Source organism: Euphorbia lathyris, chromosome 6 (assembly GCF_963576675.1).
Source record: "Euphorbia lathyris chromosome 6, ddEupLath1.1, whole genome shotgun sequence".
Lineage (NCBI taxonomy): Eukaryota > Viridiplantae > Streptophyta > Magnoliopsida > Malpighiales > Euphorbiaceae > Euphorbia > Euphorbia lathyris.
Genome location: NC_088915.1, coordinates 45,515,701 through 45,579,203, shown reverse-complemented (window position 1 = coordinate 45,579,203; position 63,503 = coordinate 45,515,701). Strand labels below are relative to the sequence as shown.

The following is a 63,503-nucleotide window of genomic DNA, read 5'->3' as shown; positions in this document are numbered from 1 at the left end:
ACTCCTTTTAAAAGAGATACTAGCTGCAGTAGCCAAAACCTCCAGTACAAGGTAGGAGGAATTGCTTTTGAGCCCCACGATGGAACCACTGAACCTAACCCCCCTCTACTTATGGAGGTCGAGCCCGAAGAAAAAGAAGTTAGTACCACTGACCAACTAGCCAACGTCATATAAAGTTTCTAAGCCAGCAAGCCATTCAAACTGCGACACAAATGAAAATCATCGAACAGTAGAGGAGCATGTAAAAAGAAAATTGAAAGATCTGTCATTTCCTCAAAAGCAGAACTGGCACAACCGAACAATTTTTATCCCTCAGCTCCTAGAACATGGTGGAGCCAAAAGCCATACAGCCACCCGTTCCACCCTTGAGTCCCACAAACACTTCAAGAAGGCTTGCACCAACAGGTGGACATGCCACTCAAACTCTGGCACCCTAGGAAGCGGAGGATTTACTAGAATCCAAAATCCAGTGTTTCCTCGATAAGTGGGCCTCGGGCGGAGTCATGTGAGGGAACGTCACCTCTAACAAACGCCTCTAGTTCACCGAATCATCGACACTCATTTTTTGAGAGATTGGAAGCCCTCCCCCCCACCCCCACCTAGCCTACTACTTAGGGATTGAGGACCCCAATGATCACAAACAACAAACTTGAGCCTGACATACATTGTTTATCTCAATCATCTCCTGATCACTAGCTAGAGCAAATAAGTTGGTTTCAGAAGGAATCCTAGACAACCGACTAATAGACTCGGTAATCCGAGGATACTCCAGGCGAGGCCCCGAAGGATACCTAACTAATCAAAGCTGTGCAGAAAAAATAAAATAATCAAGGGTGGATAAAACAAATAGAAGTATAACATTTCTTTCATAGCACAAACCACTTATATTGTAGGTGCTAAAACGCACATACTGATCTAACACCTTTTGGGACAAAGCGGCCTCTGTAGGTGTCAGGAAGGGCCAATTGCGGTCACCCCCAAAGATTCTCTGACATTAGAGGAGGCAACACCATCTGAGGTAACCCCAAGATCGGCAAACGAGGCACGCAGAGTATTCAAACCCGCATTAGAGGAGCAAAGCATGGGGATAAATGGAGCGGTGGGAGGTGTACGCTCACATCCTCCCGAAGCATCTTTGGTCTTTTTGGATAAAGGTGGGGGAGTAGAGGGAAAACTTCACTTCACTCCTATCCTTTATACTAGCATGGGGGTGGAGCTTCGCTTTATGAAGTTTGAGCCCTACATAAGATAGATTTTTCTTAGCAGGGTCTTTTTGTTTTACCACTGGTGTAACGATGGATTTTCCAAGAGACATCTTGGTAACCTCAGTAACACCAGCTTTAGCGACATCATCTGAAGGATTCTTAAGCGAAGCCATGTGTAAAGCCCCTGGTTCAGCCTCCTCCACATGTTGAGCATCTCCCATCATGCAAATCTTTATTTTAGGTCGGGAGATATGTGGCAATTTCATGGAGTCACTGAACCGCTTGTCGTTTTTAGGATAAGATTCTCCCCACTCCTCCGAGGCTCAATGGTCTCAGTGAAATTCCACTTCTTCTCTTTAGAAGCATTCATGGAAAGGGTTTCAGTGGCAGCCGCAACTTTGTCCGAAATCACAACTTCTACTTCAACCCCAGCTTCGGAACCATCCTCTTCATGGGCATGCACTGACTCATCTTTGTCCAAATCCACAAAACAATAGGTTTTTTAAGGAGATCAGTTGGTTCAATAAGACCACAATAGGAGATAGGAATGGCGGCCAAAGGCACAATATTAATTCCCATGGCACGAGTAGCTGAGGTCGTAGCGACGAACACACAAAAGACAACCACCAAGATGATTACATTAAAGAAAAAACAAACACGAAATCTACAACATATTCAGTAAAAAGAGACACACCTTCGACCGCCCTTGAAGAGCTACCATAGAATGTGGTTGAGGGGGTAGGGGCAACCCTTCTAGTAAGCAAGAAGCCGCAACCGAGGAACTATCAACTTATTCCTCAGCCTGAAGCCTGGCAACCTTGGTGCGCCTCACTGCAGCCTCAACCTATTCGCTAGCATGTCTTTAAGATGCCAATCGATGAGCTAACATTCGGAAAAACATTATCCCTACTAAAGTCAACACGATCAAACAGAATGAAAATAAAAAGACATTCACTTACCTATGAGGATATGATTATAGGAGGGAGACCCTTCCAGATGAACCCTGTGCTCCCCATCCAGCACTAAAAAGGGCTACTTTGCTCCAAATGACTCACCAGTTGATCCTTGGAGAAACTAAGGCGCAGGCCGACCAAAATATTAAAAAAATCCCTTTAATCAGTGAAAAAAGGAGCAGGAGTTGAATCTCGAAAAGCATCATTTACCATAGCAGCTGGATTCCAGGAGCAGAGGAAAGGAAAATCAAGAGGGTAAAGGGAATCCCCCAAAATCTTCCCATCCTCATCCCTAGGCAAACAAACCCAAAAATAGCGGGGCTTAAAGTTTTTATTGTTCGAATGTTTGTCATTTACTGATGAAGGCATCCTAGTAGGAAGCTTAGAGATATGGAGAGCATCATCAACTTATCGATATTGATGAGTCCAAATATGACGAAAAAGATGCCCCATCAACACATGCTCCAAATCTTCGCACACCTTGGCAAAACCTAAAAGGTTGAGCCAGACATTAGGGGGCAACTGAACATGGCTTATTCCAACTTCCCCCAAAACATTCAGAATGTTGTTGGAAAGGGGAGGTGCACCCCATTTTCAAGAAAAATCTCGTAAAAGCCCAGATGGCCCTCCGGCGCTTCGGTTGTCACCTGGTCGAGGGAAGGAACCCTAACTTCGAGATGAGCAAATTCGGGAAATTCGATACCAGCATGGCTAGGGTAAAATCATCGAAAGTGGAAGGCTATTCAAAGTTCTTCAAGTGGGCAACTTTGGGTTTTGAGGACCCTTCAACTTCCTCATCTCTAGGATTACTCTTTTTACTAGAGCCCTTACCTTTACTCCGAGAGGTTCCAGATCAAACCATGGTAGATATAAGAAAATGAGGATAAGCTTATTATGGCAGAAGTAAAACAAGAAAAAAGCAAGAAGCTTGAGAGTCTTAGAGAAAGAAGAAAAACATGCAGAGAACCCAACAGATAAAAGAGGAAGATAAAGCAGAAGGAGGAGATGGAGATGGAAATGACTTAGGGGGAAATGAAGCGTCTTCGACATTGGAACATGCACTCACATTCAAGAGTTACCAAAATGCGAGATCCTAGACCCATCCCTCAACCAATATGTCAGCACACTTAAGCTCTATGATGACCTTGAAAAGATAATGGTTTGGGGCAAAATAACAAAATACCCTTTTTACAAAAGATTTATTTTACAGTAGAATCCTGAAAGATTGTCTTAAAGGCTAAGAGGTGGGGGCATCTAACATTAGGCTAAGTTATGTCACACGCATGATGTCATCACCATCCTCATCGTGGCCCAGGCCCAAGTGTAGTAAATGCCCTAATAATGCCTAAGACGACCTCTGACCCATCTCAACAAGTCAAAGACGACCACCGCGGCCCAAGCCCAATGAGCGTCATCCCATCATAGCTTATGAGGTTCTAACCTTATAGCTTCAAGGGATCTTCTAGAATCCTATGAGACAAAAGATTCCTCCCAGGATTCAGAATCCTTAAGGGATCAGGAATCCTAGCTCCATAAGGATTCCCAAAAAGGTGACAACCTTAAACCTAATCGAACACTATAAAAATATACAGGTTACAAGGTTGTAAAAAATGCTAGGTGCTAGTCGGGCGGATGGGGCCCTCGAGGATTAATCGGGGATTAGTCGGAGATTAATCGGGGATTAATCAGATTTGTATGTTTGTATTGTTTTATTTATTAATCAACAAATTATTGTATAAATTCAATTAAAATATGTATTCTACTATCTAAAAATAATAATATAAAATTATTTAATATAGAAAACACGTATATTTGTAACATATATCTTTAAAAACTGTGTAAATGTCAACATTTCAATAACAATATCATTGAAACAACTTAAAAGTGAATTATAATAAAGTAAAAAAATAAATTCACAATTAAAAATGCTTTTGTTCATTGTGGTTTAGGCGGTACCTAGGCGGTGTCGAGGCGGCCTAGGCGGAGCCTAAGCGGCTGAAAATCATCTAGGAGTCAATAAAAAGCCTAGAGGGACTAATTGTAGAAAATCAAGATGAATTTTTGATTTCGAGCGCCTAGGCGGTCCAAGCGGCCTTCGTTTCGAACAGTGGATATAGACACAAGGTTCTGTACGTTAACTACTATCTCTAAACTAGTCCATACCCTTCTATTCGGTCCTAACTTAGAAACTGACTTAGACATCAGAGCAGGTGTGCCAGACTCTGGCATCCGTCTGACCTGCGTACTATTTTGTAGGCTCAACACGACGTCAGATCAACATCACGATTTGGACACATAACCAAGATCATGTAACAAGTTATCATATACTGACTTTAATTTAGGGCCCATAGAACTCTATAACACGTTGCTGCAAATAACACATACAAATATAGTGCATGATCATGACATTCCAAAAATCATCTAATTAACTTAAGCCAAGTTACTTAGGATAAAATCGTCAATTTTACCATATATGACTAAGGCCCATAAAGGCCCAAATGGTTAACATCCATTTAATTGTAAAATTATAATTTTGCTCCCAATTAATCTTAGGATCGTCACAAATCTAAAATTTAGCTCTCTCAATTTAATCGGTGTCACGGTCTATTGGGCCAATTTCACAAATTAACCATATTTAATTTTTACACAAGTTATCAATTCGATTAAACTAAATATGCATGCTAATCATAAATATTTTAAATACCAATTAATTTTATTAGAACATATTTAATAAATTAAACGGTATTAGAGCCCTGATTTTATTTAAAATATACATGTGAAAGATTTTAAAATTCTAAAATCAGCCCCGTCAATCCAAATTTAACCTAAATTTGAATTTTAAGCGTCCCAGGACAACAACCCCGTGGCTATTGTCTGCCCAACAACAGTCGCGAGGTTGCTATTTACATACATCAGTCTCACGATTGCTGTTCCGAGAACAATTTTTAATTCAAATTGTTGCTGTATTTTTAAATTTAGTTTACTGCTTTGAAAAATATTTCAAAACAAAAACAAATAAAAAATAAACAGAAAAATAAAATAGAAAACTTCCTAGAACAATTTCTACTCAAGGAATTAACTGGAAATTTCAAAATCGATTTGGAAAAATAATAAAAACCAAATCATATTAAATTTTCAATTAATCAAAACGGACTAACCAATGCTCTGATACCACTGTTAGGGATTAATACCAGTTAATCAACTATAGTGCAGCGGAATTGCAGTTTAAATTTTATTTCTAATCCTTTATTGTTTGATCTTCGTCCGTTAACCATTGATTGAATAAAACCATTTTGATTCATTGAGGGATAAAAACTTATCCGTTCTATCACTTCTAGAGACTGACGAAAAATCCACAAAGTAGTCGATCTCTAAAGTTAGATGCATGAACAACTATAGAGCTAGAACCGGTGCTAGCCAAAGAACGAAAACAAAAACAAATCAACACGAGAGAGATTTAATTGTGGAGGCCGAATGACTCTAACAAAGCAAAAGGTAATTTATATATATAGTGTATTCCTAAACCTAGTTGGTTTAGAGTTAATTGGTTAATTACAAAACTAATCCAATCCTGAGCTAATTACTTAAATAAGTACCAATAGTATTTATTCTATGCAATTAATTATAATTAGATTAAATTTAATTACCCTAATTAAATAAATAACACTAATCAATAAATTGATGCATTAGTTTAATTAATTATTTACCGAATGTAATTTTATTGATTTACAAATGAAATAATTATATCCCACAAACTAATTAATCTATCTAATATTCAACTCCTAAATCCATTAATTAATTACCTTGATACAAAGTTTCAATTAATAATTAATCAACTACCAATTAATTACCTTGCCATTTTTACTGTCAATTAGTTAATTAATTTCATGTCTCCAATGTACCGTTCTATAAGTTCTAACTCAGATCTTCGATGTGCATGATCCTATGAGTCTGTCCTTAGTTAGCAGTAGGCTCATAGTCCATAGATAGTAAGTGGGTTCTAGCAAACCATTACTGTCCCCAACTAAGACAGAATTTCAGTAGTCTAAAGATGTAGAGACCCTGTAGTTATCTCTCATTTTTTTTACTGTTTGGTATCGATATTATAAACTAGAGGCACGACGGCTGCCATCCTCTTTGTAGTTTATGATATTTCTGGATCTAAAAATCATACAAGTCAGAATGGCCCCAAAGGCGTAAAATCCTCCAAGTGCCCTGGAGGGGCATAATCATCAACAGATAGATGGCTGGACCGCTCCTGAGCTAAGAACTCCTCCAAACCCCGACACCTCTCCTCCATGACTCGGTGTCGCTCCTCCATAGCCATGTGTCTCTCCTCCATCTCACTCTAATAGTGCCCCATCTTAGTTGTAGCCTCCCCTAGATACGCTCTCACTAGAGCTCCATCTCCCGTTGAAATTGCTCCAGTCACTCACCCGCTCCTAGTCACGTAGCTGACTGTCGCGCTGCAAATGAAACAAGGGTGTTCAGAAAGAGCAAGCAAGCATACATAGGGAATAAGTAAAGGGATCACGATGGAATAATATGAGGAAAATAAAATAAGATCTCGTGTGCATGTACATTACATAAATATGCATATTAACTACACCAAAATAAATGTACACAGACAAGTACTCACATATCGGTCAGTACGGCTCACGCTGAGCATATCCTGAAAGCAATCAGACAAGCCTACGATGTCCAAATAGTAGTCTCTTGAGATGTGGGTAGACTCAAAAGGGTCGAGAAACATGTTCGAAGGAGTGGATGCAGCCACCCGAGTCTCTGGATGCGCCATGCCTCCCCCATCACGTACAAAATGAGAATAATGTCTCTCCAAGGCACGAGAAGGTATCCCAATAAGGGGGGCGACTAGTAAGGCAATCCCTGATGACTCGCCTTTATATAGCGGAGGTCTGATCTCGTAAGGTACGTCCCAACTAGAGGAAGAGGGAGCATCCTGTGGGCCGACCTCCAGAAAAGGACTGTCTATCCCGAGAAGAGCACTCACCTGTAAACACAAAAGATTTTAGTAAGAACACATCGCCATGTCACTAAAAGAAAAGATAAGGGTGCATAAACCTACCGAAATCTCAAAGTCATCAAGGGATCGTTCTACGGACCATCCACCGAGGAAGGACTAACTATCCCGTGAAGAACGTCCACATGTAAAAATGAAAGATATTAATAGAAACACATCATCACATCACTAAAATAAAAAGGATAAGGGGACAAAGGCTTACTAGAATCTCGACGTCATCAAAAAGATCCTCGAGTGCAGGAGTGAAGAAAACGCCACCCTCCTGGCCAACATCCATCATCATAACATCCTCCACTATTGGATCCTCGGGAGGATCCTCAAAAACTAGTTGTACCTCCAGACGCTCCTCCACCACTACGACAGGAACCAAGGGTGCAACACGAGTCAAAATGGTGGCAAGGTAAGGCTATCTACCCTCCGGACCGCCCACCATCGGGACACAAAAACCCCACGTAATAAATGCCAGATGCGGTCTAGACGAGCAGAGCGTATAGTAAACATAGAAGAAGGGATGTCGGCCGAAATCCAATCATCTACAGCATGGGAGCAATATCTCGATCTCCAAGATACCAGGCACAAATAATGGGGCCGAGAAGTACACACTGCATGCTAGAGATCCGAGGTAGCGTGGGCATATGCATCCCCAAAGAATCGAACATCCCAACCCGGGCTCACCTAAGCAAGGAAAAGACGGTCAAAACATAATAAAAAATGTTCCCCACAGCACATACATAAAAAAAAGGAAAAGAACAAAATGACAAAAAGAGAAGTCTCACCTCCTTTCGTGTAAGGCCATCTATCCAACGTCGAGACTCCGCCACGGTCCTCTCCTGGTGCTTGACCAAAAAATCCCTCCAGGCCCCAACAGAGGAATATGAAACCCACGTTGATGAGTATCAAATACATTCCTCAGAAGGTTACGCTCATAGTTCCAAACCTGAATAAAAGAAAACACAAAATCAAACATGAACGAGCAGATGGAAGAAGGGATTAAGAAAAAAGAGATGTGAAAGACTCACCAAAAGCCCGAAACAATAACCCTCAAAGTCCAGTAGACCACGACACGAGGCATCCAGTCATCGGTATAAGAAAGCAAGGCCCACACCGGCCCAATCGTAGGTGGTGCATTGGCCCAAGTCGTGAAACGTCGAGATGAAGCCCGCAGGGAGCTTTCCGAACCTAGTCCGGAAAATAAACTCGCCAATGACGAAGAGAAGGAAACAACGGGCTAGTCGATCCACATCTATCTCAGTCGCCATAATAAAATTCTCTCACAGCTTGTGTATCTGGGCAGTAGAAATGTACTTCGAGGGAACACACTCTCCCACCGAGATGAGACCAGGTCCTAGAATATCCTCGATCACATCGGTAAGAACCTCAGGCAACATCAGCCCAAAATCAAAGAGGACCAGGATGGCAGTACTCCTCAACCCTATCAATAAAGAGAAGTCAAGGGGCGAGATGGTCATCTCCCCAAAGGGAAGATGGAAAGTATGGGTGCTATCAAACCACTGCTCACATAAGGCATGAACTGCTGAATTATCGCATACTGCCTGCCGATGCAGCAAGCATGCAATGAAAGGCTCGAAACCGAGGGATCAGATCCGCTCTCTCACACGAGTAGGGAGCTTCCCATACCAAAGCCATCCCTTCTGAACCATGTTGGAACGAGTAATAGCCTAAAAGGGGAAATTCGTCATAAATCCCCGTTCATTGAAGATAATAAGTAAGGTATAATGATTAATTCATTCTTTTCCAACAAGTTATTTTCATGCACGTTCACGTGATAATTAACTAAACTTCATTTATTCTAAAATGATATTTTTCACATTCATACACGTGAGAAGTAATTAGAATTCATTATTTTCTAACAAGTTATTTTCATGCACATTCGCATGATACAACAACAACAACAACAACAAAGCCTTAGTCCCGAAATGATACGGGGTCGGCTAACATGAACCATCATATAAAACCGTAAAATCAAGTCGTGTCAGCGACACAAATTCGCTCCCCCCACTCCGTCCTATCCACTACCATATTTTCCTCAATTCCTAGTAAACTCATATCACTCTCGATCACCCTCCTCCAAGTTTGCTTAGGTCTTCCCCTACCCCTCACCACTACATCCATTTGCCACTCTTCGGTTCTCCTAACTGGCACATCAAGCACTCTACGTCTCACTTGGCCAAACCACCTTAGTCGGTTTTCTCTCATTTTATTCTCAATAGATGTGACCCCTACTTTTATCCTAATTATTTCATTTCTCACCCGATCCTTTCTCGTATGACCACACATCCATCTCAACATACGCATCTCCGCCACCGACATCTTATGGATGTGGCAGTGTTTCACTGCCCAACATTCCGTACCATATAACAATGCTGGTCTAATTGCCGTCCGGTAGAATTTCCCCTTCAATCCGGGGTCACAAAGGAAACCCGTAGCACTCTTCCACTTCGACCAACCAGCTTTAATCCTATGAGCAACATCTTCATCTACTTCTCCATCCGTTTGGATAATAGATCCTAAATACCGAAAGCAATCCGAGGCCTGAACAACTCTCCCATCTAGGGTGATTGTCCCTACCTCCCTACTCCTATGGCCGCTAAACTTACACTCCAAATATTATGTCTTACTTCGGCTCAACTTAAAGCCTCTAGATTCTAGAGTTTGTCTCCATAGTTCCAACTTCCTCTCCACTCCTTCTTTCGTCTCATCAACCAACACAATATCATCTGCAAACAGCATGCACCATGATATACCATCTTGAAGTGAACTTGTTAGTTCATCCATAACGATGGCAAAAATAAATGGGCTTAGTGCGGAACCTTGATGCACTCCAATCGTAATAGGAAACTCTCCAGTCTTCCCAACACTAGTACGTACACTCGTGCATGCTCCCTCATATATGTCCTTTATGATGTCAATATATTTCCGCGAAATGTCTTTCCTTATCAAGGCCCACCAAAGTACTTCCCTTGGTACCTTATCATATGCTTTCTCCAAGTCAATGAAAACCATATGCAAGTCTTTCTTCTTATTTCGATAGTGCTCCATTAATTGTCTCATTAGATGGATGGCTTCCATAGTTGATCTTCCCGGCATAAAGCCAAACTGGTTTTCCGAGATCTTCACCGTCATCCTTAGCCTTTGTTCGATAACTAAAATTCATTTATTCTAAAAGGTTATTTTTCAAGTTCATACACGTGAGAATTAATTAAAATTCATTATTTTCTAACAAATTATTTTCATGCACATAATTAACTAAAATTCATTTATTCTAAAAGGTTATTTTCCATGTACATACACGTGGGAGTTAATTAAAATTTATCCTTGTCTAAACGAGTTATTTTCCTGCACATTTGCGTGAGAATTAGCTAAAATTCATTTATTCTAAAAGGTTATTTTTCACATGCATTCGCGGGGGAATTAACTAAAATTCATTTTCATGTTTTATCTAACGAGTTATTTTTGCGCGCATTCGTGTGAGAACTAACTAAAATTCGCCTATTTTTCTAAACAAATTATTATCATGAACATTCACGTAGAATCTAGCTAAAGGTTCTTTTTCCTAAAAGTTTCATCTCCGCATACAAGTTATTACAAGTTAAAGGCTCTATAACCTAAAAAGTAAAGTTACCCCAGAACTAGGAAATTAAGTGAAGTAAATACTAGCTTTCAGATACTTACCGTCTTTAGATGCGTGGAGCTGATATGCATATCCAAATCCAAGAGAGGGATGATCTCCGTACAAGAGGCATAGGGGACCCCTTGAGTCTGGCGAGAGCTGTCAATAAAATCCACGCCCCGAGCATGATAAGAGGAATTCGCCATAACACGTAAATATCTAGAGAGAGAAAGTAAAAGAGAGATAGTGTGGGGGTAAAAATGGATCCCACCACCTTTTATAAAGATGGGGATGGCATAGTCGCAAATAAAAAAGACAAAAGTAAAAAGTACAAGGTAAAAAGGTAAAGGCAATAAATCCATGCATAAAGATGCCAGTCAAATCTACGAAATAACAAATCTTGTCTGCCCCACGATAACTCCAGTCAAATCTACAGATGATAGTCTACATAACAGTAATTCCAGTCAGATCTACAGACGCCAGTCTACAAAATAAAGACTCTGGTCAAAGCTACAGACACTAGTCTACAGCTCAAGCGACTTCGGTCAAACCTAGATGATTTTGGTACAATGAAGCGACTCCGGTCAAACTCAGATGATTTTGGTAGAAAGAAGGAACTACGGTCAAAACCTCTAGGGTGAGGTCTCAAGTCCAAACTCTCGAACGAGTGATAAAAGCCCAATTATCAACGACAAATTAGTAAATTCAAACTGTGGACCCGCGATCTGGATTTGAAAGGTAATATGTAACGACCCGAGTAAATGGTATATTCGGATCGTCATCCTCCAACTCCTTGTATGTCTTTTACTTTAACACCTTTTGCATTGTGTGTGCTGCATTCACGAAATGTTTTAAAAAATCTCACACACCTCACTGTCATAACTGATAAGGTACGGGCATATGTAAACACTGGGGTCGGAAGACCTGTGAAGAAAATCCATGATAAAAAGATAAAAAATGGCTGATTTACAAAATAATTCTTCTTCCAATTCTCCATTGAAAAATGCAGTCTTGACATCCATTCGATGTAGCTCCAGGTCCAACCATGCCACTATTGCGAGTATGAGCCTTATGGAAGTAAATCTTACAACATGAGAGAATGTCTCCTCAAAGTTTATTCCTTCTTGTTTTGTATAACCCTTGGTGACTAAGCGAGCCTTGTATCTTTCGATACTGCCATCAACCTTTCGCTTAATCTTGAAAACCCATTTGTTCCCAATTTCCCTTCTACCCTTGGATAAGTCAACCAATTCCTAAACATGGTTGACTCGTATGGAAGTAATTTCTTCTTCCATTGCTTTAATCCATTTGTCCTTTTCGGGACATGAGAGAGCTTATTGAATATTCTTCTGTTCCGCATCATCACAAGGAGTTAGTAAAAGAGGCCTTCGACACCAAATCGTCGGTGATAAACTTTTTGTCTTTTAGAGCGACGCGGTTCCGAATCTTGGTAGAAGAATTTCATGTATTCATCATAATTCGGTATGCTCTTACTGGGACCAAGTTCCATATTTTCATAATAATGGGGAATAACACTCCCACTTTCATCTGGATCTAGAGTATTCGTAACGTTCTGATGTACATTGACATGATCTTGTACCTCGAATTCCTGAGTGATTTGAACATTATCATGTTCCTAAAAAATTCTCCCACTCGAATCGAGAGGTCCGTTAGGCTCTAATTTCTCAAAGAGGGTGCTATCTTGGCCGACATCGTCTGATTTCGAAAATTCATTTTCCAGAAAGACGACATCTCGTGATTCAAATTCTCTAACTCTTCCATCTTCGTTTTCTCCCACTAGAACATGTCCTTTTGACAGTTCTAGGTATCTTATAAAGATACATTTCTTACCCCTCGGGCCTAGTTTTCCAAACTTACTCAAGGTGTCATGGGCGAAAGAAGTGCAGTCCCAAGGTTTTAAATAGTTTAAAACGGGCTTGCAACCGGTCCATAGTTCATATAGAGTGGAAGTGATAGATTTGGAGGGCATTCGGTTTAGGACGTAGGTTGCCGTAAGCAACGCATCTCCCCAAAATGAAATGGGTAAGTTGGCCTCAGCCATCATCGACCTAACCATATCAAGAAGAATTTTATTCCTCCTCTCGGCAACACCATTTTGTTGCAGAGTGTATCGAATTGTCAACTGATGTTCCATTCCTTTTTCATCACATAAAGCATTGAATTCATCTGAAAGATATTCCCGACCTCGGTCGGTTCTCAAAGTTGTGACTTTTCTATCTAACTGATTCTCGGCTAAGTTCATGTTTGAAACAGAGATTTGTGAGACATAAGATAGACATGACCATATCTAGTATAGTCCTCAATAAATGTGATGAAATAGTAAGCCCGTTGCCTAGCCCTCACATTCATTGTACCACAAATATCTGAATGGATTAATTGTAAAGGGTAGTCGGCTCTAGTAGCCTTTCCGAACGATTTTCTTGACATTTTTCCTTTTAGGCAAGTCTCACATGGTGGTAATTCGACGTGGTTCAAACTACCTAAGAGGCCTTCTTTAGCTAATCGATTCATATGATCTTGGCTTATGTGATTCAAACGAGCATACCATAATAATGCATCTTTATCAATAGAAGAAGAATAGACATTATTAAGGGAAATGGATTTATTATAAGTACTTAACTCAACATCAATGGCAATCAAACCATTCGTAAAATAACCAAATCCATAATAGGTATCTAGCAAACACAACTTCAACCTATTATCGTTAAAAAAAAAAACAAATTAAAACCTATGTTCATCAATTGCGAAACAGAAATGAGATTTTGACGAATCTCAGGGGCATAAAGAACATCATGTGGGAAGAGAGTTCGACCCCCTCGTAGAACTAACCTATAAGTACCAATCCCCGAACTTCGACATTCGAGTTGTTTTCTACATACAGCCACTTTGATCCCTCTAGCAAGCGCCAGAAATCTACGAAGGCTTCATGATCCTTTGCCACGTGGTCCGTTGCACCTGAATCAATTATCCATAAAGGATCTAATTCAGTCAAAAGAACAATAGAAGATAGATAAACTCGACTAACAAGCGTTTTAGAAACATGTACCTTAGGGACTTTGCATTAAGACGCATAGTGCCCTCTTTGCTGGCAATTGTAACATTTCACACGTGAGATGTTAAATTGCGCTTGTTCTTCCCTTTTTCTTTGGGTTCATTTGTTTGCTCCTTGCCATTGCCATAGAAACGCTTGCGCTTCTTTCATTGAGTTTTGGGCACATTCCCACTAGGATGAGAACCCACATAATTAGCCTCAGAACTCACTCTGACGGCGGCTACTCGATCCTCTTCCAGCTCCAGGTGGCGACTGACATCCTCAAAGGTCGTAACCTATGTGGAATGGGTCAGGTGCAACTTCATATGCTCCCAACTATTTGGCAATGAGCGAATAACAGCTTGAACTTTCTGCTCATCAGTCAACTTATGACCTCCTGAATCGAGAGAAGTGATCATGTTGGACATTTCTCTCAAATGTCTCCTCATGGTGTAATCAGCTTTCTTTTGGTAGGTATCAAATTTTATAGTAAGTGACCGGAGTTTAGTTAGAGAATCCCATAGATCCTTTGTTGTTTCTTTAGCTCGATACCCTTTTGAGATATCATCATCCATCGCACCAAGCAAGATGAGTCTGGCTAGAGTGTTTTTCTTCTTTCAAGCCACATAAAGATCCATATCCCTTCGATGCTTAGTAGTAGTTCCTTTCTCAGGTTCGGCCATAATCATCGTTAAAGTACTTAGAACATCATTGTCCTCGAGCAGGTACTCATTTTTTACGCTCCACACATCATAGTTGTCTCTGTTAAGTTTGAGGTCTTTGCATAGTTCAACCACTATTGATTTGGTAGCTGAAGTCATTGTGATACATATCTACAATGAAGTAAGGTTATTAAGAAGTTCCTATAATACATGTTTAAGTTCTTTATACAACCTATATCCAGTCAATCTCAACTCCACAGTAGAGTTTAATTTGAAAAAGAGACCTAATTAGGCTCTAATCACCCTCTCATTCTAATGTTAGCCATAATTAACTAGATAAAATGCATAGAGAACACTTATTTATGTAGTGCTTTCATTTCTGTCGTAAACAGTTATAAAAGCTACGTTACAACAACATATTAAACAACAAACCATTATAGGAAAAACAAATTCTCACACTTTATTTAATCAATGAAACCAACAATCTCCCAAAAATGGAAGTTCTAACAAAAGAATAAATCCAAAAACCAAATAAACAAACCATCTACTAAAACAAAACAGAGATCTCAACCCATCCAAAAACAAAATATGTTTTAACCTATAACCCCTGGAGACATCCACTACCTAAGCTCCAAATTATGATTTTCTAACTGGAACACGTCTCATGACGTGTGTCATGTACCTATCAATGTTCCTAGTCAGGGTGTTGGCGTGTATACGGGTAGAAATTATCTTTCTCGATCGCAGAGTTATAATCGAACTGTTTCCAGGAACTCGAACACCCCTTTCTCCCAGTGTGCTCATGAACAACCGCACAGTCTTTCTGTAGCTGTTCTCATGAATATTGCATGTTGCATCTAAGATACTCTTAAGCTTCTTATGTTGCAACGAGTCGCGGAGTCGACTGATTAGGGCATACTCATCGTACCTCTATGTAAACCACCTACCCAAATGCACTATTGCATCCGAGTATGCAACGACTTTAAATGATGCGTGATTGCCTCAATGTCATTTTGGATAGAGGTACGATTAGCTGCAATAGTTCTAAGAAAGGAACCGTAGACAAGCCTATGACCAAATCATCCAATCAGTTCATTCATAAGCCCCCGTATCATCCATCCTGGTTCCAGGAAGACTCACTCGATTATGGAAATTACTCATATCTAGATATAGAAGGTAGACCTCGATCCTGCAACTGTTGGTGGTCTAACGTGCTAAATGCATGAATTAATGGCAGGGTTGGTGTGGCTACTTGTAGAGTATACCATACCTTAAGGGAAGGGGCGACCAACAAATGATATTTTTATTCTTATTCCTTACGGTACTCTGCCAAAGGAAGGCTGGAATTAAGAGTTTCGCCTTTATCAAATCAACGATGGAAATTAGCAACAACTAGTAAATGGATTTTCCACTGATTAAAATGAATCTTATTTCAAGTAAGTCTGGATTATGGACATATCCACAAGTCAACTCTACCATCAATCCAAGTAATCTGCTTCTAGTTTGATTAGATGTGAATATAACCCATTTTTGTGTAGGAGGTCCACGTGGCTGCCCATCTGCAGACCAAAAAAAAAACACAAAATAGTTAAGATATGCAACGACCAGCCAGAATGAATTTGAATCAAGGGTAAAGATCACCTTTAACATTGGCAGCCAGAATCAATCGAATTTTAGGTATGACAAATTTTGATATATTAACCTAAATTTTAGGTATTAAAACTGATTGTATTCTCAATTTGTCATATTTGTCAACTTGATGGCTAAATTGGTATCCAAATTTCGATTTGGGCTAGATCTAAATTGGCGCTGGGCCATTTTTTACCTTAATTCGAATGAATTACCTCCACAATTCGACCGCCATCCATTGCTATGATGGTATCAGCAGCTTTTATGGTAGAAAGCCTGCAAAATTTGCCCCCCCAAATCAAAAATAGTCTCACAAATCCAACTGCAGAATGAAAACTTGGGGAAGGAAAGACCTATGAGCTATGACAATCACCGTTCTCCTCATCTTATTCCCATTTTTTAATGCATGAAGAAGCTCCTATATTTATATACATAGCAGCATATCATAAATCAGTCAGGCTGCAAAGTTAGCGATGAACAAAGTTTCAACCTTTTACATTTAATTCATATGAAAGAAAGTACCTTGACATAGTCTTCGCTTTCTGGATCCAGAGCACTGGTAGCTTCATCTAGTATGAGAATAGTAGGGTTTCTGACGATAGCTCTGGCAATAGCAATTCGTTGCTTCTGTCCACCACTTAGCAAATTATCATCAACAAGTGTTCCATAACCATGAGGAAGAGAAGAAATAAAATGATGAGCATTAGCTAGCTTTGCAGCATATTCAATGTCTTCCTGCTTTATTTCATGATGGCACCCGTAGGTGATGTTTGACTTGATATCAGTACGGAAGAGCTCTGGCTCCTGTCCACATTAAAAACTTAATATGAATCTCATAGCTACTTTGGAGTACGGGTGGCAATTTCCACTATAACATGGAGTAGGGGTGACAATTTCCGATACGATAAAACGATTTACAGAAATGACACAAATACGATTTACAGAAATGAGATGACCGACGCAACCTTTACAGAAATAACCTGACTAACATGATCCGGTGTTAGAGATGAACTTTACAAACATAACCTGGCTGGCACGATCAGTTTAACACGATTATCATTTTAGGTGCAATTTATAATATATAATCATATAGAATATATAGATAACATAACACTCGTGTCAACCCGAATTGCACCTCTACTTTAGAGTTGACTCTCTTCTAAGTAAGTTGTCAAACCTGTCTGACATATCCTATATTTTCTTTAAGCCAACTCATATCCAATTCCTTGAGAGGAAAGCCATCAATATAGATCTGAAATTCAAAGACAAGTTCATTTAGTGAAATCAGAAGAAATTTCAGGCACAAAACAAATAATCTAATTCCTATCTAATCCTTTTACTCAAGTTGAAAGGTATCAATGTATGATGCAAACATGATATTGTTCACCTGACCATTAACTGGATCATAAAGACGGAGCAAGAGATTAATTAGTGTGGTTTTTCCACTTCCACTGAGTCCAACCTTGCCAAAATAGAAATGAAAAGTCAATATCTTTTACCTTAGGCTAGAATCATATGGTAAACAAATAAAAAAAGATTAATATTTTTTACCAGTGCAATTACTTGGTTTGCTTCCAGAGAAAGGTGAATGTGTTCTAGGATAGGTACCTGTCCAAATGCATGGAGTAAATTTTGAATTGGCCTAAAAGATGTAGGAGATGAAGTAAACATTACAGGAAGGCCAAAACTTATGTTGCCGTCTTCTTCATGAGGAAAAGGTTGTTCAGGAACACAGTAAAGATTAAGGATTTCAAAATTTAGTATGCATAAATTCAAATGCAGCAGCAGTAGCTACCCTTAGTTTATTTCTAATCAAACAGATCTTGAACAAAGTTTGCAAATTCATGACAACTGAAACAAGGACATGGATAGAAGAAAAAAAAGATTTCTACTCCCTCCATTCTCAAATAAGTGTCGTTTTAGATAATTGTTTTTGTTCTTTTTTAAGTGTCGTTTTCGTTTTTCAATAAAATTTAGTATAGTTTTTTGGTCTAAGCATTTAAATTTTGTCTTGATTTATGTGTTTTTTAAGCTTTCAAAGTTTTTTCTCCAACCATTATAGGAGAGAGAATTTTTATTTAGTTAATCCATGTAAATTTATTAATTTAAGTGCATATTAATTGTGTTTCTTAATTTGTGTGAAAAACTCTAAAACGACACTTATTTGAGAATGGAGGGAGTAATACTTAACTAGGCCAGCAGCAGGAGTTCCAACAACCAAGTCATATAATAATTGTATGGTGTTGGTTTGTACCCAAGGATTGGTATAGGATAATTTGATGGAGGCAGATATTTTCAAAATATGAGTACATGGTAAAATCTACGAAAGAAGATATTGAAATTATTTCTATTTCTTGGAGTTCCTGTCACTTTTTCAATGCTGATAACTAGGTGCTTTCAGTGGCCTGTCATTTGTTCCGAAGTTAAGAACATCAGCTTCTAGATGGTAAATAGAACTAATATGAGAAAGATCTATTAATTATTAATCACAAAGCTATAAAGGGCTCATGTTGTACTAAATTAGCAAATATTAGTTGCAGATTCCAATTAAGTAAGAAAGTTGGAATTCCATAAAATATGGCACTTACTGTTGGTCTTGATGGATAGTGAAAAGATACATCTACAAAACGAACTTCTCCTTTTAGTCTTTGCAGTTTTATGCCTGTCAAATTTGATTGTTGCTTTTATTAGTTTTCTTTTTGTAACTGAACACCAATTCTGTTGAGTTTTAAAAAGAGAAACAAATAGTAGTTTGCAAGAAATCTATCAGGTGTGCAACCCTTGAATTTCTCATTTTAAAGACAGATTTGAAAGAGCAAAGCCCCTCAAAACCAAGTTTATATACTAAACTAGGAGTAGAAAAGAATAAAACTCTTGATTCTAAGAAAAGCCTGGAGGTATTTGTCATGGAACCATTTTAACCAACAGCTCAAGCCGATAGTTAAGGCCCAATCATATATCTTATATTAATCTCCGACAGTATTAAATCTTGCATGCAGTGTCATCAGAAAAAACATAATCTAAGAATCTTGGTCTGTAAGCAATTTTAAATACCAGATATGGTTAAGATAATTAGTAGTAGTTAGACCACAATCTTCACTTCAAAAACATTGCACATAATTAATCAAACCTTAAAACTCATTATTAAGCTTCATAATTGAATAATAATTGGACCAATTCTCCTTGACCTGATGCTTGATATGAACAGGCTGCTTACCTTTGGACAAGAATTGGTCACTGGGTGAGAGTTGCATTAACTGGAAAACATTTTCACTTCCTCCAATGGCCTGAAGCAATGATGACATATTGTCAACCAACCTCCAGGTAGCGTAAATTAACCACTCACAGTATAATATATATTTTGTAAGTTGCTCAGTTGAAACATTTCCAGCCATAACAGACATTCCTCCAAGCATCAGTGCAAGTACCTGTATGGAGTTTTATTTTAGAATGGTATTACTTGTAACATTGGCACTCACGCATCCAGTGGAACAAACAAATAAAAACAATGCAGGCTTTCTCATTAGAACTAATTTGTGATGATTAATAATCAATATGCAACTGTACTGATCAGAATGAATGCCAATTATCCATAATCAATTGCCAGGTACTTCATTCAACCAGTCAATAAGCACATGCCTTAGTAACTTGTCATCAGTTCATGGAGCAATCAAATAAAGCTGTGATTTGTGTGTTCTTACTTATGCAATTAATAGAATTTGTGGATTGCCAGAGTTTTTACATGTGCAGTCGAGAGAGCATAACAGTTAATGCAAAAGCAGCATACATGACCTATCAGTATCATATTTACATTATTACTTTAAGAACAAGGACTGACCCATCAATATTTTAGGGGAAATACAGGTAAAAAAAAAAAAGGTATAATACGCTTGGCCCAAGGTTCCATATAACCTCATCGTATACCCTCTTCCCTGTTCCTTTTCTCCATAGCGATATCAACACTTGTGCAAAAAAAAAAAAAAAAAAAAAAAAAACAAAAACTAAGCAATTGTCTTGTCAAGATTTGATACATAGAACTGTTTCAAGCAATACACACACTATTTTAAATCAAGTTGAACTGATATGCAAACCTGAGTTGAACGGTAAAGGGTGTGGAAACTCATATTCCAGAATCCATAAGCCACACTCTCTCGGAAACTTATAGAGGCTATGTTCTTCAAGCAACGCTTATACCTACCACCATATAAGGCAGATTGTTTTGAGTTTTGTTATAAAGAAGAATGGTAAAGGAAACAAGTCCGCTAGGGATTTTAATGATTGTAGTACATCACTTGATGTCTACATCAGAATGAATGACGACCATACTAATCTACTATGGATTTAGTAGTTAATTAATGGTGATAATTATTGCCTTCCAAGTTCTCTTCTCTCTGTTCCATAAACCCTGACAGTTCTTATCAAGGAAATTGCCTCTTCTGCAGCCTATATCGAAGGCCAACAGATTAACAAGATTATCACTAAAATGACAAAATTCTGACAGAAATTTGAATAAATAAGCTTATGGTTTCTACCTCATTTGCATTAGCAGTAAAATCTTGAGTCAACTTGGAAGCAGTCTTCTGATACCTATGAACAAAACTGGCTTTTATGAAATGCTTGACTCTAATCATGAAGCTGTGAATAGTCAACCTTAAAAAAAAAAGGGCGGCCTGGTCGCACTACGCGTCCCCGCTGAGCGAGGGTCCGGGGAGGGGTCCCACCACAAGGGTGTACTGGGGGCAAGCCTTCCCCTACCAATTTATTTGGCAAGAGGCCGCTCCTAAGACTCGAACCCGTGACCTCTTGGTCACACGACAACAACGTTTACCGTTGCGCCAAGGCTGTGAATAGTCAACCTTATTAACATAAAAAAAAAACCATAGAATGGTGAAGACAAGAGAATCCAAGACAATCGGGATGTTCATGTCAGGTATGAAGCTGACAGTTAAGAATTTTAGAAGATAGGAGAGAGAGATTAGAATTAGGAGGAGAGATTAGAAAGAGAAGAAGGAGGAAATAGATTCTTCATTAATATTTTTGATGATTCCTTACAATAACAAAAAGCCTCATTTATAGTTGTGGCAAAAAGTTACTTAAAGAAGAAGAAATGACAGCTAGCAAAAACTTAACAATTAAGTAACTAAGACTTAGCAGCTAAGAACCTAATAAAAGGAACTAAAAACTTAACAGCTAAGTAATGAAACTTAACAGCTAAGAAACTAATAGCTAATTACTTAGCTGGCCTACGTTTATACGTAACAATACCCCCTCCTTTTGCACACTCTTGTCCCCAAGAGTGAAAAAACTCTGGAAATTGAGCGGCATCATAGTCGAATCCTCCTAAGTGGCATCGATAGAGGGCAAGCCAAGCCATTGGATGAGCTACTGGGGTGTAGCTGTGTTGTCAATGATAGCATTGCGATTATTGAGGACCTTGTCTGGCTGAATGACAAAAACATCACCTTGAAGGGGTGGCAAGGTAGTCAAGACAGGCAATGTTGGAGGAGGTTTCTTCTTCAATAGGCAGATGTGAAACACAGGGTGCACTCGACAAGTGGCAGGAAGCTGCAGCTTGTAAGCAACTTTCCCAATTCGTTCTAGGATTTGAAAAGGCCCATAATATTTAGCGGTAAGCTTAAGGGAACTCATGACTGCAACTGTGGACAGGCGATAGGGTTGGAGCTTTAAATAGACCCCGTCTCCAACAGAAAACTCTCTATCTGCCCTTTTTTTGTCTGCTATCTATTTCATTCGGTTTTGAGCAGATGTAAGACATTCCTTCAACAGAGAATTCATGCGCTGCCTAGGTCCCCTACAACCACTACATTAGATTGAGTGGAGGAGAACACAGTCAAGGCAGGGTTAACCCCATAAAGTGCTTGAAAAGGGGTCATGCAAATAGCACTATGGTAGCTTGAATTGTACCAATACTCCACTAAGCTGAGCTAATTGGCCCATTTTTTTGGGGAAAGGAAATTCATACTTCAAAGGTAGTTCTCTAAACACTGATTTAGCCTCTCAGATTGCCCATCGGCCTGAGGATGATAAGCACTGCTATATAATAAGCTTGTCCCTAGCAGCTTCATAAATTCCTTCCAAAAAATACCAGTAAAAATCTTGTCCCTGTCAGATACTATGGTCTTGGGCATTCCGTGAAGCTTGAAGATAGTATCAAGGAAAACCTTTCCTACAGAAGCAGCATTGAAGGGATGAGCGAGCGGAATAAAATGACCAGACTTAGTGAACCGATCCACCACTACCAAAATCATGTCGAACCCTTTGGACTTGGGCAGCCTTTCAATAAAGTCCATGGCAATGTCTTGCCAAGCACCCTGCGGAACAGGTAAGGGTTAAAGTAATCCTGGGTAGGCTGAATTGTCTGCCTTACATCGTAAGCAAGTGTCACAAGAAGCGACCCAATTAGTGACCTGAGGCAACATTCTAGGCCAATAGAAGGCCTGTTGAGGCCTGGAGAAGGTACCACGTATGCCTGAATGACCACCAATGGGCGAGTTATGACAAACATCAAATCAACTGAGACCGTAGGTTAGTTGCTGACCCAATATAGATTCTGGATTTAAACTTGAGGATACCCTGTTTGTAAGAGTAGTGAGAGACTTGGTTAGGATGAACTGTGAGCTGTTGTTTGAGCTGCAATACTACTTCATCTCCATCGTAGGAGGCATGGACCTCTTCTAACCATGTAGGCACTGCCATAGTAATAGCCAAAGCGTGTGAAGTGTGAGCTGTTTCTTCAAATTTCCTTGATTGAGCATCGGCTACCTTGTTGTTAACTCCACTCTTGTATTGAATGGTGTAATCCAATCCTAACAACTACGAGACTCCCTTATGTTGCAAATAAGTATGAAGCCTTTGCTTAAGCAGGTGCTTGATACTCCCATGGCCAGTTTTGATGATGAAAGTCATATTTTCCAGGTAGTGCCTCCAAGTGGTGCAGGCTTAAATAATTGCCAACAATTCTCTCTCATAAGCAGAGAGGCATTGGTTCCGTGGACTGAGTGCCTTGGATAGATAACATAGAGGCCTATTGCCTTGCATTAGAACTGCTCCAAGTCCCGTCCCACTAGCATCGCATTCCAAAATGAAGGGTTTAGAAAAATCTGGCATTGCAAGGACTGGGCCTGTGTCATTAACTTTTTAAGAAGTTCAAAAGTTGTGGTCGCCTCCTCTGTTCATTGGAAGTTGTCTTTCTTAAGGAGATCGGTTAAGGATCTACTAATGGTCCCATAGTTCTTGACAAATCGCCTGTAGTAACCAATGAGCCCTAGGAACCCCCTTAGTCCTTTCAAGGTGGTTGGTTGGGGCCAATTAACCATGGCTTCAATCTTGACAGGATCGGTTGCAACTCCTTCACTCGAGATAATGTGGCCTAAATAAGACACTTGTTGAACTCCAAATTCACATTTAGAGGCTTTGACGAACAACTGATGTTGAGTTAGCAAGTCAAATACTAATTGAAGGTGATGCAAACGGGTAGATACGGAAGGACTGTATATCAGGATGTCGTCAAAGAAAACAAGGACAAATCTCCTAAGATGTGGCTTAAAAACAATATTCGTTAGGGACTGGAAAGTAGCTAGGGCATTAGTGAGGCCAAATGGCATAACTAGGAATTCAAAGTGCCCTAAGTGAGTTCTGAAGACCCTTTTCTCAATATCCTGCTCCCTCATTTTAATCTGGTGGTAGCCTGCCCTCAAATCCAGTTTAGTGAAGAATTTGGCACCTTTGAGTTCTTTAATTAACTCTTGGATCACTGGAATTCGAAATTTATCCTTAATGGTTGCCTTGTTGAGCTCTCTGTAATCAATACAGAACCGCCATGTTCCATCCTTTTTCTTCACTAGTAATACAGGAGAAGCAAAAGGGATGTTGCTTGGCCTAATGATCCCATTGGTCAACATCTCCTCAATGAGTTTCTCTATCTCATTCTTTTGGTGATGAGAGTATCTATAAGGTCGAACCTTGATAAGTTCAGTGCCTTCCTTTAAGGGTATTACATGGTCATGTGTCCTACAAGTTGGCAGAGTAGTTGGGGTTTGAAACAAATGTTGGTATTGTTGTAAGAGTGGTTGTAAGGTAGGGTTAGGTGGAATAGGGATATTTGAAACTGGGGTTTGGGCATTTTTGGTAGTAGTATCATTCACTGATATGAGAAATAGTTTTGAAGTGACACCCTTCCATCCTTTGGCCACCATTTGATTGACTGATTTAAGAGTCATCAATCTAAGAGTGACTTCTTCTGTCATTCCTTTTAAGGCCAACTGCTTATTATCCTTTTGGATCAATAACTTGTTTTGACCAAAATCAAAGGTCACTAAAGAGTGACTTCTCATCCGGTCCACTCCAAGAATTAGGTCATATTCTCCTAGTTCTAGAACCCTGACAATGAATTTGAACTTGGCATTCTGCATTGACCATGCGCAGTCATTGCATTTCGACCATCTGCTACAGACAGTGCTGCTGGTTGGATGCTTTCCAGGGGTAGCTCAACCTCCTTAGCAAGTTTAATATCCACAGAGCTGTGGGTACTTCCACTATCAATGAGTATCATGATGGTCTTCTTGTGCAGGACTCCTTTCAACTTGGGAGTGCCATCCTTGATGCCTCCACCCAAGGCATTGAGTGACAACTCAATATGCTCTGCTTCTATATTACCAGCTTCCTCAATCTCCTCATTTCCTTCTCCTTCTGTTTCCTCTTCCAAATCTTGCACTCCCTCCTCCATTTAGAGTACATTTAGCTTCTTGGTTGTACATTTGTGGCTTGGAAAATATCTTTCCCCACATTTCCAACATGAACCAGGAAGTTTTCTTAGCAATGGTAGTGTATTGTTAGTAGCAGTTTTGGTTTCAGGTAGTTTAGTAGAAGGGTTAGGTGTTGGAGTGAAGTTTGAGTAGGGTTTTGGGTTGGAGTTGGAATAAGGTGTGAAGGTTCTAATGTGATTAGGAGATCTGAATGTAGGCTTAGGTTTAAGCAAATCCATCATATTTTTTAGATGGATTTCTTCCAATTTGGCTTGCTTAATGGCAGCATATAAGTCAGTAGGATGACTAGATCTGACTGCAGATCTAATTTCAGGTTTAAGGCCAGTGGTAAAAGCTGAAAGCTAGAAGGACTCAGAATTTTCAGGGTGTACCTTTTCCATCTTGAGTTTGATGACCTCAAACTGATCCTGGTAGTCCACCACAGATCCAGTTTGTCTGAGCAAGGTGAGCTGCTCCACCAATTCCACAGCTTCTGTTTCTTGAAACCTCTTCTCAATCTCCTCGACAAATTCTTGCCAAGAAATGAGTGGGTGGCCTGGCCACCAGTTCCTGAACCACTTCTCCAACTTGCCTTGCAAATACAAGCCCACTAAGTGGATCTTCTTATCTTCTTCAACCTCGAACAACTGAAAATACTTATTGCATTTACTGACCCACATCTCTACATTTGTTCCATCAAAAGATGGTAAATCGCACTTTGGAAGAAGCTTATTGTAGGGAAGGTTCCTTTGTGAAGAGCCTTCAACCTGTTAAGAACCAGGGTGTTGCCCCAAAAGGTCGCAGTTCAGTTCTGATGGAGTGTTGGCCGTTGAAGGTGGAGGAGTTGTGTGGAGAATTCCGTGCTAGGATTGGATGATCTGTGAAAGAGCTAAAATGGATTTTTCCAGGGATTGATGAGAATTCATCTGATCCTTTCGAAGGGTGTTATGTTCAGCAAGAAGATTCTCAAATCGTTGTTGCTGCGATGCTTGGTGAGCCTGAATATTCTCAAGTTGCTCTGCAGTGGATTCTGATCTCTCATGGAACTGGGTAGTAAGTTCTCTCAGTTGATTTGCCAGGGCTTCCATGGCTGCTTTTTCTTTTCTTTGTGCTGCTCGAGTTTTTCTATAAGGGGTATTTATCATTCATAGAATGGTCGGAGGAAGGAATATCTCTAATACCAATGTCAGGTATGAAGCTGACAGTTAAGAATTTTAGAAGATAGGAGAGAGAGATTAGAATTAAGAGGAGAGAATAGAAAGAGAAGGAGGAATCATTTATAGCTGTGGCAAAAAGTTACTTAAAGAAGAAGAAATGACAGCTAGCAAAAACTTAACAATTAAGTAACTAAGACTTAGCAGCTAAGAAACTAATAAAAGGAACTAAAAACTTAAGAGCTAAGTAATGAAACTTCACAGCTAAGAAACTAATAGCTAATTACTTAGCTGGCCTAACAGTTCACTCTCAATATAAAACAACAAGATTGTCAAGGATTTTTCCCCTATTAAACTTGCAAAGAACCAGAAAAGGACTCACATGAACAAAGTGTATTTTCAAAGATGAATTGAATTAATTGGAAGGAAAGACAAAGAAACAACTTGTATTTGTAGTTTCTAAATTGAGAAAGCACTTTAACAACTCTCACTGATGCTGGATTGAGCAAATACCTCAAACGGAAAAGAATACTTCAATAGGAAAGGCTTAAAATACATGATATTAGAATACCTGGATTATATATCCAGGACAATAATGTACTGCATTCTTTATTGAACTTTAAGAGGAAGTGCTCAACCTATTAGTCTATTACCCCTATTATTGTGGGGGAGAAGGTGAACAAACTTACCGCCCATAAACCAGAAAGATTGCAGCCAGAATGAAGCATATGAAAAGTGATGACAATGCAAGAGGCCTAGATAAACACAACAAATTGATCAAAGCACCTGACCCCTGAGCATTTGAATAATATTAATAAAGAAAAAACTGAAAGTTAGAATGAAGAATTAAATGAACTATCAAAGAGATGAGAAAAGAAAATGAATACTGCAACCTGACTGGCATTGCGAACTATCAAATGAACATTCTTTCCAATAACATCTGAAATCTGTTCACAATCTGATCCAAGCCTGCTTGTCAAGCCCCCAACCTCTTCTGTGTCAAAGAACTTTACATCCTGAATCAAAGGAAATTATCACGAGTAAAAGAAGATAAAGATATCCTGATCCAGGCTTTTGGCTACTCAACTATCGAACCTGATGGATAAGAGCCGAGTATAAAGATTCCCTGAAACGCTTAACCTGGGAAGGTAACATCAACATATTTCATCAATAAACATAGCAACAGAACAATGTTGAAAAAAACACCAATAGATAAACTTTTTTTAAAAAAAATATCATTACGGGTTCTTACCAGGATCATATTTGCGATGGAAAAACACCCACTTCGCAAGCCGCTGCTTATTCCTGAAGTCAAGCACAATACAGCCAAAAAATATGTGTTCTTAGAGAATGAAATTGCCTCGCCATTCTGCGCAGAAAATATAGATGCCGCCAATATACTAGGCATCGTTATCTCTGAAATTGCAGCTGCAATTAAGGAAGCAAGTGCCACATAAATAACCCATTGATCATCTCCCAGCAAATTCCACATTCGAAGAAGAGCTTCCTTCACTGTGATTGAATTTCCTCCGTCACTTCCATTTTTCTTAGAATCACTCAAATTCCACCAGTGTCCGCCGGGCAAAATCGAGCATATATAGATAAAGAAGTTTTCAAATTTTTCAAAGAATTCTAAATTCTTGGTATTTCTATCATCATGAGATTCGTAAACTTGATCAGCCAGTGCTGCGTATGGAAATTGAAAGCCGCGATATCTGATTCTTTGAGAAATTGGAGGGACTTGGAATTTGAATTGGGCACCAATTCTCGCTGAATCCAATATGGACAGACACCTTTCCCTGCAAATAGCGTTCGATGTTAGGGAGCAAAGATTCAAAGGAGAAATGGACATTGAAAGAGAACGACTGAACTCGTTTTAGCAGCAGTATTAAGAGGATTAGGCCTTTGAGGCCGAAAAACACGACGCCGTTTTACACCTTTACCATATATAGGGTTTATAGGGTAAATTACACCCATAGCCACTGAACTATCCCCATTTTCACATTATGGTTATTGAACTTCACTTCTTTCCGGTATGGTCATTAAACTTTACACTTTGTTATATCGGTGGCCACTGTGACCGTTGACCATCATTTGCGATCTTTGACTCTCATTTTTTATTTGTTCTCTCTCTCCTTTCCCCTTCAAAAACCTAAAATACCAATTTTACCCTTCCTTCTCCATCTTCTCTTTTTTTCCAATATAACCACCATCGCCAGTACTATGGAAACAAGACTTCCAGTAGGAAATGATGGAACCCACAAAAGAAAGTCCAATGTGACTTATATGGAAAATATGGTCACACCACCAAGGTTTGTTGGTATAGAAATGGCTATTCTGATTATGATAATATAAAACCTATCAAAACTAACCCTAAAGGATCCAAAAAGACTTGGGTATCTAAGAGGCCTTGATTATAATGCAGGTTGGCCTGAGATGTGCACAACAATCCACAATGTGGTATATAGATAGCGCATGCTCAAGGCACATGACTGGTGATGAAGCTCAATTCATCACACTCGAACAAAAAAGAGGAAGTACTGTAAGTTTTGGAGATGACAAGAAATGAAGAATAGTAGGCTTTGGATCCATTTGAACCAGCCCTGCTATTGAAGAAGTCTCCCTAGTCAGAGGCCCGAAGTTCAATCTACTGAGCGTGGCCCAGCTCTGTGATAAAGACAGAAGATGCCTCTGGATGCTAAATCATCGATAGTAAGACCAATTCTATATGCTCCTAGAATGGATAATGTTTTTATGCTAAACATGGAAAATAAGTTTTTAAAAGAAATATGTCTTATCTCAAAGGAAAAAAATTCACGGCTATAGAACAGAAGACTTAGTCATGTAAGCATGGACCTTCTGGCCAAATTAGCAAGAACGCAACTAGTTGAAGGTTTGCCAGTTCTGAAATTTGAAAATGATCACTTATGCAATGCTTCTTAATCTAGAAAACAAAACTAGAAAATCTTTTAAGAGTAAAAATCTTGTATCAACCAAACGTCCTTTGGAACTACTACACTTGGACCTTTTTAGGCCAGTTCAGCCTCTGAGCTTGGGCGGAAAAAGATTCACACTTGTAGTTTGGAGGATTATTCTCGATTTATATGGATCGTCTTGCTCAGTAGCAAGAATGAAACATTTGAAACATTCTCAACCCTCTGTAAGAGAATTGAGAATGAAAATGACTTAAAAATCGCTCATATTGGAAGTGATAATGGTGGAGAATTCAAGAACCAAATGTTTAATGAATTCTATGAAACCAGAGGCATTGACCACAATTTCTTTGCCCCTAGAACTCCTCAACAAATGGGGTAGTTGAAAGAACGAACAGAACGTTAGTCGAAATGGCTAGGACAATGTTGACTAAGAACAAGCTTCCGAAGTATTTTGGAGAGAAGTTGTTAACAGAACATGTTATATTCTTAATAGGGCTTTGTTATCGTCGTAATTTATAGCATTTTTAGTATTTAATTGCTAGTTATTTTGTACCATTTTAATAAATTTTAATAATGGTTTTTGTTTATTTTTTATTTTATGTATCTAAGCCACTTTGTGTGTTTTTAGGCACTTTCGCAAGGTTTTCGGCACAAATAACTAAGTCGGGGCTTAAGGCGACAACTCAGGAGTAAAAGGGACCAGAAAAAGGAGTTTTAGTAACATCCAAAGGCACTTCGTCGCGGATGGGTGCTGTAAGATAAAAGTCCAAATGTTCACACTGGGACAGATTTGACACATTTTCGTATTTTCATCTTTTCTCCCTCATACGGACTCAGATTGAGGCGATTCAAAATGCGTTGGAAAGCTGAGAGAAAGATGTACAAATGACTAACAATAATCATCTCCAAATTAGAAGTGTATTAGGCCCAGAAAATTATCCCAATTTGATGAACATGTTGAAGCCTATGATTCCTTTCCCACCTTTACACAGTTCAACTCCTAAATTGTCAAAGTCTTCCACCACCCTCTCTTAAAGGCTGAATTCAGAATATTAGGGAGTGAGAGGCCATAAGGAGACTTGGTCTTTGGAATTATGTGTGCCATTTGAAGACACACCAAACTTAGGCTTAATTCCTCCCTCTATAATGTTATTTTGCTGATTTTTCTCTTCAAAGATCAGTTGTATTTGTTGTTGTGATTGTTGTTGTTGTGCTCAAGTTGTTGTTTGTTCAAAAGTTGATCCAATAAAAGTAAGTTTTAAGTTACCGAAGAAGTTCGTTCGGCAATCGCCATTACGGTTTCTTCTAAACTTCAATCTCTTTTATTAGTATGAACTCCATTATCTATCTTTCTAAGGTGTAGTTTAATCCAATTATGGGCTAAAACCCTCTTAACTAACGCTAAAAGCGGATGTTAACCTTAATTATGTGGTAATTACGTTTAACCTATTTAAGCTATGTTTATCATTTTTGAGAACTAACATATGATTCTTAATGCTTGTAGGTGATGGGCCCAATTCCTACTTGAATATAATTAATCGTTTATACTGGCCGTGATTAAATTGATTAATCGAAATTCATAAGTTAGACCTAATGACCATTTAGTGTGGCTTATTGGTTTTCCAAGGTATTTCATGAATCTTATTATAAATCTTAGATTTATTACTTGAGTCGGACCAAGGGAAAGTAATAAATCGAAGGTTTGGAACTAAGAAAACTTAATGCTTTTTTGGATTAATTACTTGAGCCGTACTATGAGAAAGAAATTAATCGAAAGTTTAGAACTAATTACTCGAGCAGTTTTTCTTGAATCTTAAGTAATCACTTTAGCCAAACCAATATAAAGTAGGTTAAAAATGTTTAGATTAATAAAACTTAATGTTTCTCTAGATTAAATTACTTGAGCCGGACCAAGAGAAAGTAATTAATCGAGAGTTTAGAGCCAATCTCGAGAATCTATTAGTTAATAAGAAAAATCGTCATCTTAAAAAGGATAAAACAACTTAAAAGGGGTTAACTATCATTACCAAACAAAGTGGTTAAGTGAAGCTAGAAGCCTTAGTTTCTTTCAATATAAGCAATCTCTCATCAAATTTGTATAATTTTCATTTCATTTCTTGCTTAAGTCTTAGCTTGGTTGTCCAACAAACTCTACATTTTGATTGTTTAAACAATAGATAGTAAGCAAAGAGATTAGTACTTATAATCACCATCCTCGTGGGAACGATACTCTACTTTCACTTTATTATTTGATACACGAGTAAGGTACACTTCCCTTCACATGCACGTATACATAAAACGCGTATCAAGTTTTTGGCAACGTTGCCGGGGATGGTTGAATTGTAATATTAATCTAGTCGAACTTCTATTAATTTAAACGTTTTTGTTAATATTTTGATCTCTTTCTTCACCTTTTTTTTCTTTAATGATTCTTTTGCAGGAAGGTGATGATGAATGATTTTTTCAGGGAGAATGCATTCATCGACAGAAAAAGTTTTTAACTCATTCTACTCAAATGGGGAGGACGAACCTGAAAATTCACTATGACATTTTCCCTTTCACATGACATAAGATACATACAGACATTTGTTTTCGTGTCGTCTGAATATTTTTCGTGACAGTATTTTAACTGTATGTCATCTGAAAGCGAAATAAAAAATGTGCTCGATTCTCAAATGACATTACGATTACATAATCATGTCATCCAAAGAAAACGCGCATTTTCGTTAAATTTCACTTACTCAACAGATGACACTTCTAATAAATGAATGTCATTGTTTGCCGAAAATAAAAAAGCGGCAAATGAAATTTCACTTACGCGGCCAATCCCCAAATTTTTGGCGCTCTTGTTTGACTAAAATTTCAGCTGATATATAAACCCTCTCTCTAATCCCCAAACCCCAGTTTAGGTTACGCAAGAGCTTCATCCCTCTCATCCCTCTCTATCTCCATGGCTGATTTGAACATGCAATCACTGGGTGAGCTATAAACATGGTACTGGTAAGTATCTATTGATTTTCATTGTTCCTTATGAAAGATAATAGGCAAACGTTTGGCAGCGAAAATATAAAATTTTTACCTATTTCCTTTTCCCAAGATCCGTTAATCGTTATTTCATATAAGGAGGGACTGAACATAAATACCTTTATGACGATCAATCTACCGTTGCAAACGAAGTGCCCACAACTTCAAAAGAGATGGAAACTGTCTACCAATCTGTTGCTACCCGAACAGACCTTCTAGGCCTCCAAATGATAATCCCAATGGTGGAAACGTGGAAGAATATGTCTAGAACCTCCTGTCCAAAAATCGCGACGATTCGACGGTTCAATCTCCGGTAATCCGCGAAATCGTGAACTGGCCTGATGTAGGAGAATCAAAACGAATTTCTCCTTTTGTATGTCTTTTCTACATTCATGAACATAACAAAACATATAAGTAAACGATTAGAACTCAACCAAGTAATAGCAATCAAGATAGATTTCCTCTAATTGATCAACACAAGATCAAGGAGAAAAAGAAAGAGATGAAATCAATTGATTCGGAAGCAAGCGGTGAAAGACGATCCACTACAGTAGGGGTCGAAAATTCTCTCTCTCCGGGATAGCAAGGGTGGCCGAAATTTACCACTAAGGGGGGTTTATATAGCCTCTTCCATCTAAACCATAGTCAGATAGAATTAGGTTACTGAATAAGAATTTAATTCGAAATAAAACTCTTATTGTTATTATCTGTAATTATATCTAAATATAAAGATAATAATAACTTATTAATAGGATAATAATAGAAGCAATTTAATCTCATTAAACCTCATAACTTATTTATCCTATAATTAATTTAATTCATAATCATAATCTAATTATAATTATTTAAAAATAAATTATTCCTTTATGCGACATAGCACATAAAATCGCCCCTCCTTGTTACTGGGCCTTAGTGGACTCAGTTGGGCTTCCGTCAATTAATTAACATCTGTTTCTCTTTTAGGTTCCAAGTCTTATGTGTGACCCATTAGGTTCTTATTGCTTCTAGTCGTATACAACTATTAAAATAATTTCTTAAAATTATATTTAATCTTTGTTTAACGGAATGAGTACGCGAACTGTGATTGGCAGATCCGAAACATTCCCCCAGAGCTATAAGAAGACAGGTGGATTCTGTCGTTGACCTTTCCGTATTAGTTACAGTATAATTCGATCCTTTGTCAACTACATCCTTGAATAGAATCTTATGACTATGAGCAATGTCAAGTCACATATAGCGAGACGTTCGTTTTACTTGTACAGGCCGGGTTAACTCTAATTAGATAGGTTAAGTAAAATCTGCATTTCAAGTCTTAAGCTATCACCTTGAAAGGATTTAGAGTTAAGTCTTCCACAAGTGATCCTTGGACGTATCTCCCATTTATCAGGAGTGACAAATGCTCAATCCAATGTATAATTATCCTGTAATTACTTCATGTGATACCCAACGTCTGCCGTACACACCCTAGAGTCATCCCTGTTATGGATCGTGTTACAATAGGATCAAAGCATCACATTCCATAATCCAGAATCACTAATTAACATTCTTTTGAGTCTTAGGATTACTTATACCTATTAATACCAATGAGATGAACAGGTGACAAGGATAAATCTACCCATCCTGTTATCTCAAGTCGGGTCCCCAATCCTAATGAACTTCATTCATCGGATCTATGTAACTGCCCAGATATCTGCATATCTGAAGCTTGTGAGATCAGCTCTTTGTCTCGACAAAAAACATTGTTACATGCAAGTCTCAATGGTGTTATGTCAATCTCTATTCAAAACATATCACTTGACTTGGGGTGGCTTTAAGTTTATTAGTTTATTATAATATTTCGTCTCACTTCATGCTTGTATGAACACTTTATAATCACTTTAAATAAACTCAGGGATTTCCTTTTATTACACTTATTTTGTTCTTTAAAGGAGGTTGCCTTTGTACAGTTATGAAACCATATCTTATTAAAACAAATGACATAAAGAACAATTCATTTACATATGGTTTATATCCTAGAACAATTGTCTATAGGACACTAAAACCTAACATACTCCCACTTGGATTAAAGCCAATTGTTTCTAAAAATATTCCCAAAAGCGTTCGCATGACCATTATGAACCTTTTGGGGTTAAGGCATTCTTTAAATGGATCTATAAGATTGTCCTTTTATGGGCACTCCGTTTTGATTCTCACATCTATTCTTGTTGTTATCTCTCGATAGAGATAGTAACGACTGAGGTAGTGTTTGGACGTATTATAAGACTGTGGGTCATTGGCAAGAGCAATAGCTCTATTGTTAATCTCATTAATAATGTCAGGTACCACACCTAGTTCATTAATGAACTTCCTTTCCAAACTTCCTATCAACTGCTTCCAAAGCTGCTACATACTCTGATTTTGACCTTTGGCTCAGCTACGGTTTCCTGCTTGGAACTATTCCAGCTAACCGTACCTCTTTCAGAATAAACTTGTATTCTGTGAAATCATCTTTATCTATTTGATGACTTATATCTGAAAGTCTCCAACTTTCAATTTATCATCTCCATATACTTGGAACATGTCCATAGTTTATCTTAAGTACTTAAGATTATCCTTGACAACAATCCAGTGACCATCACTTGGATTGACCTATAATCGACTTTGTCATGCTTAAAGTAACAATGATGTTAGGTCTAGTGCGAAACGCTTTGAGCACTTTGTCAATGCATTTAGACTGGGAGGGGTCAAGCAGTCTTCTTAATCTTAGATTTTAATCTTTAAGATGTAAGCTGCTTCTCCTAAGTCTATTATGGAGAATTTTATCCGATAACCAAAATTTTCACCAATTGTTGTGTAGCTATGTCGTTCCCATTAGTAGAATATCATCGAAATGTCATACTAAGTAAATGACCAAGCTCCCACTAGTTTACATGTAAAGGCTCATACGAGCTTCCACTAGTTTACATGTATAGGTTTGCAAGAGTCTCCTCATAAGCTATAGGTTAATCGTCTAATACTTGAACCTCTTCGTTGTCTCCCACTAGAAATCCAAATCTCTTTGGGATTTCATCGGCTCCCACTAGAAATCCAAATCTCTTAGGGATTTTGATGAACTTGACCAGACCTATGAGTTAGTAATGTCACCAGTGTCTCATCTTGTGTGACAGATTCGTGTTCCACCATCGCTTCCGCTATTTCAGCCTATCCTTCCTTTTGAACTTCATCAAGTTCAATTACGCTTTCTATTTGTGTTTCTAGAAGAAACTCTTTCTTTAGAAGTATATCGTCTTTGGATACTGTTACTTTTGATCATCTGGATGATAGAAGTAATATCCTACTTTTCTTTCGGATATCCAATGAAGAAGTATTTATTAGATTTAGAATCTAACTTATCTGATGTTATGTGTTTAACATATGCTGACCACCCCTAAACTCTCATAAAAGAGAAACTGGGTTTCTTTTTCCATGAACAATTCAAATGGAATAGAACTGGCGGATTTTGTGGATACTCGGTTTAAGGTACATAAGGCGGTTTCCAAGTTGTAGCCCTAGAACATCTTTGGAAGAGAGGTTATGCTCATCATGGATTGTACTATATCTAATAGAGTACAATTTCTCCTTTCAGATACATCATGGTGTATACGGAGGAGTCCATTGTGAATGAATCTATATTCATCTAGATAATTCAGGAAATCATTTGAAAAATATTCTATGCCTCGATCTAATCAAAGTACTTTAATAGTCTTTCCTGTTTGAATCATTTGAACTTTCTACTTACATGTGTCCATTGATTCAAAAATCAACTGAGTTTATAAGCCTATTCTTGATGAAGTTTGAACATGTGTTTTTCGTTTATATGGCCTAGGTGACATTCCCACAAGTAGGTTGAATTATCTATCTTTTAATTCCAAATGTAAAAGCACCATCCTGGCCCGTCTTCTAGAGAGAGTCTAAGTACTTCTTACAGTTCTTCTTCCATTTCCTTTCTTTACCATATTGGTGGCATTCACTACTTGCTTTTATTGACTTGCATTTGTTTCTTCTTGGAATCTTTAGAATTGGGAAACTTCCCTTTTCTCTCGTGAGATCCCTCGATTCCAAGTGCTGACATCACTTTTTTAAGATTTGGGCTCAACTGACTTGAGCATATTCAAGAGCTCTTCTATAGAGGTCTTTGAGTTTATTCATGATGAGCTTATGAATAAATCTTCAGGAGGGATCGTAGAACTAAGTCGACACTTAATTCAAATCCAATACTAGAAAGCTTCGGTGATGTAGTCAATCGTCTTGACACAAAGTGCCATAGCTGCAAGTGTGATACATCTTGTACGTTCGTCATCTGATTGGTGCTTCTAGTAAACATCAATCCTTTTGACAGGAGCATCATCTACTAGGGCATTGGGCATCGGCATGCCCAATCTTTTCGAACTTCAAAACAATTTTGAGTTGGCCAAAGTAGTCAGTGAATTTTGAACTATTCAATTTGTTATCGGTTAAAATATTATGTAGATCCATTTTAGATATGATGATTCAGAGTATTTACTTTAACGTGAGAGTGAGATAGAGTGACGTATGTTTATTAATTTGCTTTAAAGTATATCAATTTAGAATTATAGGTCTTTTAATTTTATTCTAAATTGCTCCCACTATTTTGCCAAATTAATAGCCCTCCATATTAATTCGAAGAATTTCACAAATCCTTTAGTGAGCTAGGATCCTAACTCCTGAAATTTCACCTCGAGTTTACTCAACAAGCTAGTCTCATTTGTTAGGTAGATTCATACAATCAATCACATCAACAATGCGATTCCTAGGTTATTGGGTTACTAAGCCCATTAATAACTAATATGTTATTCATATTAATCCCAACCATATTGCCCATTAGTTTATGACAACATGAGTTTACCCATCCAATTATCATAATCTAATTTAAGTATTATCCCATATTCATGAAAAAACAATTTTCGATAATTCAGGTGTTACCATAAGACCCCGAGCTTGAGTTTACTCAACAACCCAAAGGCCCCCAGTACTGTCGGCTGAATTATAATATTAGGGAGGGGCAACCGATTTTAATAACTTGCTTATTTACTTAACTTTTAATTAGCGAGGGATTTTTATTTTAAGTCTCATAATCTAACCTAGTCTTGATTTGCTTTAGCATACATCAGACAAATACAATTTACATTGGAAGTTATGGACATATCATCTAAATTATTCCGTTGAGCCAGAAACGGAATAAAGGTCACCCTAGGGTAAATACTAACTATTACATATTTATCCTCCAGGTCCTCCGTCTTTTCCTTGGCGCCTTGAAATTACATCAACATCAATTTCTATACTACTAAAGAATACTTCAACTAATTTGAAGGGACTTAGATGAGAAGAGAAACTACAATAGAGAGTAGATAAGGCAGGACACGCATGTCCTATTTTCCAAAAATACCAAAATACTAAATAACTATTATAGAGGGTCCAAATATGTCCATAACCCCAAACATGCAAAGACTCAATTAAATAAATTTAATTGGTTGATTACATAAACCCTTTATGTAATATTTAAGTTAATCAAATTAGACCTTTAAATTAATTACATTTTCAATTTAGTCCTTTAATTAACTTTACTATCTAATTAACCTTTAATTAATTTTGTATCATCTATATTTTATCTTAATTAAAGTATATCAAATATAAACTTAATTAGACACTTCAAAATACAACTATACAAAATATTAATTATTTGTGTTCAATTATTTTACCAAGATTATTTAACGTGTTTAATTCAACCGTATCACATACAAATAATTAAACTTTGTAAAATCAATTCTAGAACACAAAACTTTTAAGACGAGAGATTATACATCATTGTGTTTAATCATTTTACTAAAACCATTTAACGTGATTAACTAATATATCAAGTATATTTATTAAGCACAAAATGATTCGCAAAATCAAATTAAAACACATACCATTACCACATCCTTTTATTAATTATAACAATTAATAAATTCATATGGGCTGATTCGTTGTTCCTAAATTTTAATTTTGTATCAATGAAATAGTTTATCTAATTAACCGTATCAAAACATCTTAATTAGACAACTGAATTCAATCTATACAATTTAAAATAGACAACGATTAAATCATGTGGATCAATTAATTCTATATATATTTTAATTTTAGTTTTCTGAAAAACTAAAATATTCAAGAAAAAAAATGAAATTGCCGAATAAAACGTGACGGGGACGAAATCCGGATTCGTCCCCGCCGCGGATCGTATCCGCAGCAGGCAGCATTGCTGCCCAAAATGGACAGCAGTGCCGCCCAACCTATTCCCTTTTAAAGGGAATAGGTTCGCATGAACACAGTAGCAAAATGCTACTGTGTTCCAACACCTTTTTTTTTAATTAAATTAAAACTCTTTTAATTAAATAAAACTTTATTTAAACTAAAACTTGTTTTAAATCAAAACTCTTTTAATTAAAACTTAAATTTTAATTTCGAATATATATATAACTCAGTTTATATTTATATAACTTTTTCCAAACATATATCTAATTAATCGATTCTAACCGTTTCGTTTCAAATCGTTAACAAAATCAAAATTTTCAAAGATTAATCGAATTAACTCTTTTAACGATTCAAACGGTTAAACCCTTAATCCACAAAACACGTATATCTTAATCTCATCTTAACCATTTATCTTTAGATTAATTAACCAAATCAAATTGATTAATTAACCTAACAATAAATCTATTCAATCTGATTGAATACCCTTTTATTTTCATATATGAAATAACGGATTTAACGCAGGCTCTGATACCACTGAAGGATAATAGGCAAACGTTTGGCAGCGAAAATATAAAATTTTTACCTATTTCCTTTTCCCAAGATCCGGTAATCGTCATTTCATATAAGGAGAGACTGAACATAAATACCTTTATAACGATCAATCCACCATTGCAAACGAAGTGCCCACAACTTCAAAAGAGATGGAAACTATCTACCAATCTGTCCCTACCCGAACAGACCTTCCAGACCTCCGAACGACAATCCCAATGGTAGAAACGTGGAAGAATATGTCTAGACGCTTCTGTCCAAATTTCGCGCCGATCCGACGGTTCAATCTCCAGGAATCCGTGAAATCGTGAACTGACCTGATATAGGAGAAGCAAAACGAATTTCTCCTTTTGTATGTCTTTTCTACATTCATGAACATAACAAAACATATAAGTAAATGATTAGAACTCAACCAAGTAATAGCAATCAAGATAGATTGCCTCTAATTAATCAACACAAGATCAAGGAGAAAAAGAAAGAGATGAAATCAATTGATTCGGAAGTAAGCGGTGAAAGACGATCCACTACAGTAGGGGTCGAAAATTCTCTCTCTCCGGGATAGCAAGGGTGGCCAAAATTTACCACTAAGGGGGGTTTATATAGCCTCTTCCATCTAAACCCTAGTCAGATAGAATTAGGTTACTGAATAAGAATTTAATTCGAAATAAAACTCTTATTGTTATTATCTGTAATTATATCTAAATATAAAGATAATAATAACTTATTAATAGGATAATAATAAAAGCAATTTAATCTCATTAAACCTCCTGACTTATTTATCCTATAATTAATTTAATTCATAATCATAATCATAATCTAATTATAATTGTTTAAAAATAAATTAATTCCTTTATGCGACATAGCACATAAAATCGCCCCCCTTGTTACTAGGCCTTAGTGGACTCAGTTGGGCTTCTGTCAATTAATTAACATCCGTTTCTCTTTTGGGTTCCAAGTCTTATGTGTGACCCATTAGGTTCTTATTGCTTCTAGCCGTATACAACTATTAAGTTAATTTCTTAAAATTATATTTAATCTTTGTATAACGGAATGAGTACGCGAATTGTGATTGGCAGATCCGAAACATTCCCCCAGAGCTATAAGAAGACAGGTTGATTCTGTCGTTGACCTTTTCGTATTAGTTACAGTATAATTCGATCCTTTGTCAACTACATCCTTGAACAGAATCTTATGACTATGGGCAATGTCAAGTCACATATAGCGAGACGTTCGTTTTACTTGTACAGGCCGAGTTAACTCCAATTAGATAGGTTAAGTGAAATCTGCATTTCAAGTCTTAAGCTATCACCTTGCAAGGATTTAGAGTTAAGTCTTCCACAAGCGATCCTTGGACGTATCTCCCATTTACCAGGAGTGGAAAATGCTCAATCCAATGTATAACTATCCTGCAATTACTTCATGTGATACCCAACGTTTGTTGTACACACCCCAGAGTCATCCCTGTTATGGATCGTGTTACAACAGGATCAAAGCATCACATTCCATAATCTAGAATCACTAATTAACATTCCTTTGAGTCTTAGGATTACTTATACCTATTAATACCAATGAGATGAACAGGTGACAAGGATAAATCTACCCATCCTGTTATCTCAAGTCGGGTCCCCAATCCTAATGAACTCCATTCATCGGATCCATGTAACTGTCCAGATATCTGCATATCTGAAGCTTGTGAGATCAGCTCTCTGTCTTGACAGAAAACATTGTTACATGCAAGTCTCAACAGTGTTATGTCAATCCCTATTCAAAAATATCACTTGACTTGGGGTGACTTTAAGTTTATTAGTTTATTATAATGTTTCGTCTCACTTCATGCTTGTATGAACACTTTATAATCACTTTAAATAAACTCAGGGATTTCCTTTTATTACACTTATTTTGTTCTTTAAAGGAGGTTGCCTTTGTACAGTTATGAAACCATATCTTATTAAAACAAATGACATAAAGAACAATTCATTTACAGCTGGTTTATATCCTAGAACAATTGTCTATAAGACACTAAACCCCAACACCTTACTCTCTCTTTCCTCATCCGATTTACTTTGTGTATGTCAATTTCAGCAGTTGGAATAAGGATCTATTGATTTTCAGAGCTATGATTTAAAAGGTTAGATCTCTCGCTTAGATACTGATTTTATTGTATTCATTGTTAGATTCACCGCTGAAATTCTTGGGTCATTATCTTTTTTAACCTAGGGCAATACAGTGCCGGTTGCTGAAGATGTTCTGATTTCTTTTTATTTGAACATAATATTTGCAGGGATAGTAAGAATGCTACATGCGAAGGCTGACTGAAGAGATTGTCAATCAGTTCTTGCGTTTAGCATATGAGAAGATTTCTTTAACTTATTGAGTATATATTGTTGTTATGTTGGTTTGAACTGATTGGTTGCATGTATGATGTTGTTGTGGGTGGTGCTGGTGAGATAGGTTTGCAATATATCTTCCACTTGGATTGTTATCTGAATGAGTATGTGTATGTATATGAACATAGAACTCATTGATTTAGGAAACTAGCCTGATTTTGAGTATATATATATATATATTGTTATGTGGGTTTGAACTGAACGATTACATATATGTATGATGTTGTGGGTGATGATGAAATGATTGGTATGAACTGATTAGTTAGATATAACTGTTTAGGAAGCTAGGACTCATGGAGTTTGTGTATGAATGATCATTAAGCATTTAGTTGATTAGGCATACTCTAAAGCTTTGAATGTTCATTGTCGTTGGCAATACTCTTACACCTATGAGTTATACTGATAGAAGTGATTGAGTATGTGTATGTGTATGAAACATGTTTATGTTTGATGTTCTGTTGATGTTTATGTTTGAGGTTCTGTATGAGTATGTGTACATTGTTCATTTGGGCATGTAGCTTATTAATCATGCATCAAGTATTAGAGGAACATTATAAAAGGGTCATTGAGCATGTATGAAGCATGTATTAAAGGGTAAATTTAGGCTAATTGCATGTACTGATATGGCTTGCAAATGATAAGATATCACCATTCTCTTTTTTATTTGAACATGACCTATGATGATAAGTAAGGAATAAGTTGACTACTTTGTTATAGCATGTTCACTTGAATATACATGTCTACTTGAATAAGTTGTGTACTTGTTATAGCATGTTAGGCATACTCCTAAATCTCCATTACTATGTATCATGTCACTTGACTTGTTATGCTTATGGAAAAGTGTTTAACATGGTGATGAAGTTGTATGATTCTAACAACACAAGTTTATGACTAAGCTTGTGGTGACAGTATCATACACTTCATCACCATGCTAATTTCATCATGAACTGTACAATCCAAGTGACAGGTACATAGTGGTGGCGTTATGATGCTATGATAACAAGTTTTAGACATGCACGAATAAGTTGTCTATTTGTTATAACATGTTAGGCATACTCTTAAAGCTGAAAATGTTATGAAACCATTCAGGATGGTGATGAGATAAGTTTACAATATACCTTCCACTTGGCTTGTTATCTGATTGAAACCATTCAGGATGTTGATGGGTTTTCGATGCTATCAGCATAAGTTATGAACTTGATATTATGTTTAGGAAGGTAGCTGATCATGCATACTCTTAAAGCTGAAAATGATGAACTTGCCTGATTCTTTTCTATTTTAACATGAGTTATACTGATGAGACATATGTTTCATGTCAATTTAGCATGTTATGTGTTATGTGTCTATGTATGAAGCATGTTGGCTTGTTTTATGTTCTGTTTATGAAGTAACTGATTCAGGAATAGACATATGTTTCATATCAATTTAGCATATTATGTGTTAGGAAGTAGAACTGATTCAATTTAATAGACATAAACGAATAAGTTGACTACTTTGTTATAGCATGTTATGACCCACTTGAATATACATATATATGTCTACTTGAATAAGTTGTCTACTTTATATTGCCTATCAAAAAAGGATAGCGTGCAAGGGGGGCATTATGATGTGACGTGCGAATAGCGTACGGGGGGGGGGGGGGGGGCGTGATGCGCGAATAGAAAAGAGATTTTGATGCTAAAGAAACACTAGAGTTGGATGGATGGAGTGGAGTACTGGAGGGGCATGGAGCCAATATTGAAGATTAGATTGATTACCAAGTACATTTGTAATCAGTAATCATTCTGTTCTTCAAGAATGGCTCTATGCCCATCCAGTAGTCCATACCATCCAGCTCAGTGTTTCTTTGGCATCCAAATCTCTTTTCTTCAAGAATGAGCAGATGATAAACAAGGATATCGGGATGATGGGGAACCATTAGAGTTAAATGGCTTCGAATACTGGAGGGTCATGGAGCCAACATTGAAGATCAGATTGATTACCAAGTACATTTGTAATCAGTAATCATTCTGTTCTTCAAGATTGACTCTATGCCCATCCAGTAGTCCACACCATCTAACTCAATGGTTGCCCAACATCCAAATTTCTTTGCTATTCGCACATCACGCCCCCCTTGTATGCTATTCGCACGTCACATCATAATGCCCCCCTTGCTTGCTATTTTCACATCATATATCCACTGCATGCTCTTCAGTCCATCTCCTAGCAGTTGCTAGATAACCTGCCCTGTTGCTGATGTATCGTTCAGCAATTCGCTCTCGGCCAGGAAATGGCCCCTCAATGAAGGGCTCTACCAGCAGTCCATAAATATTCCACAACAGCTATAAAATGCATAGATAAATTAAATTAGACCCCAAACATGAGTAGATAAACTAGACCCCAAACATGAATAGATAAATTTATGGGTAAAAAATACATAGATTTACATCTTACCGTGGCAATACTATGGGCAGGGCGATCAAGTAGCTGGGGCATAGAAACATGCCCCAAGGGACCGATATTAGGATGGTAAATTTTGGTCCAGAATATGACATGCGAACAATAGTAATATCATGAGTGTATTTATAAAGATATGAACTGATTTATGTGTGTTAACAAGTTTATGCATGTTCTTACAACTGGAGGTGTGGAGGGGAACTCGACAGGGAATTCCATGTCGACTATGAATACACCTCCTTCACAAGGGGTGTTTGGAGGGCCATTCATCATGGCAGTCCATTGCCGCCGGTCAGGACCATATATATTGACAAGCCACCTGGTGCCTCATATCGGAGTTGGTCAATCTGAAACTCAACATTACGATAGAGGTTCCTTACAAGTCTATCCATGCTCGAAATAACAAACTGTAAGTATAGTGTTAGGTTGCCCTAGGTGACTATTGAGAATTGGTAAACGCTTCCTATTTATAATGTGGGTGGGTAAGTGAAGGGTCTCAGAATGGAGAAAGGGTAAAAGGAGATTAATTAGATCTATCTGTATACTGTACGTAATTAATGAGCATCATCAATTGGTTTTGCAGATATCAAGACTTTGGCGATTCTAGGAGATGATGACTTAGATATGCTTCAGTTCAAGTTGGATTTGGCTTTCCAATCAACACCACCATGCCTCTGACTACATATTGACAGATTTGGAGATGTACATTAATTGCTTATTTTTTTACCTTACTACATTCAGAAATTTGTGTAGTTCAAATGTAAACAGATTATGAGCATTAGTCTCCAATAAAATTAAAATCATTGATATACAGAAATTCTTGTTCATTTGATAATTATTGTTCATTTCCAGAATCATTCGAAGAAGAAGGCAAGGAGTGACATTTACGTTTAAAAAAATATCATCTAAACAACAATAAAAAGACATTAAATTAAAAGAATCTGTCATCTAAAATAAATCTCTTGACATGATTGATTAAGACCTATGCCATCTGATACAAGTTACTATGACAGAAATTATTATAAAAACTGTCACCGCGAATACCAATATGCCAATTTCCCATATAGCGACTTGACATTTTTTTATTATTAGTATGTCATGTGATGACATTAAAAATGACGTTAATAAATAAAAAGATACATCGTAACAATGTTCATATGACAATATGAAACTAGGCTGATGTCATGTATAGTATCTTCAAATGACAGAACCTAACCGTCGTCTAAAGGTGCAATAGACGGCAGCGAGCCCTGTGACAGATTTATATCTCGCGGGACGACGGTTTCTAACCGTCGTCTGAAGGGGGTTTTGGCGTAGTGATTGATGATTCCAATATCAATATGATGGTCCAAATTCACCACAACATATCGGCGATAAAGATAAGACTATTGAGGAACTAATGATTGGTTTTATTTCTTTAAAAGAAAATCAACATGATAGTTCCTATACTTTAATAAGAGGTATTTGCATTAAACAAGATCTATTAATTGATTTGACTGTAGATAAATCAATTGGAGAGTTTGATTTAGATGATCGTATTGAAGTATTTATCTTTTTTTTTTGAAACATTGAAGTATTTATCTTATATGAACCTCAACGTGATAATTTTCTCAATAAACCTTTGGAGCCAATATTAGTGGAGAATAGTGACCGTCCAACTAAAAGTGAGGAGTTGAAAATTTTGGTAAAAAAATTCTACGATAGAGGAGATCGAGATAACCCCGACTCAAAAATTTTATATGTTATATGACTTGCCATACGAGTCAAAAAGGGAGAAATCGAAACTCTTACATAATATTTTTAAATTTATGTCGTGGATTTTATTAAGTTATCTTCAATATGATAATCCAATGTGCATTTACAGGATTTTTATCAAAAAATTTGGATTCCTCATACGACTTAATGCGTTCACATAAAAAGGGAAGTATAAGTCGAGTTAAACGACTTTAAATTTAGCGCTTGTCGGGAGGCAACCCGATATCTCTAACTTTTTACTCATTTTAATAGATATTTTTAGCTTTATATATATATAACATAACAAAATTTAATAACCAAAATAAAAATAAAAACGTACAAAATGAAAAAAAATAAAAAAAATATATAAATATATATATATATATATGTTTACATAAATATTCATATTTATAAGTTTTATTAAAAAAACAATTCTAGAGAGTTTCACTCTCTGGAATTGTCCATCTTGTGGAGATGGATCCCCATCTCCACGAGATGGCCACTTAACTAGCATAAAGCTGGTTAAGTGCCCCCTCCCCTTCTTTTTTTCTTTCTTTCTTTCTTTCTCTTTTTCTTTCCCTATTCATTTTTCATTTATTAGAAGGTGACCCAATTTTGTATCCTTTTATATTTTAGTAATTGTTTTTATTTTCAATAAATAAAATTAAAATAAAAAATATATAAATAATATAGTTTCAATAAAAAAAATCAATTACTTTTTTCTTTAATAGTGTCATTTTTCGCATTTCGGGACTAAATGTTACAATGACGGGGGATGGGAGTAACTGATAGTACGTTATTTTTATTTTCAGTAATTGTTATTTTCGTACTTTTGTTTCGTAAATACAGTCGTGTGACATACGTTTAATTTTAATTTTATGTTATTTTGCATTTTATTTTTACTATCTTCATTTAGTTTTTAAATAAATATTTTTATTAAATAATTTTGAATAAAAGCCCCACTTTAAAGTTTTGCTTTAATCAAACAAGAAGATAAAAAAAATTATCTTGAATAAATGTTAAATTTTGATAGGATAAAATTTTATTTGAAAATCTTAAATTTTGTAAATGAATTTTGGACTATTTTAAATACGTAATTTTTTTTACTACACTCAGTATTTAACAAATCGACATTTATATTTTGAGAAATAAAATTGAGTTGATTGGCACACATTACCATTTCTAAAGTGAGTTTTTGAGTCTAATTTAAAAGGCATTCACTAATGCTTCATTTTTCTCACGAGTGTTCCATAACTACACGAAACTTGAGAATTTGCATAAAATACCTGTCAAAACTTTACGTGTCTAACTCAAAACACGTCATGATTAAGGCCTTCCTTGTTTTACCCTCACATCTCAAACTCAAATTAGTAGCACCTTAAACACATTCTCCATCGTTTGCCCCTTCGAGCCTAGACATTCCATTCATTTCACCATGTTACAAACCGCATTCCCTTCATAAATACCATTTTTGTCCCTCCTAAATTTACGGGTAATTAGTAACCAATATACTTGTTAATTGCAAGAGATGATGATTCATAGTGGATACAAAATTTAGATAAATACTTATACCGATATATAGCGGTTGTATCTCTTTATTTTCGTATATTTCATACTTTCTATATATATATATACATATAAATAAAGTTCATATTGATATTTATATATATATATATATAAAGTAAAAAAAAAAGAAAAATATATGGTATCATATATATGTAAATAAAAATAAAAGAGAGATTTTCGTTACAAAAATTCTGAATTACCAAAAGACAAAATCTCTTTTGTGAATCTATCAAATAATTACCTGTGAATTTATTTACCCACAAAATCTCATCTTCTCCATACCTTTACCTTCAACCAACGTTACAATCCAATAAAGACCTTTTGATCTTGTTTATAGTCGGTCACGTTTGGTAAGGATTTGGATGACCATGCAAATTTTTAATAGTGATAACTTGTGGAAAAGTCCTTGATCGGAGCACTTCCCTGTGAGGCGCCGTTGGGATCGGTCGGGGACACTCCGATGCCAAAGTTAGTAATATTTCTGAGAATAAACTGTAAGCACAAAAGTAGAGAATCAGTAAGTGTACTTTTGATCCTAGGAAGCTGGGGTATTTATATAGGTTTCTGTAACCTTCAGCATTAATGGGGAAGCAGGTGGAGAGTCATGTCATTACTCATCTTTAATTGCTATTAATTATCCATTAATCCCATCATTTAGCATTGAAACCCTCAGAGTTGAGGTATTTGAACAGTCAAGTCTTTATTCCCCTTTAATGGCTATTAATTGCCATTTAATTGTATTTGTTCCCATTCATGGATGGTAATAAAGGCGCCTTTTGGTATTCTTAGATCCGTCAAGGCGTATGTACGCTCTCTTTGAGAGCTATGGCGGGTCTCCACTACTCGCTCTCATCGGGCGTATCTCGTTATGGCGTATCTCGCCATGGTCCACGTGGTGTGGCATAATGCTAGAAACTCCTTCCTTTTCCTCATTATTTGCATATTCACCCCTGCATTAATCCTGCATTAATTGTCATTAATTCTATATTAATCATGCATAAATCTCTCTTTTAGAAGGAATAATGGTTTGCCATTATTTCTATTAATTTTCCATTATTCACGATTCTAGAATAAATTGGGTTGTTATCAGAAGCCCCCCCTAAAGCTATAAAAAGCTCTTCAGGGCTGTCTAAAGGGTGTTTTATTTTTATATCTTGGAGGAAAGTGGACCCGCCCTAGATGGGATCATATATGGATATGATGCGCTTTTAGGAGTTTTTTCTTCTTCGTGGATAGGTGGTCAGCTGTATCCATTGTTAGCCTCTAGGGGCTTCTTGAGAGTTATATTTCCTTTAGAAAGGAATAACCCGCCCTTTTATGGGACCATTTGTTCCTACCGCATAGGATTATGATTCGCCTTAGGGACTTCTTTTCTTCAGTTCTGCCATATTGAGGAGAATGACTCGCCCTTAGGGATCAGTAAGAATGATCAGCCATTTAGGGACTTTTGCGCATTTTGTGGAGGGTTTTGGCACTCTAGGCACTTGCCTTTTTAGCCTTTATCCATTTTCCAAAGTGTTTTTACTTTGCATTTGTGAAGGCGAGACTTCGTTATTTCTATGATGAAGACGAGGATTCATTACTTTGATGAAGATGAGGCTTCATTATTTGGATGAAGACGAGGCTTCATTGTTTGGATGAAGACGAGGCTTCATTATTTGGATGAAGACGAGGCTTCATTGCTTTGATGAAGACAAGGCTTCATTATTTGGATGAAGACGAGGCTTCATTATTTGGATGAAGACGAGGCTTGATTGCTTTGGATGAAGATGAGGCTTTATTATCTTTGATGAAGACAAGGCTTCATTATTTTGATGAAGATGAGGCTTCATTGCTTTGATGAAGATGAGGCTTCATTATCTTTGATGAAGATAAGGCTTCATTGTTTTGATGAAGATGAGGCTTCATTATCTTTGATGAAGACAAGGCTTCATTGTTTTGATGAAGACGAGGCTTCATTATCTTTGATGAAGACGAGGCTTCATTGTTTGGATGAAGATGAGGCTTCATTATTTGGAGATGAAGACGAGGCTTCATTATTTGGAGATGAAGACGAGGCTTCATTACTTGGAGATGAAGACGAGGCTTTATTATTTGGAGATGAAGACGAGGCTTCATTGATTTGGATGAAGACAAGGCTTCATTGCTTTGATGAAGACGAGGCTTCATTAATTGGATGAAGATGAGGCTTCATTATTTGGATGAACCCTTTTCTTTCCAGAACTATTTTTACTTATGCATTATATATTTTAGCAAGTAACTTTTTAGAACCTGGTTTACTTAGGACTTCTCCGATTATTTAGGGCAGGTGGCCAGCCGTACCCCAATGTGTGAACCTTTTTTGAAGGTTTAAAGCTTTTATTCTTGGTGAGGAAGTTGAGGTAAATCGATCCGCCAACGGGTCTTAATACTCTCCTTTTGAGAAGAATACTTGAGGGTGTAAAGATCTCACGTCTGAGAAATTTTTAACCCGTCCCTGACGGCGATCAATCGTTTCCTATCTTTGAGGTAGATCGATCCGCCTCTGGGATTATTGTTCTCCTATCTTTGAGGAGAAAGTTTAGGGTGTAATTTTCTCATGTTTGAGATAATTTTAACCCGCTTTTGATGGTGACCAATATTTTTCCTATCTTTGAGGAGAGAGTTGAGCTCACTTGAAAGCTCTTGAGGGTTTGTGTTTCTTATCTTTGTGGAAAGGGGATCCGCCCGTGATGGGGTTCAATTGTCCTATCTTTGAGGTAATTGATCCGCCTGTGGAACTTTTCATTCGCCAGCCACTGGGCGTATATCACCTCTTTGATTACATCCGCCTTCTTCAGCTTTGCTATTTCTTCTTCTATAGAATTTGGAAAGATATAGAACAAAACTAGGCCAATGAATATAAGAAGTATGGCGAGAAAGAATAAATTATAAAATATAGGATACTATAACAGTTTAATGCACATATAAGAATACGTAAAAATACTGATTTTTAGGCCCATGGTTCCGTCTTTTCTGAGCAACTAGAACCGCATCCTCAATGATGTTTAACTTATGAGTAATCACATCTAGGCTTACTACTGTGAGGATCTCATTCTTCCATGCAAACATGCTTTTAGACTCAATGAGAACTTTCGTAACATCCTCATTGATCTCAGGTTTTAATCCTTTGGCGATCCGCACCCGCTTTCCATCAGCAATAAGGAACATTTCCATGTCACCCAAAGCTATAGTGACAAGTTCATCTTCCTCACCTTCGTCATCTTTGAATTTTGGGTGGATCGATAGTGACGCCGAGTAGGTCTCTTGAGCCACCTTTTGGTTCCCGCTAATCATTACTCCTCCTTTACTGGTGGGAATGTACATTGCCATACTACGAATGGAAATTAGGGCTACAACCTCTGAGATGAACGGCCGCCAAAGAATGATGTTATAAGCTATTTGTCCATTCATAATAGAGAACTCCAGATCACCAATCCACGTTTGATCATCATCCGCCAGCTTGCATTCTAAAGTTACCTGGCCTTTGGTCTGGATAGTGTGACCTGTCACTCCCATGATGTCAACAATGGTTGTTTCTATTTGGATCGGATCAACCTTTAGTTTGGCGAATGCACCTCTGGTGATGACATTGCAAGAACTGCCCGTATCTACCATTACTCACTTCATCTTCCACCACCATAGTAATAACTAGAGCATCTGCATGTGGAGGGATTACTGGACCTGTTTCTGCAAAAGGGGCAATTGAAGGATGTTTTATCCAGAGCGGATATTTTTGCTTTTTTCACGGGTGGCTGATACACTGGTCCATCTACTATGACATTAATGACACTTTTGAATTTCTTTTTGGGATCTGTCTTCTGCTTGTCGTCTTGTTATTTGTTATTCTGGACAAATCTATCTAGTTTTCCAGCTCCCAGCAAGCTTCAAAATGTGGTGGCCATTTCTTCTATGGAACCTGTAATACGTCTTGGCGTTTCTTCCAACGGTTACATGCTCCCCTCCTTTGGGTTTGGGATATGTAATGTCCCGTTTATACTAACTCTTCTCTTTTATATTATGGCAAGTTGGAAGCTTTAAACCTTCTGTCCGCCTCGTACCATATGATCTGTGCTGTGAATGGCGAATTCCTGTTAACTGGACGGGCGTACCTTTTTGCATTGTTCTCTCATCTATCTAGAGCGGCATGCACTCGCCTTTCAATCTCATCATCCATGTGTTCAGTGGTGGCGAAGTCGGCTCTTGATTTTGATCTCGATCATGTTGAGGTTATGCTTGGAACTATGGTTTGACGCGGATGGATGTTGTCACAACTGCTGGAGCCATTTTATCTAGCTTCGAATATCTTGTCTCCGCATCCTTCAACATTTTTCTAACATAATAGATGGGGAACTGTTGACCTTCTTCTTCTTGAATAACCACGGTGCACATAGCTTTATCCATGACAGATAGATACAAATGCAGGTCTCCCTTTCAAATTGGTCTGCTCATCAAAGGTGTTTCTGCTAGGAATTGTTTTGTACCTTGAAATGCTTGTTGACAATCTTCCTAGTACAATGATCCGCCCGTTCAACCTCTGGATCTTTCTCACCCTTTGTGGGGCTTTCATTTAGGCGCTCTTTTCACCTTTCTCCTCGTAGGGCTTTTATTTAGGCGCTCTTTTCGCCATTTGCCTCGTAGGTCTTTTACTTTATCTGGATTTGCTCTAACTCCTTTTTGGCTAATGACGTAGTCAATGAATTTTTCTGAAGTGACTCTAAATGTACACTTCTCTGGATTGAGCTTTACTTTTCATGCCAGTGTTAGGCGCTGGTTGCAGTATTAGCGATTCCCTTGTACTTGTGGGTTAGTACATAAAGAACTCCAGAAGTGGGGCATATCCTGTCTATTATTAAAAGACTGTGGTAAGGCATAAAAACTATATTCACTTACCTTGGGGATCAAAGGCTTGATCCATGGAACTGACTTCATAGTGAAAGACTATTTGCATTGACCTTTGTTGGCAAATATCATGTACGATGCTATGTCTCTTTATGGAATTCTTAGTTCATCTTGGAATCAATTTAGTAATTCTTTTACGTTGGTCCCTGACTCTAGAATAAACTTAGTCAAAGGATAAAACCGAGTAAATATTACATGTCAAACAAATTCATAATAGAATTTTATTCATGCTTGTGTTAATAATACCACATATAACGGTCATAACCATAAAGATTACTACTGCGTATAAATATCATAATGAATTCTTAATAAATAATCATAATGAAAATGGTTTAAGAACAATGTCCTTTTGTATTTCAATGCGCATTAATATCCAAGATAGCATATTTATTTTAAACATCATAAAAGTTATGACATTCTATATTGGATAAGATAGAGTTACTATTTACTTGCAATCACTATTGTGCATCCATGCATTAACGATATTCAGAGATCATTAAGGCCTCGTTTGGATGAAATATAATTAAAGTAAGGTAAGTGATGGTTTAATAATGTAGTTATATATAAAATAACTCTTATATCATTTCATTTGTATAAATAAAATAAAATACAAAGGGTAATTTTGGAAGAAAAATACATGTACCATGATTCTCCTCCAATTCGGGGTGTAAGGAAAATTACTCAAAATTCATCCTCACATACCTTCATATACCATCATCCAAACAATCTCTAAGAAACTCTCATGTATATCCTAAGAACTTTGCATAAATTAATGTTCTCATTCGAAACTAACATTTGCATTATTTTGTAGTTAGCTCAGGGTATGAAAGTTTCGTTTATCCAATTTGGTAATTCATCAGTCCATAATGGCTTTAATAGTTAGGGACAATTACATGATAATCACAAATAGATTCAATATGTTCAATTCTCTTACGTTGGTAAAAGAAATTCTAACAATGTTAGATAAACAGTTTTTATATGAATAAACACATCCTTGTAAAAAAGGGGATGAAATAACTGTTTGACAAAACAATATTCAAAAATATGAATTTCTGATATTAAAAGTACTATATATGAGAAAAGCCATACATAAATGGTGAATTGTATAAGAAAAACCAAATATGATTTTTTTGTAATTTCTTCTAATAGTTATATGCATGTTCATCCAAAAGACTGGTCAGACCTAAATCATCTGTAATTACACGAGCCTTTTATGATATCTTAATATTAAGTGATAAAATCACCTTGAATGGATGGATTTTTTTATAAAATTCCAAGATTACGGATCTTATACATGCATCTTGTACTAATTCAATGATAATGACATATTATACTCGTCATGCATAAAAATATAAGGCATATTGAGCATGCAAGATTTAATGAAAGATTTGTGTCTTGATAGGGGCGTTTCGTCCCTATATTTTAGCGTGATTTACGGTTTAATTTTGGAATAAATAAATAAGTTTAATTGCAAAAAATAGCATGTTTTAATAAAATAACGAAATAAAAATAAAATCCGCACTTTCGGTTATTTATCTTTATTTTTTATTAATTTAGAAAATAAAACGTCAAGCTAACTCGGCTCTCGAGAATTGTATTTCAGGTACGAGTAAGGAGCAAAAATCCACCGACATACGCGGGGCGTATCAACCTCCACGCGAGGCGTGGGACATCCAGTCAGAAATAATTGCTCAATCCACAGGCACCACGTGGGACTAACCCACCGATACGCGGGGCGTATCAACAACCACGCGGGGCGTGAAACATCTAGTCAGAGATGATAAGATCAATCATGAAAGTCAGACTGCATGGTCTCCCAAGTCAACTGCCAATACGCGGGGCGTCCCCTACCATACGCGGAGCGTGTCATGGGAATTCTGCAGAAATAATCTCCATGCTTGTATCTTGTGAACTTACAATTCTACCCCTAGCTTGATGTGTATAAATAAGAGTGACTAGCACTCATTTAGATATCTAGAATTTTATGTATTGAACTCTTGCCATATAGTTTTAGATTTTATTTTCAGATTTTACATAGCAAAACTCTATCACCTTGAGAGCTTGTTCGTTTATTCCGGCATCCCGTCAAAGTTCCGTTCTACCGTCGTTCACCAAGCTCGAGAGTTCCACCTCCAATTCCTAAGAGACGGCCTTGAGTCCGGTTAGCTAGTTCCGAGGGTGGATTCTTCCTTTTTCACTTGCTAATTAGCTTGTACTCTTCCTATGTACTAGGCTTGGTTGTATTCCATATTTACATTCTCCATATTTATAATTTATGATTCTCAATCTCTTTTTCTATATACGTGTTGATATTTGTTACTTGTTTTGATATTCGTAATTGATTATTGTGTAGGGGAACGCGATTTTCAACGCCATTCGGGCTATCTTTAGGGATTCATATAGGTGTTGCCTTACCGGAAGTGACGCACCGGAAACCGTAGGAATTGACAAGACACGGAACTTACGGGCCCTAATTTCTAATCCCAAGCATTAGACACGCCTTGACTAGGAACCACGTAGTCTAAGTACTTCACGGGTCGGTCACACTACACGTAGTCGTCATTGCAAGAGTAAATCATTAACCGTATATATTGGGAGTCATTGTTTATCATATTTATAACTTATCACCATCCATATCACTTCGTAGAGTTTTCGTTATATAAATCTGTCTCACTTATAGTTAGGAGTAGTTTGTAGTTGTTTCCCACATCAACTCAAAGTAATCACCGCTTAGATAACTTATAAAATCGAGTCGTTTAATACTTGTAGTTATAAATCCCGTGGATTCAATACCCGGTCTTAATCGGATTATTACTTGACACGACGGGATACACTTGCCCCTAAGTAGTAGCGTCTAGTAGAGATAGAGCATTTAGGAAGATCACATCCGTAGTCATAACGAACTTATCATAATATACATTTCATAAGCTCTACCTAGGCGCCGTACGCATCAAGTTTTTGGCGCCGTTGCCGGGGATTTATAATTTCTTGCAATATTAGACAAAAACATTTTATTGTTAGTCTAAGCATTTGTAGATGTTACTTTCTTTTTGTGAATAATTTATTTTGTTTCTTGTTGTTACTAATGATTTTTTTATGGTATGATGCTTTATAGTCGTCATCTGTGGGACGACCTCATGGATGACGAACGTTTGCACCAACAATCAACCTCGCAATTCGATGTGGTAATCTCTATGCTTAAAGATATTCAGGCAAGATTATCTAACATTGAGGCATATTGTAGGGACTTGGGAAATCAAATTGCCAGATTGACGTCTCCTCTTGATTCAACTGTGGACGAATCAATTAGAGATACCAATCCGATTGGTCAAAATGAAAAGCTCGAGTTAATTAAGCTTTCTCAAGTGGATTCTCCAAATAATGAAGGTTGTCTCAATTGCGAGGAAACGGAAATCGATGAGCCGGTTGTGTGTAAACCCATGGAAAAGAATCCAAAACTAGAAGAGTTTGAGGTTCCTTCTAACTCAGAATATTTCACTCTTTTTGAACTACCAAATGAGTCAAAAAGGGAGCAAACTAAACTCTTCAATAATTTCTTTAAATATAGTTTTTGGTTTTCATTAAATTTCTTTGAAACTAACAACCCGTTTTGTAGGTACAGATTGTTTATTCAAGAATTTGCATTTCTAACGCGAATGGAAGCATACACCTAGGAGGAAATTCTAAGTCGAGCTACTCTGACTCTAAACGTAGCACCGATTTGAATTTCTCAAACCCCTTCTTTATATGTATCATAACCGTTTTTCACCTTATTTTTATTTATTTTTCTCTTTTTTATTTTATTTTTATTTTTCTCTTTTTATTTATTTTTATTTGTCTTCTCTTCCGTCTCATAAACCACGAAAAAACAAATCCCTCGCTAATCCAAAGTGCTTACGCGGGGCATACACACCATCACGCCCCGCGCAGCCGAATCCCTGACATTGTTTTAACTACTCACGCGGAGCGCACGTACCAGTGCGCCCCGCGTAGCCAAGCTTCTGATCTTTTTAATGAGTTCCAACGAATGGCCACGCGGGGCGCCCCTCTAAGTGCGCCCCGCGTATCTGAGCCTCTGGCCAACATGTACTTAAAATGCCTCTCCTACGCGGGACGCCCCCCTGGGTACGCCACGCGTAGGACCTGACCTTCGGGGTCCTTTTTCCATTCTATCTTTATTTTTGTTTTTGTTTTTCTTTTCTTTTGCGACGTCCTTGGAATAGACGTCATTTTAATAACGCGGAGGGCCGTGCAACCCCGCACTCACCGTTTGTTTTGCACTAACAAAAACAAAAATAAAAATCAAATAAAAAAACAAAATAATTAAACTAACTTATTGATTCTTCAACTTTTTCCGACACACTACCTCCCTCGGAAATTAATTAAAAGTTCCGTTATTTGTTCTTAAACATAAAGGCGTTAAATCAAAGGATCGGTTTAATTAAGAAATTTTAGTCTTGATTCTGAAGTTATAGAATTTATGCAAAGCCTAGGTTCGTACTAAACAAAAGCATTGAGTCCTAACCCACATGTTATCTCTATAATGAAATTTAAAAAGGCAATAAAAATGGGATAGTTGAAAATTTGACGAGAACTTGAACGTACACAATTTAACCCAAAATTTTTGTGAGGTATTTGTTGAGCCTAAAAGAGTTCGTACGAGAACTCTATTTCTTTCACAATTTTTCGAGAGCTTTGACTTCACTCGATTCATAGAATTTGCACCTAATACCGGGTCAAGTACACTTATTTTGGTATAAATGGCAATAAATGATAAAACGAACCCACTTAGGGTAATTCTTTTCTTAAATTATTTTTCTCGTTTTCATTAACCTCTAGGAAGCCCCCTCGAGCCTATTAACCAACTTCTTTGTTAAATACCTTTTTAACATCTAACCCTTTTTCCTCGTGTTCAAATACCAACAAAATCAAATCGCACATGAATTACCCGAAACAAGCCAAAGCCTTGACAAGTAAGCACCATAACCTTTCGAAATCGTTTTTGTGCCGCTCTCAAAACAAAAAGAAAAAGAAAAAACACAATAAAGAGCAAAAGTCATTCTCAAGTTCCACCCGAGCAGTTTCGAGTTATATTTTACGAACTTGCTAAGGCCAAAATAAAAACACGGTGCGATCATCAAAATGGTGTTTGAACTCGAGTCTCTAAAAATTAACCACTAGAAAGCCACCCACATTACAACCCCCCTCCGGGTTCATTTTTAATATTGCCTAAACCATAACATAGGAGGAAAAACCCGGATGAAAATGCAAACTCAAAGTGACTTCGAGTAAGTGCAAAGGAGAGTGCAAAAACACCGACCCACCAAAATTTGAGCGTAAGAGTGAAATCCCTTGGTGAGGTACAATCGGGTTCTCAAAAGATAATCGACCTCCGTTAATATTGCCTATTAAATTTGATCATGGAGGTCTCAAACAAGTTTTGTTTACTCGTTTGTTGGCGTAGGTACTTACCGAAAACTTTGCTTAAAACGTTAGCTTCGGAATCACGCACTTGGTAAAACCAACCGACGGTTTGTTTCTTAATGATCTCAATCCCTTGTCCTTCGATTTCTTTTACTCGAGGACAAGTAAAACTTTAAAGTCCGAGGAGGTTTGATAGAAGCGTTCCGTCCCTATCTTTTAGCGTGATTTACAGTTTAATTTTGGAATAAATAAATAAGTTTAATTGCAAAAATAGCATGTTTTAATAAAATAACGAAATAAAAATAAAATCCGCACTTTCGGTTATTTATCTTTATTTTTGATTAATTTAGAAAATAAAACGTCAAGCTAACTCGGCTCTCGAGAATTATATTTCAGGTACGAGTAAGGAGCAAAAATCCACCGACATACGCGGGGCGTATCAACCTCCACGCGAGGCATGGGACATCCAGTCAGAAATAATTGCTCAATCCACAGGCACCACGTGGGACTAACCCACCGATACGCGGGGCGTATCAACAACCACGCGGGGCGTGAAACATCTAGTCAGAGATGATAAGATCAATCATGAAAGTCAGACTGCATGGTCTCCCAAGTCAACTGCCAATACGCGGGGCGTCCCCTACCATACACGGGGCGTGTCATTGGAATTCTGCAGAAATAATCTCCATGCTTGTATCTTGTGAACTTACAATTCTACCCCTAGCTTGATGTGTATAAATAAGAGTGACTAGCACTCATTTAGATATCTAGAATTTTATGTATTGAACTCTTGCCATATAGTTTTAGATTTTATTTTCAGATTTTACATAGCAAAACTCTATCACCTTGAGAGCTTGTTCGTTTATTTCGGCATCCCGACAAAGTTCTATTCTACCGTCGTTCACCAAGCTCGAGAGTTCCACCTCCAATTCCTAATAGACGGCCTTGAGTCCGGTTAGCTAGCTCCGAGGGTGGATTCTTCCCTTTTCACTTGCTAATTAGCTTGTACTCTTCCTATGTACTAGGCTTGGTTGTATTCCATATTTACATTTTCCATATTTATAATTTATGATTCACAATCTCTCTTTTTATATATGTGTTGATGTTTGTTACTTGTTTTGATATTCGTAATTGATTATCGTGTAGGGGAACACGATTTCCGACGCCATTCGGGCTATCTTTAGGGATTCATAGAAGTGTTGCCTAGAAGTGACGCACCAGAAACCGTAGGAATTGACAAGCCACGGAACTTACGGACCCTAATTTCTAATCCCAAGCATTAGACACGCCTTGACTAGGAACCACGTAGTCTAAGTACTTCACGGGTCGGTCACACTACACGTAGTCGTTATTGCAAGAGTAAATCATCAACCGTATGTATATTGGGAGTCATTGTTTATCATATTTATAACTTATCATCATCCATATCATTTCGTAGAGTTTTTGCTATATAAATCTGTCTCACCTATAGTTAGGAGTAGTTTGTAGTTGTTTCCCACATCAACTCAAAGTATTCACCGTTTAGATAACGTATAAAACCGAGTCGTTTAATACTTGTAGTTATAAATCCCGTGGATTCAATACCCGGTCTTAACCGGATTATTATTTGATATGACGGGGTACACTTGCCCCTAAGTAGTAGGGTCTAGTAGAGATAGAGCATTTAGGAAGATCACATCCGTAGTCATAACGAACTTATCATAATATACATTTTATAAGCTCTACTTAGGCCGCACGCATCATGTCTATTACTTTATCTTTCACAAATAACATGTAATGATATTCATAGCACTTTATAAGAGTGAGGGATCTCAATTTTCTTTAATTAAAAATGGTATAAGAAAGGGGAGGAAACTTATCTTTTTCATCATAAAATTCCAGATTTAATGTAGAAAACTCATTCCCACCAATATATGGAGAACTGTATCTTTGGATAGATTTGTTGTACTGATTGAGCCAAGGTTTGAGATTGAGATTTCTGTTCTGTTGACTCCATTATTTTGTTCTTTGTGAAACTTTATACAATCAAGATTTTGTCATCTTCTGTTTTTTAGAGATCCACCATCACCGCACCAATTGATAACTTGTGGAAAAATCCTTGATCGGAGCACTTCCCTGTGAGGCACTGTTGGAATCGGCCGGGGACACCCCGATGCCAAAGTCAGCAATATTTCTGAGAATAAACTGTAAGCACAAAAGTAGAGAATCAGTAAGTGTACTTTTGATCCTAGGAAGTTGGGGTATTTATATAGGTTTCTGTAACCTTCAGCATTAATGGGGAAGCAAGTGGAGAGTCATGTCATTACTCATCTTTAATTGCTATTAATTCTCCATTAATCCCAGCATTTAGCATTGAAACCCTCAGAGTTGAGGTATTCGAACAGTCAAGTCTTTATTCCCCTTTAATGGCTATTAATTGCCATTTAATTGTATTTATTCCCATTCATGGATGGTAATAAAGGCGCCTTTTGGTATTCTTAGATCCGTCAAGGCGTATGTACGCTCTCTTTGAGAGCTATGGCGGGTCTCCACTACTCGCTCTCATCGGGCGTATCTCGTTATGGCGTATCTCGCCATGGTCCACGTGGTGTGGCATAATGCTAGAAACTCCTTCCTTTTCCTCATTATTTGCATATTCACCCATGCATTAATCCTGTATTAATTGTCATTAATTCCATATTAATCATTCATAAATCTCTCTTTTAGAATGAATAATGGTTTGCCATTATTTCTATTAATTTTCCATTATTCATGATTCTAGAATAATTTGGGTTGTTATCAAATAGTTAGTGTTTTTAACGGATTTAAGCGAAAAATTCAATGCCCTAAACACTTAAGCGTAAGAGTGACTTCCATGCGAGGTGTTTAAATTGGTTCAATTTTATTCAACACAATGAAAAATATCATTTTGGAAAATAAGAGCCTAAAAGAAAATTGATTTATCCAAAGAAATAGTCCGAGATTTGAATATAAAATTGTTGTTCATTTTCGATTAAAATAATTCATATCTTTACGTTAACTTATTCGACGATATAAATTTTATTTTCAGCTTTTCTTTGCTTGAGGACAAGCAAACTTAAGTTTGGGGGTGTTTGTAGGAAAATAGACAAGTCTAGGCGCAGCGGAATAATAAAATTTTATCTATTTCCCTTTTCCAAGATCTGTTAATTGTTATTTCATATAAAGAGGGGATAGAATGAAATATCTTTTCTGAAGAACTATCTACAGTTGTAAACGAAGTGCCCACAACTCTTAATCCGTGTATCACAAACAACAAAAGAAACAACACATAAAAGAAAGACGATTAGTAATCAACCTTAATAAATAGCAATCGCAATGATTGCCTCTAACAGAATCGATACGAGATCAAAGAGAGAGTAAAAAAGAATATAAATTAGCCGTGACGGTTTCGGAACGATTCCTCTTCCCTTTGTATATGAGTGTGTCGAAATTTAGGATGTATGGAGTCTATTTATAGACTTCTCAAAACCCTAACTCTAGTTGTATTAGTTAATTAATTAATTAGAATTTTATTCGGAATAGAATTACTAATTAGATAATTAAATAAATACTTATTATTATTATTATTATTATCTAAATAATAACTAATTATATTTAGGTAATATCACTAAACCAATTAGTTATTTAATTATTGTTAGGATAATTAATTAGAGTTTCAATCACATTAAAACCTCTAATTAATATTATCAGATAATCCTTTAATTTAATTTATAATCACAATCTAATTATAATTATTAATCAAATTAATTTATCCCTAATTAATCTATAAAATTTCGGCCCATATATTGTGTCACACTAAATTACATTTTCATCATCTGGTTCCAAGTCCCATATGCGACCCATTAGGTCCTTTATTGCTACTAGTCGTATATATCCTTTGAAATTAATTCATCCTGATTAATTCCAACATATATATAACGGAATACCGTCGCGAGCTGTTACTAGTAGAACCTATGATATTCCCCCAGAGCAATTAAGAAGTCAGGTTGATAACTGACGTTAACCTTTCTGCATTAGGTATAGTATAATACGATCCTTCATCAACTATCTCCTGTTGGACAATTCCTTATAACCATGGAATGTGTCAAGGTTACATATAACGAAGAATCTGTTTTACTTGTATAGGTTGAATTCACTCTGAAAGATAAGTTAAGTGAAATATCTATTTCTACTCGTAACTCTATCACCTTGCAAGGATTTCAGTTAATTCACCACAAACGGCCATTTGGATATATCTCCCATTTATCAGGAGTGACGAATGCTCAATCTGACATTAACTATTCTGCAATTACTTTATGTGATACCCAACCCTGCTCTCACACACCCCAGGCTCTCACTTGTAGTGGATCGAGCTCGCACATAATCAAAGTATCACACTCCATAATCCAGAATCACTAATTAATCGAATGTTTGAGTCTGAGGATTAGTTATACTTACTAATACCAATGAGATGAACAGTTGACACATTTAGATAAATTAATCCATACTGTTATCTCAAGTCGGGTCCAATCCTAATGAACTTCTTCACCGGATCCATGTAACTGTCTAGATATCTAAATATCTAAAGCTTGTGAGATCAGCTTTCTGTCGCGATAGAAAACATTGTTACATGCAAGTCTCAACAGTGATATGCCAACCCCTATAACATATTACTTGACTTGGGTTGATTTTAAGCTTATTGATCTTATTATAAAGTACAGTCTCACTTCATGCTTGTATGAACACTTTATAATTACTTAAATAAACTTAGGATTACTTTCTTTATGAAAGATTAGTGCCTTTATATATAGTTACATTTTAATGCTATATATCTGATTAAACAAATGACTAAATAAACAGTTTATTCATTAATATTTATATCCTAAAACAATTGTCTTTAGGACACTAAACTCCAACAGTGTTGTTATCGTCGTAATTTATAGCATTTTTAGTATTTAATTACTAGTTATTTTGTACCATTTTAATAAATTTTAATAATGGTTTTTGTTTATTTTCTTCATTTTATGTATCTAAGCCACTTTGTGTGTGTTTTAGGCACTTTCACAAGGTTTTCGGCACAAATAACCAAGTCGGTGGAGACAACTCGGGAGTAAAAGAGACCAGAAAAAAGGAGTTTTAGTGACATCCAAGGGAACTTCATCGCGGATGGGTGTTGTAAGATAAAAGTCCAATTGTTCACACTCGGACAAATTTGACACATTTTCGTATTTTCATCTTTTCTCCCTCATGCGGTCTCGGATTGAGGTGATTCAAAATGCGTTGGAAAGCTAAGAGAAAGATGTACAAATGACTAATAATAATAATCATCTCCAAATTTGAAGTGCATCAGGCCCAAAAAATTATCCAAATTTGATGGACATGTTGAAACCTATGATTCCTTTCCCACCTTTACACATTTCAACTCCTAAATTGTCAAAGTCTTTCATCACCCTCTCTTAAAGGCTGAATTTATAAGATTAGGGAGTGAGAGGCTATAAGAAGACTTGGTCTTTGGAATTATGTTTGCCATTTTACTATAAAAGGAGACATTGGGAGCCATTTGAAGACACACCAAGCTTAGACTTAATTCCTCCATCTACAATGTTATTTTGATGATTTTTCTCTTCAAAGATTTGTTGTATTTGTTGTTGTGATTTTTGTTCTTGTGCTCAAGTTGTTGTTTGTGCAAAAGTTCATCCAATAAAAGTAAGTTTTAAGTTACCGAAGAAGTTCGTTCGGCAATCGTCATTACGGCTTCTTCTAAACTTCAATCTCTTTTATTATTATGAACTCCATTATCTATCTTTCTAAGGTGTGTTTTAATCTAATTATAGGCTAAAACCCTCTTGACTAAGGCTAAACGCGGATCTTAACCTTAATTATGTGGTAATTATGTTTGACCTATTTAAGCTATGTTTATCCTTTTTAGAACAAACTTATGATTCTTAATGCTTGTAGGTGACTGGCCCAATTCATACTTGAATATAATTAATCATTTATATTGACCGTGATTAAATTGATTAGTCGAAATTCAGAAGTTGGACCTAATGACCATTTAGTGTGGCTTATTGGTTTTCCAAGGTTTTTCATGAATCTTATTGCAAATCTTAGATTTATTACTTGAGCCGGACCAAGGGAAAGTAATAAATCGAAGGTTTGGAACTA

At 37.0% G+C, this 63,503-nt stretch overlaps 1 protein-coding gene and 1 long non-coding RNA gene across 8 annotated transcripts; both read right to left on the bottom strand.

The window, feature by feature from the left end:
- Positions 1-6,014: 6,014 nt before the first annotated feature.
- LOC136232103 (uncharacterized) lies at positions 6,015-7,464 on the bottom strand. The gene is made up of 3 exons (XR_010690304.1): positions 7,245-7,464; positions 6,798-7,169; positions 6,015-6,624 (listed from the first exon to the last, which is right to left on the bottom strand). It is a non-coding gene; the product is annotated as an uncharacterized lncRNA (long non-coding RNA).
- An 8,366-nt stretch (positions 7,465-15,830) lies between these two features.
- Positions 15,831-27,985, bottom strand: LOC136232241 (ABC transporter B family member 26, chloroplastic-like). 7 transcript variants are annotated; one of them, XR_010690420.1, is made up of 16 exons: positions 27,345-27,985; positions 27,188-27,232; positions 26,986-27,108; positions 26,782-26,885; positions 20,706-20,760; positions 20,546-20,616; positions 20,265-20,367; positions 19,391-19,601; positions 18,762-18,835; positions 17,725-17,781; positions 17,561-17,635; positions 17,351-17,425; positions 16,696-16,977; positions 16,547-16,591; positions 16,370-16,449; positions 15,831-16,103 (listed from the first exon to the last, which is right to left on the bottom strand). XR_010690420.1 is itself a non-coding variant. In XM_066021292.1 (16 exons), exons 1-15 carry the CDS (start codon positions 27,942-27,944, stop codon positions 16,371-16,373), a joined length of 2,019 nt encoding a protein of 672 aa, XP_065877364.1. In that variant the 5' UTR covers positions 27,945-27,985; the 3' UTR covers positions 15,831-16,103; position 16,370. The 7 variants fall into 7 exon arrangements, 6 of the variants coding, with proteins under 6 accessions (XP_065877364.1, XP_065877367.1, XP_065877368.1 ...); XM_066021292.1 differs by having other exon boundaries at positions 16,527-16,591; XM_066021295.1 differs by having other exon boundaries at positions 16,389-16,449.
- Positions 27,986-63,503: the final 35,518 nt, after the last annotated feature.

What these genes read in the sequence shown, in the direction of transcription:
- LOC136232241 (XM_066021291.1), bottom strand. Translation starts at nt 27,944, where the DNA reads ATGTCCATTTCTCCTTTGAATCTTTGCTCCCTAACATCGAACGCTATT. An exon ending in ACTCGGCTCTTATCCATCAG is followed by an intron (nt 27,109 to 27,187) that starts GTTCGATAGTTG and finishes CCTTTGATTCAG; the next exon opens with GATGTAAAGTTCTTTGACAC. An exon ending in TAGTTCGCAATGCCAGTCAG is followed by an intron (nt 26,886 to 26,985) that starts GTTGCAGTATTC and finishes TCAAATGCTCAG; the next exon opens with GGGTCAGGTGCTTTGATCAA.